This window comes from Camellia sinensis, chromosome 11 (assembly GCF_055761805.1).
Source record: "Camellia sinensis isolate YWXY chromosome 11, ASM5576180v1, whole genome shotgun sequence".
NCBI lineage: Eukaryota > Viridiplantae > Streptophyta > Magnoliopsida > Ericales > Theaceae > Camellia > Camellia sinensis.
In genome coordinates, this window is record NC_138971.1 from 164,926,110 (window position 1) to 164,998,198 (window position 72,089).

The following is a 72,089-nucleotide window of genomic DNA, read 5'->3' on the forward strand; positions in this document are numbered from 1 at the left end:
CACAAAACTTCAAGAACACTTTTAAATCAACACCCAAATAGCAAAACTAGTATATATAACTCAAGAAATCCCTACCTCAAGGTCTAGATGATGGAGAAAATGAAACCCCAGCTTTGATGGATGATCCTCTAACCCTCACTACACCAAAAAGAGCCCTAGTTCTTGATCTTCAAGATTTAGAGGAAGATGATGATGGCCTTGACCCAAAGACTTCAAGAATCAAAGAGTTTTGATGTTTGAGGAAGTTTTGTACAGAGAATGGGGAGGAAAATAGGGTTTAGAGTGAGAGAGAAGTGTGTAAAATGAGAGAGACATTCAGACCAAAAAGGTAGAAAAACAGAGTTTTCGGACTGCCAATCTGCCGTACGTGCGGGGCGCCCCTCCCGTACCTCTCTCTACTCGTGCATATAAAGCAGTGTGCTGCCCAGCTTCTCCCCTAAAATCCGTATGTGCAGCCTCACCCCCCGTACGTGCGGCACCACCTCGCACGTGCAGCCTAGGGCCCCCGCACGTGCGGGCCTGACCCAGCAGCCCAGAAATTTTTGGTTCGATCCCCGGGCACTCCGGCCTCGACCGTGCGCCCACTGAAACAAAAGAAAAGCCGACTTGAAATAAACAAGGAAGAGAGTTTAGAGAAAATACATCCGGACTCAACGATACCAAAGAAAACGAAGATGAAGAGATATGTAGCAAAACCGGTCATCACAATTATATATACAAATATCACATAATCTTACATTTTTTTATTCTCACTCATAAATTGTAAAGACTACTATAGTGGCATCTTTCTTATATTATATAAATTATTTGTTTTGATGTTATTAATAATTTTTTTAAGAAAAATTTGTAAATAGAGTCAAATTTTAATAATGTAGCTACAAAAAAAAAAAAAAAAAAAAAAAAACTAAAATCCCCTTACAATTCGAGCAACTCAGACAGTTTGGGTTTAACTTGGGTCGGGCTTGGACAGACACTCTCAGGTTACAATTTGAGCTTGGCCAGGCCTGAGCAGGTCTCAGCGTAATTTCGTTCAGACTTGAATAACTTCTTAACCCGACCAAACCAGTCCGAATTGCACCCCTAGTTACCCCTAGATCAATTAATTTTTTTAACAAGTTAGAATTATGTTTCGTATATACACTATGGAGGAAGATTCTCTACTGTTCATAATTTGGATAGAAGGACGCGAGTTTCATTTTAATAATTCGAATCATTTATCTGGTTAGATAATTTATGTATTTTATCTATATAAAAAATTAGATAAACTCAATAATCATAGCCTATCCATTTATCACTTTTGTCAAAAAAAAAAAAAAAGAAAAGAAAAAGACAAGTCTATTTTCGAAAATAAATTATTTATTTATTTATAACAATATCAATAAATACATAAAATATTTAATAAAATAAATAATCCAAATCATCACAAAGAAGGCCCATAAACTCCACAAACATAAAATTAGGGCGGTGCAAAATACCACTCACAAACATAAAATTAGGGCGGTGCAAAATACCACTCAATCTGCTAAAATCGCACCGATCTGCATCAATCCATACCGCTCTAACTGCTAACCGCGATTTAAACTTTAAAATTTATAATTCCCCAACTGAACCGCTTCACTCCGCTATAGTTAATACGTTGTTATATATTATGCAAATGTATGATAATTAGTTAGAATATTCTTCAATTCGTCAATCCGTCAAAAACTGCCCAAACTGTAATTTGTCAATTCGCTAATCCGCTAATCCGCCATTCAGTTTGTAATTTTACTCTCAAATTACCCGAATCGCACCGCTCACACCCCACATAAAACAGCGACATGAGGAAATCTGTCTCTATCTATAGGAGTGTGCGGTTCGGGCGGTTTGAAAGTAAAATTACAAATTGAATGGCGGGTTAGCGAATTAGCGGATTGACAAATTGCGGTTTGGGCGGTTTTTTGTGGATTGGTAGATTGAATAATGTTCTAACTAATTATCATACATTTGTATAATATATAACACTAATTTGTATAATATTTTTTAGATATATAATGCAAAGTAATTTTACATAATATGTTTCATATATATAACCACTAACTTGTAATAAATTTCATATCTTAAATCTCTCTCACACTCTTTTGTACATTGATATTTCATTAGAAATTAAAAATATATATATTTGTATTAATTAGCGAAGATAAACGGTTCAGTTGGCGGATTATAATTTTTAAAGTTTAAACCGCAATTAGCGATTGGAGCAGTGTAGATTGATGTAAATTGGTGCGATTTTAACGGATTGAACAGTATTTTGCACAACCCTATTTATCTATTACATACTTTAAAATTAGACTTTTATCATTTTGGCCAAGATGACCAGAACTTTTTTAAAATTAAAAACTGATAATTAAAAAGTAAAAACTAAAAATATTTTTATTTTATTTTTTTAATTTATTTAAATTATTTTTACCTAATAAATTATAAATAAAAACTACACCAACTAATTTGATATAAACTTTAAAATCAAAATAATTATAATCACCCTCGAAAACTTGTAACAAACCGTCCTTACTTCCTTGCTTGGATAAAATTTTCAATACAAAATTTCTGGTTCTAAATTATTTTCCCAATAGTATATAATCGGAAATGAGCCGTAGCTCGAATCCAATGGCTCGAATTGGCTCGAAAGAGGGAGAGAAGAGAGGAGGAAGAAGCAGAGGAGAAAGAGGGAGAGAAGAGAGGAAGAAGAGAGGAGGAAGAACAGAGGAGAAAGAGGGAGAGAGGATCGTCACTGCTCGCCTCGCCACCGCCACCGCCACCACCGTCGCCTCGCTGCCGCTGATCGTCGCAGCACCAGCGATCGCCGGCTCTACCTTGCCTCCGCCCCCCGGCCCCCGCTTCCAGCCCCAAATGTTGGGCCCCCTCCAGTCCCTCCTCCTTCCTCCTTCCTTCTCCTCCCCTCCTCCTCCTCCTCCTCCTCCCCCCTCCCCTGCTTCTGGTTCTGCTTCACCTTCATCTAAAAAACGAGGCCGTTTTTGAATTCGAGCCATTTCGAGCCACTCGGTTTCGAGCTACCTATCACTGCCGAGTATATAATCTAACAATGTTCATTCAAGTACAAGCCTCCACAAACACAACCCAACCATTCCCATCATCCCACACCATGCTTCAAAAACTAACCACCCTCTTCTCTGAAACCTATTCATGGTGGTTTCAAACCACCACCACCACCTCCCCCCCCTCCTCCTCCTCACCACCACCCTCCTCCTTCTCCTCCTCCTCCTCCTCCTCCTCTCCCTCTCTTGGTTCTTATACCTCAAATCACAAACCCTAACCCCCCACTCCCACCAGGCCCTCTCGGCCTCGCAATCCTCGGCAGCCTCCCATTCCTCGACCCAGAACTCCACACCCATTTCTCCACCCTCTCTCAAACCCACGGCCCCATCCTCACTCTCCGTCTCGGCACCAAAATCGGCATCGTAATCTCCTCCCCTTCCATCTCCTGCCAAATCCTCAAAGACCATGACATCACCTTCGCCAACCGTGACGTCCCCGTCGCAGGCCGTGAGGCGGCGCCGACATTGTCTGGACTCCGTACAGACCCGAGTGGCGGATGTTGAGAAAATGCTCAGCAACACCACTTTAGACTCCATCTACAGCCTTCGCCGCCGCGAGCTCCGGCGGACTATGCAGTTCCTTTATAGTTGGGTCGGGTCGCGGGTCAACGTTGGGGAGCAGATGTTTTTGACGGTGATGAATGTGATAACGAATATGTTGTGGGGAGGGACCGTGAAGGGGAGGAGAGGGGGAAGATGGGGGCGGAGTTCCGGCAGGTGGTGACGGAGATGACAGAGCTGTTGGGGAAGCCCAATTTGTCAGACTTTTTTCGGGTTTGGCCCGCTTTGATTTGCAGGGGATACAGAAGCAGACGAAGGGGTTGGTGAAGAGGTTTGATCGGATTTTCGAGAATATAATTGATCAAAGGCTGAAAATGGATGGTCATGGAAGTGGAACCGCCGAGGAGAGTGTCGAATTTTTGCAGTTTTTGTTGAAGCTAAAAGACGACGGAGATGCCAAAACGCCTCTCACCATCACCCACCTCAAAGCCTTGCTAATGGTATGTTAATTTTCGGATATATTTTTGTCACTTTTAATTAATTCAATTTAACTATTAATTTAAATTTTATGTTAATTTAATCCATCTGATAATGTATTATTATTTATTTTTATTTTTTTTAAAAAAAATTATTACTGAATTAGTTAGGGTTAGCTCTCGGAATTGAACAAACTTATAAATATTATTCCTAAAAACCATAAGTATAATTTATGTACGTATTTTTTTTTATTAAAAAATATTACTCCTTTCGTTAAAAAAAAATGATAGTGGCGGTGTTACATGCATCAATTAGTATATTAACTAGTATACTAACACTAGTTATGACATTATTATTAATCTAACTCATTATATAAATTACAAATATCAAAATCCTCTTAAATTATGTCACATTATCCATTGATATATTATTTAGTAAACTAATTGGTGCATATAATATTATTCAAATAATAATCTCTTTTTTTAATAATATAATTATTACATTTTAAAAATATTAAAATTTTAAAATTACCCTTTGATAGTACATTTTTTTAGGAATATCAATTGTCATAATGGTATTTTTTGTATTATTAATGAATTTGAAAGAAGGGAAAAATAGAAAATTCATATTATTTTATTCTTTAATTTTTTAAAATGAACTGATATTTTGAGACAATGAAAAATAAAATAAGGAATTAATATTTTGAAACGAAAGGAATAACAATTATAATTAATTAAATAAAGTTGAGATAAATTATAAATCCAAAATCAAAATCAACTTAATTAAAATTATAAAACTGAAATGAAACAATAATCAAAATGCAGAACTATGGACAAATTTTATTTGTCGTGAATTCTTTCTTCAAAGCCCGTGGGTGGGCCACTATGGCCCTATTTTGATGGTTTAATCAATTTATTTTTTAGTTTGTCGTATTTAGATCACTTCATTTAATCAGTTATTTGTTTTAATAATTAAAAAAAAACAAACTAAACTATCTATTTTTATTTTGTTTTATTTTTTAGCGTTTTAGATGCATATTATCTCTTAACATTTGAAAAATTACACTAATTCCCTATCATTATAATTATTTAGACGGAATAAAAATATTAAACTCATGGAATCTCTCTTTTCTTATTTTGTTTTACTATTTTTTTTTTCCTTTTACTTTACTTTTTTTTAATATAATTTTTTATTTTTTTTATTTGGAGTTATATTACCTTTTATACAAGCAGAGTTGTGAAATGAGACTATTCACACAAAAAGTAGAAATGTAATTTTCAAAATATTTAGAAGTGAAATGTAATTAGATCAAACTTTAAGAAATGTCAATGTAATTTACCGAATTATTTTTGTGGATAATCTTGAGGTACAATTAGTGTAGAACCTATAGTGAGATGGCGAGCCCCAACTAGATCGGTCTCCAGCTCACAACCCAACCCTTGACTTTAGCTTCAATTATTTTGTCATGTCTATTCATTATTATTGATTGCATATGGGCAACTCACAGAAGAAAATTTGTTGTTATCTTACTAACTTTTTAAAAATTACTTTTTAATCACTATCTATGTAAATATTTATGATTGTCATATTTGAAAACAAATAATTTAAAATATAATGTTCTACAAAATAAATTGAATATATATAAGATTAATTATATTTTACCCCTTGTAATTTAATTTAAAAACATATTACCCTCTTCAAATTTAAAAATGCACACATAACTTCCTTGTGTTTTGAGGTAAAGTGCACAATTTAACTGTGTTAATGATTTTTGCACAAAATCAATATTACCCTTATTTTTATTTTCAATTTTCTTACCCATGCCACTACTACCATAACGTTCTCTCTTTCAAATTGGACTACCTACCCACTCCTTCCAACAACACTACATCATCTTCTCACAGTTATTACAAGGCACCAACTACTTCTCTTCTCACAATAATTCATTTGTTAGAGAAAATATATAAATATATGATTTTTCACAAATAAATTAATTAATGGGAATAAAAACTATTGTAGAAAAATTAAATCAGCAACCACACAAGAATTTTACGTGATTCTCTCAATGTGAGATATGTTCACAGGATCGAAATCTAATTCCACTATCAACCAATAAATTTCTAAACGATTACAAACGAAACACGACTGATCTCACAAAACCACCCTTAGGTGAATTCCAAATAATCACAAATAAACAAGAGGAGAGATCTCACTAAATAGATAAACAAAAGTCTTCAAAATAGAATTGTAGAAGACCCAAATCAAACTTCACCAAAACAACTGAAGATGCACCTAAACAGAGAAGCTTTTTTCCCAAGCACTATCTCACCGAAAAACAATTCACTGCTACTGCTACCCCCTGCCTCGGGGCAAACAAAAACAATATATATATATATATATATATATATGTTGTTGATTAATGAGTTTTTTTTTTTTTTTTTATCAAAACCATAGCTGTCACCAAACATATTATTAAATATCCACCGGGCCTCCAAAAGTTAGGTATAATATATTTTCAATATATTATAACTAACACCATACCAAACTAAATATTTTAATAAACCAATTGGGTCCCATACTCCACTAAAGAGGTATACCCAACAATTCTCCCCCTATCGACTTAGGTGGAGACATCAACCATACCCGTCAAAGTTCGACATTTCAAATGTTTATCCCTCCACAAAGTCTTAGTCAACATATCTGAAATATTATCATCTGTGTGAACATTTTCGAGTTGTAACAATTTCGAATCTAACACATCATGAATCCAATGGTATCTCGCATCAATGTGTTTCGATCTCGAATGAAAAATAGAGTTTTACTCAAATGAATAGCACTTTGACTCTCACAATAAAGCACATACCTTTCTTCCTTCAAACTCAACTCTTACAAAAATTTCTTGAACCATAACTCTTCCTTGCAAGCTTCCGTCATGACAATAAATTCAGCTTTGATAGTTGAGAGAGCAACACATTTTTGTAATTTAGATTGTCATGCCACAGCTTCCCCTACAAATGTCAGCAAATACCCGAAGTAGATTTTCTAGAATTTATATCAACGGCCATGTCAGAATCTGTGAACCCATCAAACATTGGCTTACCATCCCTAAAACACAAACACACCTTTGAAGTTCCTCGAAGATATATCTTAGAATCCACTTCACCGCTGCCCAATGTTCTTTATCCGGATTAGAGAGAAACCAACTCATTACACCAACGGCGTGAGCAATATCCGGCCTTGTACAAACTATGGCGTACAACAAGGAACCAACCGTTGAAGCATAAGGAAATTTTTGCATCTCTTCCTTGTGTTTCTCACTTGTAAGACATTAATTCAAACTAAGCTTAAAATGACTCGCAAGTGGACAACCAACGAACTTTGCTTTATCCATGTTGAACCTCTCAAGAACTTTTTCAATGTAGCTTTCTTGAGACAACCAAATTAGTCCCTTTTTGCGATCACGAATAATTTTCATACCAAGTATTTGATTTGCCGGCCCCAAATCTTTCATAGCAAAAGACTTGCTCAACTCCAATTTCAACATATTAATCATAGTGTAATCTTGACCCACAATTAACATGTCATCAACATAAAGCAAAAAAACAATAAATTTACCATCTGGAAAATTTTTCACAAACACACAATGGTCCGAAGTGGTTTTAGAAAAATCATTATTCATCATGAAAGAGTCAAATTTTTTGTACCATTGTCGCGGGGCTTACTTGAGGCCATACAAACTTTTCTTCAATTTGTAAACAAGTTTCTCTTTCTCTTTCTCTACAAAACCTTCTGGTTGCTCCATGTAAATTTCTTCTTTAAGGTCACCATGAAGAAATGCAGTCTTCACATCAAGTTGTCCAATTGCAAGGTTCATACTTGCGGCCATACCAAGTATAACCCAAATAGAAGACATCTTCAGAACTGGCGAGAAAATCTCATCAAAGTCAATATCTTTCTTTTGCCCAAAGCCTTTCACAACAAGACGTGTTTTGTACCTCAAATTCTTGCCATTATTCTTCAATTTGAAAACCGACCTATTTTTCAGAATTTTCCTCCCCTTAGGCAATTTTACCAAATTGTAAGTGTGATTTTCAAGTAAGGAATTCATCTCCTCTTTCATGATCTTTTTTCAATCTTCTTTCTTTGCATGCTTAATTGTTTCTTTGTAGCTGAGGCCTTTGATTAGAAATCAACACAAATTCATTGGGAGGATACTTTTTCGAAGGTTGCCTGTTCCTTGTAGATTTTCTCAACTCAAGTTATGGTGGCAATTCTTGAGTTGGATGCTCTTCCTCAATTTCAGGTTCAACTTTATTTGGGGTAACATCATCATCTACATCTTCAAGAGGTAGCTGCACATCTCCTCCATTTTCATTATCCACCGAAGACGAAGGAGATGGAGCAATGCCAATGAGATCATTAGTTTTTAGCTCTTGTTGATCACCTTTGCCAAAGTCTTCAATTGTTTGGTTTTCAAGAAACACAACATCACGGCTTCGAATAACTTTCTTGTCGACTGGATCCCACAATCTATAATCAAATTCATCATGCCCATAGCCAAGAAAAATACATTGTCTTGACTTACTATCAAGCTTGGACCTTTCATCCTTTGGAATGTGAACAAAGGCTCGATAACCAAACACTCTCAAGTACTCATAAGACACATCTTTGCCAGTCCAAACTCTTTCAGGAACATCACCATTCAAAGGATAGGAATGAGACAAATTGATCACGTCAACCGCTGTCCTCATTGCCTCGCCCCAAAAGGATCTTGACAATTTAGCATGTGAAAGCAGACACCTTGTTCTTTCCACAATGGTGCGGTTCATCCTCTCAGCAACGTCATTTTGTTGAGGAGTCTTCTTAACTGTCTTCTGGTACTGAACACCTTGGCTGTGACAAGACTCATCAAATGGTTCAATATATTCACTACCATTGTTTATTCGGATGCACTTCAATTTCTATGTTTTTCTTTCAACTATGGCCTGAAAATGCTTAAATACATTTAGAACTTGATCTTTAGTTTTTAGTATAAAAGCCCAAACTTTCCTTGAATAATCATCAATAAAAGTAACGAAATAAAGTGCACCACTATGTGTTCTAATTTTTAAAGGACCACACACATCCGAATGAATTAACTCCAAAACATTTTCTTTTCTAGAAGTAACATTTTTATGAAAAGAAACTCTATGTTGTTTACCCGTCAAACAATGAACACAAGTTTTAAGATATGTACCTTTCAAACTGGGTAGAAACTCTTTATTGAACAAAACTTGTAGCCCTTTTTTCACTCATGTGCCCAAGCCGCTTGTGCCACAATTCGGTAGAAGTATCATTTTCAAGTGCATTGATAACACCTTTACAAAATTTTCCTTCCATCAAATAAAGTGTATGAGTTTTCTTGCACTTAGCCACCACCAAATAACCTTTTGTGAGCTTCCATATTCCATCACCAAATTTGTTGTTGTAGCCTTCATCATCTAGCTTCTCAATAGAGATCAAATTAAAGCGAATGTCAAGAACATGCCTCACATCTTTAAGCAACAACTTGTAGCTCAAATTAGTTTCTAAGCAAACATCACCCATACTAATAATCTTGGACAAACCTTCATTATCCATTCAAACACAACCATAATCTCCTTTGGTGTAGGTAGTGAAGAAATCAACTCGAGAAGTCACATGAAAAGAAGCACCAGAATTAATCACCCAATTGCTCTCTTGGCTCACAAAATTGATACAATCATCTTCACAAATGATCATGAGATCATCGGTAATAACTGCCGTTGTGTCTTCTTACTTCTTATCCACACTTTTGTCGCGCCTTTTCTCCTTGTTCTTAAGTTTTCGGCATTCCCGCTTCATGTGCCTTTTCTCATGGAAATAATAGCACTCAATGTCTTTCTTTGAAAAAGAACCATCTCTTGATTTGTCACAACTTTGATCATGATCATAAGGAGTCTTACTTCTCCCATTTGTTTTGTTTCGGCCTCTCACAACAAATGCTTTCGAATGAAAGGAACCTGCTGATTTTCTTCTAGTTTCTTCATTCAACAAGCTCCTAGTGACTTGACTCATTGTGATAACTCCATCGGGCGCCGAATTACTAATCGTCACAACCAAAGTCTCCCAACTTTCAGGCAAGGAACTAAGTAGCATCAAAGCCTGCAACTCATAATCAAAAATAATTTTCATAGAAGCAAGTTGGTTAACAATACTCTTTATTTCATTCAAATGTTCTGAAATGGGGCTGCCATCTTTATATTTTAAATTAACCAACTTACGAAATAGAAAAACTTTATTTGTAGCTAATTTTCTGTCATAAAGATTTTCTAATTTAACCATAAATCATATGCCGAAGTTTTAGCACCAACATGATGAAATACACTGTTATCAATCTATTGACGGATAACACCAACGGCTTTTCGATTAAGCCTATTCTATTCATTATCTTTCGTACCATCGGGTTTGCCACTATCACCCTCAATAGATTCATACAAATCTTTACAAACTAATAGGTCCTCCATTTTGGTTTTGCAAGTTACCCAATTGCTTCCATTGAAATTAGACAATACGACTCACATTCCCCTTAATTGATTTATAGAAATAAATGAACCCAAATTAACCGTAAGCTCTGATATCAGTTATTAGGGAAAATATATGATTTCCCACAAATAAATCAATCAATGGGAATAAAAACTAATGCGAAAAAATTAAATCAATAACGACACAAGAATTTTACGTTGTTCCCTCAATGTGAGGTACGTCCACGGGATCGAAATCCGATTCCACTATCAACCAATAAGTTTTCAAACGATTACAAACGAGACACGAGTGACCTCACAAAACCACCCTTATGTGAATTTCAAATAATCACAAATAAATAAGAGAAAAGATCTCACCAAATAAATGAACAAAAGTCCTCGAAATAAAATTGTAGAAGACCCAAATCAAACTTCACCAAAACAACCGAAAATGCACCTAAACAAAGAAGCTTTTTTCCCGAGCACTATCTCACCGAAAAACAATTCACTGCTCGGGCAAACAAAAACAATATATAACAAAAACAATATATATATATATATATATATATGTTGTTTGTAACGCCCTCAAAATAAACCCATTATATGTATATCATTGACATGCATTAGTTAAAGAAAACAATTTATTAATTCATTCATCAGAGTATTACTAAATAAAAACATTACATGTAACCTCAAATTAAATGCCCTATGGGCTTACATCTTTCCAAGCCAACACTTGGACACAAAATATGAGTTCTAACTCAAATACAAATAAAGCCCTAGGCTTGAGTGTTTACATGTACTAACAATGAAAAGCAAATAACTGAAAATAGTCTTCAAAAATCCAAGTCCTTCCAAGCTAAGTTCTTGGAGGTAGCTTATCACCTGAACCTGAAAATTATGTTCCCATATAGGGTGAGCCACAGCCCAGTAGAAATATACTAAACCAAATATAAGCATTGAATAAAGCATTAGTATTTAATAGATGGTTAACCAAGATAACCAATTACATCATTATACAGTCTCATGACACTAATGTCTAAAACACGTTTTACTTTCCAACATTATCAATATGGCTCAGAACCTGGCCAAACTTACAACAGTGAACTATATATATATATCATATTCACATTCTTCCAATGTCAACAAACAATTGAGACTCAAGCTCAAATCAAAACACTTCATACTTCCAGTTTGATACACATTTTAGTGATGTATCAATAAAACACTTCAATATAAATAAGCACACATAAAAGTGATGCTAATGGAGTCCATCCCCTATCTCCTCCCAAACAAAATCCGGTTTAGAGGTCCATCCCCTATCTTCCCCTAAACCGTGGAGTACATCTCCTATCTCCTCCCACACAAAACAATGTATGCAAACACATAACATATACAACACACAATCAATACACATAATGTCTGTATTAATTCAGCAGTCAAAATTGATGACTTAATCAATGATTAGTTTCAGTTATCCCTAATCCACATGCAGTGTCTACAACAAGCACGACTATCCTCCACCGATAGCCCAAAACAGTTATTTCTAGACTTGGAAATAAATATACCAACAATTCAATGGGCGAGTGATTTACATTATCCAACTACACCATTTAATCAATAAATTTCCCAATTTCATGAATTTAACCAAATTCCCCAATTCCCTTAAATTAATTATACTGATTAATTAATTAATACAACTAGGGTTTTTCCCAAAATTATCAAAGTAACCCCAACATATCAAAATACTAAAACTTAGAACAAAACTTATAAGATGGAGTAGGAAATCCCTACCTTGAAGAAAATAACCCGAAAAGAGAAGATGGAGATGAAGACCCAAACTCCAAAGTGCTCCAAACTACCAACAATTCAGATTAAAACGAAGCCCTCGACTCACACACTCTTTTTAATGAAGGATCTAGGGTAGAAACACACCCTAAGTGGATCAAATCTAAGAGAGAAGGTGAACAGGGTGAGAGAGAAGTCGGACCTTAGGGTTTGGAATCTAAAAAGAGGGTGAAAAACTGATTAAAAACCCGCTGCTGTCTAATTAAACTGGACAGGCTCGCTCGAGCGAAGACTTGGTCGCTCGAGCGACCAGACACAAGAAATCCTCGCTCGAGCAAAGAAAAGCTCGCTCGAGCCAAGAATGCAATGCTACAGGTCCATACCAGACGCAAACGCTCGCTCGAGCTAAGAAAATCTGGCTCGAGCCACCAAACACAAAATACAACCCTCGCTCGAGCGACCAAGTACTCGCTCGAGCGACCCTCCCAAAAACTGGACAGCAACACTTGGTTTCCGAACCCAACCAACCTGAAACAAACCTGCCCAACACATCCTATAACTCCAAATAAGAAAATAAAGAATAACAACAACAATTATACAATGACAGAATCTACGGAACCTAAGTCCGGATACAATAATCAAATGAGAAAAGACCGGGGTCGCTATAACCTCCCCCCCTTAAAAGAATTTCGTCCCCGAAATTAAGCATAAGTTTGTAAACAAAAACAAGTTTTTCTCAATTCTTAAAGATATTATATATCAACAATCAACATCTTGACCCAATACTGGTCACTTCATCTCTTTATCAAGGGGTATCTCACAAGATATATAAAACAACATATATTTCAACCTACATCATTACTATGCATTATTCCTTTCAATGTTAACAATTCCCATATCATATTCAATCGCATGATATATACAACACCTTCAACAATGCACTCAACAGATGCAATGTTACACTAAACTTCTATAATGAAGCAAGTTTCAAGATACACCCATTTACCAATACAAACTCAATGTTTTACAACTTAAGACATATATAAAACTCTTAAGTTCAACAATATAACAGAATCTAATTATAAGATTACAAATCAACAAACATGTCCGGATATTTCTGGCGGACTTCCAATTCATGTTCCCAAGTGGCTTCCTCCACTCCGTGATGTTTCCACAAAATTTTCACCAAAGGGATGGTTTTGCCTCGCAAAACTTGGTCGCGCCTATCCAAAACCCGAACCGGTCTCTCCTCATACGAGACATCCTCATCAACCACTAAATCGGTCCAATCCAACACATGTGATGGATTCAGCTCATACTTCCGAAGCATACTCACATGAAACACCTCATGTACTCCGGACAGCTGCGGCGGTAAAGCTAGACGATAAGCAGCCTCGCCAATCCTCTCAAGGATCTCAAACGAACCAATGAACCAAGGAGACAACTTCCCGCTCTTCCCAAACCTCATTAATCCCCGTCTAGGTGATATCTTCAGAAAGACATGATCACCCACCTCAAACACCAAAGGTCTCCTCCTACGGTCTGCATAAGATTTCTGACGACTCTGTGCTGTAACAAGCCTCTTACGGATAAGCTCAACCTTCTCTGTCGTCTCCCTCACCAACTCCGGACCTAACAGAGGTGCATCACCTACCTCGGCCCAACAAACAGGAGATCTACACGGTCGGCCATACAAGGCCTCAAATGGTGCCATACCGATACTAGACTGGAAACTGTTGTTGTAGGCAAACTCCACCAACGGCAAGTGCCTCTCCCACGACCCACTAAAGTCTAAAACACAACCCCGAAGCATATCCTCAAGGATCTGAATAGTACGCTCGGACTGCCCATCAGTCTGAGGATGATAAGCCGTGCTAAAGGTCAACTTAGTGCCTAAGGCACTCTGCAAACTCTGCCACAACCTGGCAGTAAAACGAGGATCTCTATCTGAGACGATCGTCACTGGAACCCCGTGTAACCTCACTATGTCCCGAATATATAAATCGGCCAGATGATCGATTGGATCTCTAACACGCATAGGAATAAAGTGCGCCGACTTAGTCAACCGGTCCACAACTACCCAAATAGCATCACTACCCCGCTGAGTCCTCGGAAGACCCACAACGAAGTCCATAGTAACATGTTCCCACTTCCACTCGGCAATAGGTAAAGGTTGCAACAAACCCGCTGGCCTCTGATGTTCGGCCTTCACTTGCTGACAAGTAAGGCACTTAGATACAAAAGCTGCCACATCTCTCTTCATACCCCGCCACCAGAACTGGCGACCCAAATCTCGATACATCTTAGTACCTCCCAGATGCACCGCAAGGCGTGAATGATGAAACTCTCGGAGTACCTCCTCTCGACAAGACTCCGACACAAACAGACGGTCTCGGTATCTCACACTCAGATCGGGATACACCGTCAAACCCTTCTCAACCTTCCCGCCGAAAATCTTCTCACGAAGGGTTTCTGCCTCAAGGTCACCCCTCTGAGCCTCTAACACTCGAGTCACGAGTGTAGGCTGTACAACAACAGAAGACAAGATCGCAGTCTTAATGGATTCGTCCAGAAGTAAATCAAACTCCCCAAGTGCACCCAACATCTCCCATTCTCGGATGGCTATACTAGCTATGTCACCAACAGGTTTCCTGCTAAGGGCATCGGCCACTACATTAGCCTTTCCCGGATGATAATGCAACTCAAAGTCATAATCCTCTATGAACTCCATCCACCTCATCTGCCTCAAGTTCAAGTCTTTCTGTGTAAATAGATATTTCAGACTCTTATGATCCGAGAATACCTTAAACCTCTCACCATAAAGATAGTGCCTCCAAATCTTCAAGGCAAATATCACAGCTGCTAACTCTAAATCATGCGTAGGGTAATTCTGCTCGTGAGTTTTCAACTGACGTGAGCCATAGGCAATCACTTTCCCCTCCTGCATTAACACACAACCCAGACCCTCTCGTGAGGTGTCACAATAGACTGCATAACCCAACCCTCTCTCTGGAATAATCAATACTGGAGCGGTGGTCAGTCTAACTTTCAACTCCTGGAACGACTTTTCACAAGTCTCACTCCATACAAATTTGACTCCCTTCCGAGTCAATCTGGTCAAAGGCGAAGCTAATCTGGAGAAATCTTTCACAAACCGACGATAATACCCAGCTAACCCCAGAAAACTGCGGATCTCAAACACACTCTTAGGCTGTGCCCAATCTTGCACTGCCTCAGTCTTGGATGTATCAACAGACACTCCTTTCGCAGAAACTACATGGCCTAAGAACTTGACTTCTTCTAGCCAGAACTCACACTTCCCAAACTTAGCATAAAGCTTATGGGCTCTAAGTAACTCAAGCACCACTCTCAAGTGTTCCTTGTGCTTCTCCTCAGAAGGTGAATAAATAAGGATGTCGTCCACGAAGACGACTACAAAACAATCTAAAAATTCCTGGAATATTCGGTTCATCAAATCCATAAAAACTGCCGGTGCATTGGTGAGCCCAAATGGCATCACCAGAAACTCATAGTGGCCATACCGTGTATGGAATGCCGTCTTCGGAATATCCTCCTCCCTGACTCTTAACTGATGATAACCCGATCTCAAGTCTATCTTCGAGAAACAACGAGAACCCTTCAACTGATCGAACAGATCATCTATACAAGGCATAGGGTACTTATTCTTAACCGTAGCCCGATTCAATTTCCGGTAATCTATACAAAGTCTTAAAGCACCACCTTTCTTTTTAACAAAAAGGGCCGGTGCTCCCCACGGCGAAACACTAGGACGTATAAAGCCCTTGTCTAGTAACTCCTGGAGCTAAATCTTCAACTCAACTAACTCGGCTGTGGCAAAACGATAAGGTGCCATAGAAATCGGCGCCGTGCCGGGCACTAGGTCAATAGAGAATTCAATCTCTCGATGCGGTGGCAAACCAACAAGATCCTCGGGAAAGACGTCCGAGTACTCACAAACCACCCTTGGCAACATAATCTGAGTCTCATCATCCTCACTAATCGAAAGGTTAGCAAGTAGACCACTAAGCTCACTCCGTCCTCGCGGAACATACCCCGGTGGCAACACATTACCAACCCGGTCCCCCAGAAAATGAAAATACTCTCTGCTCACGGTACAACAAGTGACCCTCTTGCGGTAGCAATCAATAACTGCCTGGTATGACGATAACCAGTCCATATCCAAAATAACATCGAAACCCTTCATAGGCATAACTACAAAGGAAAATGGGATTCTATGATAATCAACCTCTATATCACAACCCCTAACACCTTGTTTCAAAATCAATTCACCCCCCAAGAGGTGACATTACACAAATAGGAGATGCTAACTGTGCTAACTCCAACTCCAAAACAGATGCAAATGCAGCAGACACAAAGGAATGAGATGCACCCGTATCAATCAAAACATTAGCAACCGAGTTGCAAAACAAGAAGGTACCTCTCACAACTGATGGTGCCGGCACAAGATCCTGCGCGGTAACAGCATACACGCGCCTAGACGACCTCTGATCAACCTGCTCACCCCTAGGAGCATAAGATTGCTGCACCGACTGGGACGATGAAGCCCCCTGATTGGCTCTCGAGGCCTGACCCGACTGAGCTGGCTGCTGACCCTGTATCTGCCTCAAACCAGATGCACCAGGTGTGCCACCCAACTGCGGGCAATACCTCTTCATATGCCCTGACTGACCACACTGATAACACGAGAGTGGCTGACCTCTACCCTGGCTCTGGCTCTGAGATCGAGCCGAAGATGATGCTGTTCTCTGCACTCCTCCCCTCTGAGGACAAACTGGAGACTTGTGGCCCAGCTGGCCACACTTGAAACAGGTAATGTCTCCCTGACTGCCTTTCCCCGAACTAGCACTCGGCACAGGAAAAGTCGATCTAGAAAAGCTACCCTGAGACTGCTGGGGATTAAAACCCTTCTGTCTCCTACCATCACTCTGACCATCCTGACTCCTCTTGGAGCCCTTCTGTCCTTCCTCCTCCTCCTGCATCATGATTTCCATGAGGGCTGCAGCATCAACCATACGCCCATAATCCCGAATCATAGTTCCCCCAACTCTCAGCTTGAGGCCACGCCTCAACTTCTTCTCAAACTCGATACAACGACGTTCCTCAGACGCCACCAACTCAGGTGCAAACCTGGACAAACTAGTAAATGCAGCCTCAAACTCGGCCACTAAAGAACTCGACTGCTTAAGCTGACAGAACTGGTCTCTCAGCTTCTCCCTAACTGCTGGAGATAAGAACTTTTCCTGGAAAGCATTCACAAAAGCCTCCCATGTACCTCCTATACAACCCTTAGTAAACTTCCACCACTGACCCGCATCCCCCTTCAGCTGGAAAGATGCCAAGGTCACTTTCAACCCCTCGTCTTCGATGCCAAGCATCTCAAACGTCTTTGTTGTCTGTTCGAGCCATTCATCTACCTTAAGCGGCTCTTTAGGATCACCTACAAATTCATCCGGGTTAGACCGGAAGAACTCCCTCTTCAGAAAGGAAGGTCCTGCATCCGCAACAACATCCCGAGCTTGATTCTCAGCTCTGAGAATGCCTACTGACTCCCTGAATGCCCCTGCTATGTCTCAGGCTAGAGCGCCCATAGCCTGCTGGCCTACTGGCTCGGCCACATTGGCCTGGCCAATTCCCTCCTGAACTGCTGGAATCTCCTCTGGCACAGGCACCTCCTGCCTACCCGGCCTACCACGCCTACCGCGTCCTCGTCCTCGTCCTGACAACCTAATAAAGGAAACAAAGACATTAGCACATTAATAAATGTGCCGAAGCTAAACACTCGCGTCCTAATGCATGGGACAACAATAATTCATTCCACGTAAGCACATAATCACATAAGCACCTACGAATTTCATTCCTGGATAATGATAGTCCCAATGCGTTACTATAGTTCCGGTTGGAAGCAGCAGTGATCAAGTGCCTTTCCAACAAGACTACTAGAAACTCAAGGGTCCAATCAACATCCTAGAAACTACATTCCATACCCACATAATCACATAAACATATTACATTACACTAAGTCTCTATCAAACGAGACGAACCCAATGTGATACTAATCACTTCCCACGTACCCAAAGTATTCAAACCCGGTACGCTCTGATACCAAGTTGTAACGCCCTCAAAATAAACCCATTATATGTATATCATTGACATGCATTAGTTAAAGAAAATAATTTATTAATTCATTCATCAGAGTATTACTAAATAAAAACATTACATGTAACCTCAAATTAAATGCCCTATGGGCTTACATCTTTCCAAGCCAACACTTGGACACAAAATATGAGTTCTAACTCAAATACAAATAAAGCCCTAGGCTTGAGTGTTTACATGTACTAACAATGAAAAGCAAATAACTGAAAATAGTCTTCAAAAATCCAAGTCCTTCCAAGCTAAGTTCTTGGAGGTAGCTTATCACCTGAACCTGAAAATTATGTTCCCATATAGGGTGAGCCACAGCCCAGTAGAAATATACTAAACCAAATATAAGCATTGAATAAAGCATTAGTATTTAATAGATGGTTAACCAAGATAACCAATTACATCATTATACAGTCTCATGACACTAATGTCTAAAACACGTTTTACTTTCCAACATTATCAATATGGCTCAGAACCTGGCCAAACTTACAACAGTGAACTATATATATATATATCATATTCACATTCTTCCAATGTCAACAAACAATTGAGACTCAAGCTCAAATCAAAACACTTCATACTTCCAGTTTGATACACATTTTAGTGCTGTATCAATAAAACACTTCAATATAAATAAGCACACATAAAAGTGATGCTAATGGAGTCCATCCCCTATCTCCTCCCAAACAAAATCCGGTTTAGAGGTCCATCCCCTATCTTCCCCTAAACCGTGGAGTACATCCCCTATCTCCTCCCACACAAAACAATGTATGCAAACACATAACATATACAACACATAATCAATACACATAATGTCTGTATTAATTCAGCAGTCAAAATTGATGACTTAATCAATGATTAGTTTCAGTTATCCCTAATCCACATGCAGTGTCTACAACAAGCACGACTATCCTCCACCGATAGCCCAAAACAGTTATTTCTGGACTTGGAAATAAATATACCAACAATTCAATGGGCGAGTGATTTACATTATCCAACTGCACCATTTAATCAATAAATTTCCCAATTTCATGAATTTAACCAAATTCCCCAATTCCCTTAAATTAATTATACTGATTAATTAATTAATACAACTAGGGTTTTTCCCAAAATTATCAAAGTAACCCCAACATATCAAAATACTAAAACTTAGAACAAAACTTATAAGATGGAGTAGGAAATCCCTACCTTGAAGAAAATAACCCGAAAAGAGAAGATGGAGATGAAGACCCAAACTCCAAAGTTCTCCAAACTACCAACAATTCAGATTAAAACGAAGCCCTCGACTCACACACTCTTTTTAATGAAGGATCTAGGGTAGAAACACACCCTAAGTGGATCAAATCTAAGAGAGAAGGTGAACAGTGTGAGAGAGAAGTCGGACCTTAGGGTTTGGAATCTAAAAAGAGGATGAAAAACTGATTAAAAACCCGCTGCTGTCTAATTAAACTGGACAGGCTCGCTCGAGCGAAGACTTGGTCGCTCGAGCGACCAGACACAAGAAATCCTCGCTCGAGCAAAGAAAAGCTCGCTCGAGCCAAGAATGCAATGCTACATACCAGACGCAAACGCTCGCTCGAGCTAAGAAAATCTGGCTCGAGCCACCAAACACAAAATACAACCCTCGCTCGAGCGACCAAGTACTCGCTCGAGCGACCCTCCCAAAAACTGGACAGCAACACTTGGTTTCCGAACCCAACCAACCTGAAACAAACCTGCCCAACACATCCTATAACTCCAAATAAGAAAATAAAGAATAACAACAACAATTATACAATGACAGAATCTACGGAACCTAAGTCCGGATACAATAATCAAATTGGAAAAGACCGGGGTCGCTATATTGTTGATTAATGGTTTTTTATTATTATTTATCAAAACCCTAGCTGTTACTAAATATATTATTAAATATTCATTGGGCCTCTAAAAGTTCGGTATAATTTATTTTCAATATATTATAACTAATACTAAACCAAATTAAATATTTTAATAAATCAATTGGGTTCCATACTCCACGAAGAAAGTATACACAACACCATTACCTTTAACACTGTTTCTCTACTCACCCAAGATATCCACTCCAAAGTAACCATCACCACCAACCTGTGTTATATATATATATATATATTTGTGTGTGTATATATATAATTTTTTTTCTCCTTCTGTAAACCTGTCAATGCTATTAATTTTGTCAAATTATTTTGCTATTTGCATTATGAAGCCTTGACTAAAATACTGTTAGAAATATATGGATGATATGGAGGTATTTTGTTTGGTTTGAAAAATATTGAATGATTCAAAAATAATTTAACAAATTATAATTTGTACACAAAACAAAAATTAAGAACTTACAGACAATATATGCAATACTGAAAACGATGAAGAAGAAGGAACCTGTAAACAGAGCAAAATTCCGAAGAATTTTTTACTCTAAACCGACTCTAATTTCAAAATTAATTTTGTCGTGATTCAAATTCAATTCAACTCTCCAATGAATGAGGTATTTATAGGCTTCGAGATGGAAGTTCGAACAGACACAAACTTGTTCGAATTTCAGTGATTCAACTTCGAGAATCTGCCTGAAATACATTAAACTCGTTGTTCTAATTTCGGCAATTGTAGTGACCTTCACCAAATCAAAAGGAAATTATGAGAAGTGATGATAGTAGTGCTTCAATGAGAGGGGATTTAGCCATCGGTTGTGTGGCAGTGGTGTTAGAGCAATGGTGGTTCTGGGTTGGGTTTTTCATGATGATGGGTAATACATAATGGCCATGTTTGTTTGGGTGGACATGAGCTTGGGATTGGACTAATAGTCCAATAAAATTATTAATCCGATATTTGGTTAAACAATTGAAGTACGGACTAATTATTTTAAACTTGACTATTAGTTAAGATAGGATACATAATCCAACAGATTCGTAGTCCTAGGACTATTAGTCATGGGAATGCTAATCCAGTCCGCCCAAACAAACATGGCCAATAAGTTGTTGGTGAGGAAACAAAGAGATGAGGGCATTACAGTAATTTTGATTCCAAATTATATCTTAAACATTGTTACCACGCATCTTAATCAATGTTGAGTTACACGCGCGGTTTATTTATAACAGTTTCTGTTAGTTTTACATTTCACTCCAAATCATGAGGAATTTATGTGAATATTTTTAAACTTGAAAAGGGTAATGTGTTTTTGAGTTAAACCACAAGGGATAAAATGTAATTAACCCATATATATAGTGAATGATTATGTGCAATTCATTTTAATTTCACTCATTTAACTAGAATGGCGTGTCATTATTCTATTGTTGTCAAAAGAAATATGGAGAATAAAATGTAGACCCTTTATTTTATATGATTCTTTTTTTTTTTTTTTTACTATCTACTCGGAATTATGATGTAAGTCAATTGTGGATAGCTGATAGAAAATGAATAGAAAATAGTGTAGGCATAGAAAGATTCAAATATAAGTTTTAAGTAATGGTAAGTTTAGATACACCAATCCCATAACATGTGATGATGGAATGGAGTCTCATCATCAGTGTGAGAGAAACTATAGTTTATGGAATCAAATATTTGGTATCTTGTTGAAATTTTAAATTAAATGTGAGCAGAAAAGTAGTTGTAACTGCTTCTTCCCAAGTTCACATGCTTATCATTGAAATATAAACGCAAAATCTTTTTAAAAATATGCATAAAAATATAATAAAGGATTGTCAGCATTGTATTCATCTTGGTAGACTATGAACCCCATCCAAAATAAATGCACATTATGTGTGTCTTATTTTCTTTTTCTTTTTCTTTTTCTTTTAAAAAAATAAAATTGTATTGTTATTATATTGAAAGTAATCATCAATTCAGTTCAGACATGAACGACATGATTGTCACAATTGTTCTAAATTTAGTATATTTTTGAAATGTGCTATGCTTTTTTGGACAGGACATGGTTGTTGGAGGAACAGACACAACCTCAAACACAGTTGAGTTTGCCTTGGCCGAGATGATGAACAAGCCACAAGTTCTGAGAAAAGCCCAACAAGAAGTTGAGACAGTAGTCGACAAAGACAACATAGTGGAAGAATCGCACATTCATAAAATACCCTATTTATACATAGTGAAAGAGACTCTACGCTTCCACCCTGTTAGGATCAAACACACCCAGAAAAATTATCTCACACACACAAAGAACACAATATTTACGTGGTTCGGCCCAATGCCTACATCCACGGACAGAAATGAGAATTTTTCACTAAAATGGAGCAAAATACATATACAGAGGAGGAGATGAAACCCACTCAACTCACAGCTCTCACTCTCCAATTCTGATACCAAACATCCGCTCCCTCCCGTCTCTATTTATACACAAAGAGAGTGAGAGAGAGATACACCAACCCACCAAAAATGTCTACCCTCTTTAATGGTGAATGGTGAAAATCAACAAGGAACAACAACGTGAAGGGAAGGGGGAGCAATTGCCCAGCTCAGACCTCCTCCTCTGGAGGTGAAAGTCTTTTCACGCCATCTTTGCTCTGACTCACTCCTTTGCATGGTTTTGCATGCATGGTTTTGCAAGCATGTGGGTTGGAAGAACAATTCTCCCCCTCCATACCCATATGCATGACTGACTTCTCACTTGAAGTCCATCCCGGCAATGTCTCTGCAAATTTCGAGTTTGTCTCTCGAGACCACCTCTGTAAGTATGTCAGCTGGATTCTTATCTGTGTGGATCTTGATCAGTTCCAATAACTGTTTTTCCATCACTTCACGTATCCAATGATACCGAACATCAATGTGCTTTGTGAAAGAATGGTACATTGAATTCTTGCTCAGGTCTATGGCACTCTGGCTATCACAATGTACCATAAAGTTTTCTTGCTTTAATCCCAACTCTTGGAGAAACCATTTCAACCACAACATTTCTTTCCCAGCTTCCGTTGCGGCAATATACTTTGTCTCGGTTGTGGATAAAGCAACACACTTCTGCAGCTTGGACTGCCAAGACACATCTCCCCCTGCGAAAGTGAACAGAAATCCTGATGTAGATTTCCTACCATCAAGATCGCCTGCCATATCTGAATCAGTATAGCCTTCCAAGACTGGTTTAGCATCTCCAAAGCACAAACACATTTTTGTTGTACCCTTGAGGTATCTCAGACTCCACTTGACTGCTTCCCAATGCTCTTTCCCTGGATTGGAAAGGAATCTGGTTACAACTCTAACCGCATGAGTAATACCTGGTCAGGTAGACACCATTTCATACATCAAACTTCCTACAGCAGATGAGTAGGGAATCGCCTCCATCTCTTGTCTTTCCTTCGTAGAGGAGGGACAAGAATTCTTGCTCAACTTGAAATGATTAGCCAGCGGAGTACTGACTGGCTTGGCATTTTTCATGTTGAACTTCTCAATCACCCGTTCAACGTACTTCTCCTGTGACAGCCACAACTTCTTGGCTTTCCTATCACGCACAAATTTCATGCCCAAAATTTGCTGTGTAGGGCCTAGGTCCTTCATGTCAAAGGACTGTGATAACTCCTTCTTCAGTGATCTGATTATTGTGGCATCTTGTCCAACGATCAACATGTCATCAACATAGAGCAGAAGTATGATCAAGTTTCCACCGGGAAATTTCCTGACATAAACACACTGGTCTGCAGTAATTCTCTTGTACTCATGACCTACCATGAATGAGTCAAGCTTCTTGTACCACTGTCTCAGCGCTTGTTTGAGGCTGTAGAGACTCTTCTTCAATCTGCAGACTAAGTTTTCTTTCCCTTTGACTTCAAAACCTTCTGGCTACTCCATATAAATTTCTTCCTTCAGATCACCATGGAGAAATGCCGTCTTCACATCCATTTGTTCAAGTTCCAAATTCAAACTAGCTGCTAGTCCCAAAACTACTCGAATGGATATCATTTTCACAACTGGCGAGAAGATTTCATCAAAATCAATATCTTTCTTCTACCCAAAACCTTTGACAACTAATCGAGCCTTATACTTGACTAGCTTTCCGCTGCCATCTTTCTTCAACTTGAACACCCATTTGTTCTGCAATGCTTATCGACCCTGGGGAAGTTTCACCAAATCATAAGTCTGATTCTTCTGCAAGGACTGCATCTCTTCTTGCATAGCTTGCTGCCAGCTACTCTTCTCCTTATGATTTTGAGCTTCTTGAAAACTTTCTGGCTCCCCCTCATCAGTAAACAAAATATACTCAGAAGGAGGGTATTTTGACGATGGCTTAGACTCTCTTGTTGATCTTCGCAACTGTGGAACAACAGTCTCTGGCGGAGGGGGTTATGGCTCCCCCTACTCAATACCCTCTGCTTCTGGATCTTCTTCTTCTGGAAATCCATCATGCAACTCTACATCATTGGTTGCATGCTGTGGTAGCTCTTCTTCATCAGTGGCATGCTGTGATGGTGCAGGGTTTGGAATAATTTCTGTAACATCATCAACTTTGGGTTTAGTTGGTTGCCCAAAGTCTTCTACAGTCTGGCCTTCTTGAAACACCACATCTCGGCTTCGAATGACCTTCTTGTTTTTTGGATCCCACAATCTGTATCCAAATTCTTCATCTCCATAGCCAATAAAGATGCATGGAGTGGCTTTGTCATCCAGCTTATGTCTGTGCTCCTTGGATACATGTGCAAATGTTTTGCACCCAAACACTCTCAAGTGAAAGCAAGAAATCTCCCTTCCAAACCATACTTCTTCTGGAATCTGAAAATTCAGTGGAACTGATGGTGATCTGTTGATCAAATAGCAAGCAATACGAACAGCTTCTCCCCAAAATGGCTTTGGCAGCTTTGCCATTTTGAGCATACATCTGACCTTCTCCACAATGGTCCGGTTCATTCTCTCGGCTACGCCATTATGTTGTGGGGTTCCAGGAACAGTCTTTTCATGCCAAATACCGTGAGTAGCACAGTAGGCTTCAAACTCCTTTGACGTGTACTCGCCTCCATTGTCTGTTCGGAGACACTTCAGCTTCTTTCCGGTCTCCCTTTCCACCATAGCATGGAATGTCTGAAAAAGCTGGAACACCTCAGCTTTGGTCTTTAAGACATAAACCCATACCTTCCGTGATGCATCATCAATAAACGTCAGGAAGTATTTTCTGCCACCCAAAGATTCTACATCTATGGGACCGCAAACATCAGAGTATACTCTGCTTAACAACTCTGATTGTTTTCTGGATGATGAATGGAAAGCGACTCTATGATGCTTCCCAAATAAGCAGTTGTCACAAGAATTCAATTTCGCATCTTTGGCAAAGGGAATAAGTGACTTCTTTGCCAAAATCTGCAACCCTTTCTCACTCATGTGACCCAGCCTTTTGTGCCACAAATTTGGTGACGCCTCATCTTCTGCTGCGTTGAGGCTATCTGAATTCACCTCCACATGAGTATTGTACAGTGTGCCAATCGCTTGTCCTTTGGCTACCACCAGAGATTCCTTTTTCAACTTCCATATGCCTTTGCCGAAGTAGTTCTCATAGCCTCGTCGATCTAAGGCTATCCCTGAGATAAGATTCAGGCGTAAATCGGGAACATGCCTGACATCTTTCAACACCATCATGCACCTAACTTTGGTTTGGATGCGAACATCACCAATTCCCACAATCTTCGAAAAACTGGAGTTACCCATCTTCACTGTACCAAAATCTCCAGCTTGGTACGTACTGAAGAACTCCTTCTGGGATGTAGCGTGGTAGGAAACTGCTGTGTCTACCACCCACTCGATGTCGTTGTCTGACATATGGAGGCATTCTTCTTCTTCAACAGAGAATAATGCAATATCCTCTGAGACAATAACTGCAGTGTTCCCATCTTCGGTCTTTGGCTGTCTATCGCTTTGTTTTTGTTCTCTCTTCAAGGCATAGCAATATTTCTTTATGTGACCCTCCTGGCCACAATGGTAACACTTGAACCTTGGCCGGCTTGTACCTTCTCTGGATTTCCCTTTGTCTTGAGATCTTCCTTTACTGCGTCCTCTGTTTTTGCTTCTTCCTCTGCCTCTACCTCTGCCTCGACCTTTATTTTCTGTGATGAGGGCATGGGACTAATCTCCACCCATTTCTTTCTTTCTTGTCTCTTCACTAAATAAAACATCTGTAACCATGCTCATGGTCAGTTTCCTGTCTCCCAACTGTCTGGTAAAGAACTGAGCAGCAATAGGGCCTGCATCTCATCATCTAACTCCATTTTGACAGTTGCTAGTTGGTTCACCAGATTTTGAAACTCACCGGTGTGTTCAGCAACAGAGATACTGCCTTTCAACTTCAAATTCACAAGTCTTCTCATCAGGAGGGCTTTGTTTCGAGCAGTCTTCGACTGGTACATGTCTTCTAACTTTGTCCAGAGAGCATAGGCATCAGTCTCATGGGTGACATGGTGGAAGACACTGTGATCGATCCATTGTCTGATTTGGCCAATGGTCTTTCAGTTCTTCCGCTTCCAGTCTTCGTCTTTTTCCGTTGCTGGTTTAACTCCATTAAGCTCAATAGGGTCAAACAAATCTCAGCAATACAGGGCATCCTCCATTCTAGGCTTCCAAATGGCATAATTGGAAGCATTCAGCTTTATCATGGAACCTGAAGTCAACATTGATTCCTCCATCATACAAAAAGTGATCTTTGGCTGAAAAACAGGTTTTGCTGTGGAGTCCGGACTGGTCAAAGTAGGCTGAAAAGCACTTCAGATTACCAAAAGAAAGACTGTAAATTTTTGAAATCTAATTTGCAAAATCTGACCGTACAGATGTGTACGGAATATTCCAAATAGTTGGAAACCAGTATTAGATAACCCAAATCGGACCTCAAATGGCTTAGATCAAGCCAAAATGGATTGAATGGTTCAGATTGGCAGAATCTGGTGCGGCTGAGAAGCACCGGATTATTTCTCCGGTTCGGCTGGCGTCATGCTGACGTCATCAGCTCAGTCAACGGCTTGGTCAGCGGCTCGGCTTGGGCTGGCGGCTCGGCTTAAGTGGATTTTCACAGAAAAGATATTTTTCCGTCTCCAAGGAGTATTGAACTCCTGACTTGTAGCAGCAACACTTGGACCTTAGCCACTATGCCAACACAACACTTGTGACTTGTATCTTCACCAATAAATATTAATTACATAAAACAGAAGGGTCGTCTTCTTCCCTGGGTTCGTGCGTGGAGCGCGTGAATCCAGTCGTCAGCGCGTGGGAACGACGTCGGAGGAGCGTGGAGAGCGTGCGGCCTACTCCGACCTCCATTTTTGACGCGGTTTTTTCCTATGTGCTCGTCTCATTGAGGGCTTCAAGTTTATGTGATCAAAAGTAGATTTTGACTACTTTGATTTCTGGGCAATTCTGAAAAATGCACTCTGTTTTTTCGAAAAAAACTCACTCAACTCACAGCTCTCACTCTCCAATTTTTGATACCAAACATCCTCTCCCTCCCGTCTCTATTTATACACAAAGAGAGTGAGAGAGAGATACACCAACCGACCAAAAATGTCTACCCTCTTTAATGGTGAATGGTGAAAATCAACAAGGAACAACAACGTGAAGGGAAGGGGGAGCAGTTGCCCAGCTCAAACCTCCTCCATTGGAGGTGAAAGTCTTTTCACGCCATCTTTGCTCTGACTCTCTCCTTTGCATGGTTTTGCAAGCATGTGGATTGGAACAACACACCCTGCCCTTCCATTCTTGGTGCCTCACTGCCCCCACTGAGTCTTGCATTGTCGGAGGCTACACTGTTCCCAAAGGTGCTCGTGTATTTGTTAATGTGTGGGTTGTGCATAGAGACCCTTCAGTTTGGAAAAACCCGTTGGAGTTTGATCCAGAGCAGTTTTTGGGGAATTCTAAGTGGGATTATAGTGGGAATGACTTTAATTATTTCCCATTTGGGTCCGGGAGAAGAATTTGTGCAGCGACTGCAATGGCAAAGAGGATGTTCATGTTTTCACTTGCTTCGCTTGTGCACTCTTTTGATTGGAAATTGCCTGAAGGGGAGAAATTGGATTTGGAAGAGAAGTTTGGTATTGTGTTGAAGAAGAAGGTACCTCTTGTAGTAATTCCAATGCCGAGGTTATCTGACCCAGCGCTATACGAGTAAAATCCAGAGAAGATTGTTACTAAAAAAAAGAAAAATGAAAGAAAATAAAAGAAAAAGGTTCTGGTGCTTGATGTAGGTTCCATGTTTGGAATGAAAGTCCCAGGATGATGCAATTGCATGTTGTATTAATTACCCAAAAGTTGAGAATTTCATGTTCATATTTTTTTTCTAAATGAATTGCTGATTGTCCAATGCCTATGTAAACAGAATTTTCTTTCAAATTAATGTGCATTTCACATTAGTTTGTTAAAAAAATAATAATAAAACTTGAAATTTGTGTTAAGCCAATCTTATCAGTTTTAGGAAAAGCTTGTTGCACATTGTTTTCTTCAAACCATCTAAACTTGGTTCAGAGGTCTTTCCATCTATTATTGCCGATTGGTTTTGAGATCGAACATCTCCAAATATTTTGTATCAAAATTAGATCTAGGGTGCTCTTAAGATAACTCTCAATCTGAGTCTATTTTTTTCATCTCATATAATATATTTTTTACAAGTATGTATTCAAACTTAACGTGACTTGTGGAGTTTTAAAAATTACAAAGGAAAAAATGAGAAGCAATTGATTCATTATAACGATTCTATCTAAAAAATTATTCCGTAATGCCAATGCAATTTATGATGATTTTGATGTTGACAAATAAATTATTAGCTCAAATGCAAACTATGCTAGTAGATGATCGCAATCAACACAGGGTTTTTGTTTTTGGTCATATGTGCTTGGCATATATATAATGTGTTTTTATCTTTCTGGACACATTAATGTTCTTAATCAACATGTCCTGTTATTATCCATTTTAAAACATGGAACCCAATTATAGGGCCAAGATGTAATGTTAGGGAGTATTATCATATATTGAACAATTTGGAACTGCTAAGCCAGGGAGGGAAATAAATCATAGAAATATGACTTTTTGCATCTTTTTTTTTGCCACTGGTTGTTTGGCTGTTGCAAAAAACCACTTTTAGCATTAAAATGTAATTTTATTTTAATCCTCAATCGTATTCTTAACTAACTTAAAAAAATATATATATATATTCCCAAATCTTGTAAAGCTTGCCCTATCCCCTTTTACTCTTATTTCCCAAATCCATTTTGCTCTCTTCCTTTGAAGACCGATCTCTAACGGTATCAACTCTCTCTCTCTCTCTCTCTCTCTCTCTCAAAATCTCACTCTCCACTCTCCACTCTCCACTCACTCGACTCTGTCTTTGGACTCTTCATCTCAATTTTGTTGTTCATTTGAAGATTTTGATCAATAGTTGATGAGGATTTGAAGATTTTGATCGATTCATAATCGGTAAGCCTAATTTCTATGATCGATTCATATGGAAGGGGCAATTTTTGAATTGGCTTGGTTTTGAAAGTGTTTGGTTGCTTGAAATTATTGTTGGAATTTCTGGATTGCTAATGAGAGGTTTTCAAAACTATTTTCATATGAATTTTCCAAAAGCAATGTATTGTCAGAACCTTAGGGAAAAAAATAGTGTGAAATAACAAAACTACTCCCCAAGATTTAATGGATCTCTACATCTCAAAATAATATTATTTGATTTGTTTATGTGATTTTATCAGCAAATGAGGAAATACTACTCATTTTCCCCTCAAGAGCCTTCAATTTTGTATGTGATTTTTTTTTTTCTTTTCTTCTTCTATGTATAAGACTCATGATAGTAATAACAAGATTCAAAATTGATTGAGAAGGGAAATTATACGAATATGTTGGGTTTTATCGGATGAATTTGGTTGTAATTGTTCGTTTCGTTAAATTAATGAAGCTTAGTGTCTAATTAGGAAATTTGACATCAAAGTTTGCAAACTCATTATTTTTATTGATGTGTACAAAAACAGTTATAGTATGATCATATGTACTTTTAAACGTGGATATACAAAAATGGAAGTCCCATTCAATTATATGTCATTGTGCATCGATTTTGTGTGTTTGTAATTGCTTCATTTTTATTTTGGATTGCTGATTGTTTTATTCACTATAACAAAACTAACTATTTACAGCATGCATTAAATGCATTAGTACATTCTACGACATTTTTTTTTTTTACAAGTTGTTAATGTTTTGTCAATAACAGTATACATACCATGTAAGTCGTTGATTCATTTATTTATAGCATGCAAAAGTATACCGTAAAAAATGTATGTTTTTACGACTTACAAAAATATGTCGTAAAATATTTGCACTTAAGACGACATACATTTTATGTTGTAAAATATTATAACTTTACACGACATACTAATGAATGCCGTGAAAACTTCTAGAAAAAATAAAAAAAATTCAATCCGATTTTTTATGACATGCAAAAGTATGTCATAAAAAATGTATATTTTCACGGCATACAAAAATATGTTATAAACTATTTGCACTTAAGACAACATACATTTCATATTGTAAAATATTAAATTTTATATTTTTTTTGAATTTAGTGATTTTTTTAGAAATTTAAAAAATATTTTCCTTCTAAATATATGTAAATTATTTGAATTTAAAAAGTGAAAAAAAAAATTATTTAAAAACTTACGCCACACTCCCTCTCATTATAGATCCATACCTATTTTTGTCTCAAAGCCTCTTATTCTCTAGAAAAATTATATTTTAATTATAAATAATAAAAAAAAATTCTAGATGTTCTTAAATATTTATAAATTTCTAGTAGATATGAGAAGTTTTTTTTTTTTCACAATAAACTATATATTCTAGTTACAATCTGGATTTTTTTTAATATAAAAATAATTTATATACTTTCACGGCTTGCAAAAATATGCCGTGAAATAGACTTCACACAGATGATAATATTTCAGATATGTTGACAAAGATATTCTCTCATAATCATAGTAGTTTACCAATAATGATATGATTTGGAAAAATAAAAAATACATGTATAAGATGTTCACAATTGTCCGTGATTTGATTTTGAATAGATCCTGACATGAATTTGCTTGGGAACTTCCACATCAATATTTTTCTTCTTTATTGCCATTTGGCTTTTACCTTTTGAGTAATTAATATGATGGTTCATAATATGAATTGTATATAATGTGGAATTAATATGATATGCTGATATCTCTTTGCACTCTTGATATTTCATATTCAGTTTGTTTACATGATTGCTTATGTACTCATGATTCATACTTCAATAACTTAGGCCCGCTTTTTTGTAATCTCATCAATACCCCCATCAAACTTAATAGTAATTTGAATTTGGGCATATCATGCTTTCTTTAATAAACACAAAATAATAATAATAATAATAATAATAATAATAATAACAATAATAAATAAATAGTTACATTGCTCATCTTCTAGCTTTCAGCCACTTCTGTGCATTCACAGTGGCAGCAAAGTTTTTTATTTTATTTTATCTTATTTATTATTATAAAACTAAGGTGCTTATAACTCTATTTATTTGACTAATATATACAATAATATCTTGAACATCATCTACCAATTATAAAACTGAGTTGCTTATAACTCTATTTATAATTAATCATATGAATTATGACATTCTTCTTTTGTATATGTAGGCAAAGAGTAAAATATTTCGGGCAATGAGGAAAAAGCAAACCCTCTTACACACCATGAGTCGTAAAGGTTATGCACGAGGAAGGAAGGAAGGAAGGAAGGAAAATCCAGAACTATACATTTCAGAACATGGTGACAATTTCTCCTACTTCTTTCTTAAAGGTTAGTCCCAATTTCTCCTACTTTTTTCTTTCTCTCACTTTTTTGGATTTTCGACATGATGACACTACTGCTGGAACATGGCCTGCCTTTTAGCATTTTTTTTTTTTCAAAAGTTGTTTTTGAAAGCTGTCCCTTTTATGTGCTGCGTTTTCTTCATTACAGCTTTGTGGTTGATAACCAATTGAAATGCTTGATCATGCTAAATTGTACTATTGGTTTTGCCAGTTACTTATATTAATTTCTGCAACAACTCACCTTTACACTCCGTTTGGATCATGAGGCGAGAAAATAAAAGAAATGAAATGAAATGATTATGGTTTCTTGTCATTTTGTGTTTGGATGGAAAAAGAAAAGAAAAGAAAAGAAAAGAAAGTGTTTTATTTTGTTTTATCCAAATAATTTTTTATATTAATAAGCTATTTTTCTAGTTTCTTCCAACATAGAGTAATTTTGGTATTTTTGAAAAGATTCATTAAACCCGTTTCTTTTCTCACCAAATCTCATCACCAAAAACAAAACATAACATTTCTCACCTGCTTAACCCTCCAAACAAGTGAAGGTTTTTTATTCTCATCATTTCTTTTCTTTTCTTTTCTCATAAAACCTCTCCATCCAAATTGAGTATTAAAGGTGTAAACTAATCATTATCAAACCTTTTGAATTCTAGGTCTAATGTTTGTTTTTGAGTATTGGTGAGAGTTTCCTTAATTTTGGACTTGTGATTCTAGGATTTGTCATATTAGTGAATATCATATGGGGCTAGCTCCTCTTTGCTCGTTTTTTAGTTAAAATCAGAAATTTAGCCCTCAACAATTTCATTTAGCAGTCTCACATACAATGATGCAGCATAGTTTGAGTGGTGACGTGAAGGACCTTATAGGCATGCACAAGATAGGATCCAATCCCATTTATTGACCTCATTTGAGTGTTTTTGCTTTGAATGCAGACACAAATTGATTACAAGGTCATAAACATGGACCGATGGATAGGTTTCTATCGGTTTTGCAATGAGGTAATCCAACGGTTAGTTGCTAATCGTTATTTTAGAATTTATCCACATAAAATTAAGGGAGCAATAAACAAGTAAAAAAAATGGAGTCTTTAACCTAGACCTAGAGGGGGAATGGTGAACGATGACATTTGCATGCCTTTGATTCAACATTCAGGCAAGGACTTGTTTTTTTTAAATGGAAATCGAGGCCGGATATGTTAGAACAGAAGCAATTCTCAAGATTGATACTAAAAAAGCTTTTGTAATTAAGGCCTTGTTTATCATAACTTAAAAAAGTCAAAAAGTCACTGTCCTATTTAAGTCAGATCACCCCTCTACCACATCATTTCAAACCCAACTCATACCCAACCCATATTTCATAAAAAGTCAAAAAGTGCACTTGTTTCGATCATCCCAAACCACCCCTAAATTTTCATTGTATGTCTCTTAGGTATAATGACACATTAATTTCAATACTTTATCTGAGATTATTTTGATCGATTTTTGTTTCAAGAAATAAAGCATTTTCTTCCCATCTATATTTATTCACCCATGTTCCTGTTACAGAAGTTATTATTTTTGCTACTTCTTTTGTGTCTGTGGTCAATAATTTCCTTTGCCTAGTTGTTTCTTGCCTGTATTTTTGAATAATGATAGGTAGCATGTCCAGTGTATCTGTAAAATATGTTGTCTATCATTGTTTCTGTTAACTGTTTTTGTCTTGATGATGGCCAAGTATATGTGTAAAATATTTTTAACTGTTTTTGTCTATCATTGTGATTGGAAGTAGATGTGAAGGCATATTATGATAGTGACATTAGTTCATTGAATGTGAGCATGCCCAATCACTAACTCTGCCATTATTTGAACCATTTATCAATTTGTGCCAGTTAAGCTCCAGGGCCCAACATGAGAATCTAAGTTCATTTTTTTTATTTTTTTTTATTTTTATTTTTTTGTTTTTTTGTAGTTCCTTGCTATTCAAATGTTGAGAGAAGACATGGTGCCTCACCCTCCGTCATCGTTATAGGTGGTGGTTTTGCCAGTATGGCAGCTGCTCAGGCCCTTCATGATGCTTCATTTTAGGTATTTGTTATAGTTATTTAACCGAAAGTGGTATGCATTCATCTTATATATTTATAATGCTGAATGATTGTTAATATGATGGATAGCCAAATACCTTTTTATGGTGGTTCAAATTCTATACACATTTATTGGCATCTAGTATTTAAGAAATTTTTGTTGCATGTATTCAGGACTGTTAACCGAGCATATCTTTTCAGTAAACTTTAATCATTTCTTTTCTTTTTTTTTAAACATTTTATTTGAAGGTTTGAAACTAATTTCCCGTGGCAATATTGTGCAAAGCATTAAGTGTTCCTTCATTGCTTGGTTTGCTGTATACGTGTAATTTTAATATGGATTTTTAAAATACTTTAACATTGTTTTTTTAATTTGAAGTTGTACTGCATAATGTGATGAATTGATAGTAATCTTTTGTATTTTTTTTTTTTTGTTTTTCTTTTTGAGATTAACTTTTATCCTTATAATTTAGTCCCACAACAATTGACAAAAATTGGGTTATTTAGGTTACTTGTTAATGCTTAACATCATTTTTTTTTTTAATCTTTAGCAGGGAGAAAATGAACTCCTTGGAGTTGATGGCAAGTATGACAAAATGTCAAGTTTTCAAGGACACAATTAGGTCATATTGAACTTGTGGAATTCAATTTCCTGACCATGCAAAATTTGAATTCTCTTCCAGGAGACTCCAAATATTTGACTAATTGATCTACGATTTGTAGTTATGCTTTTTGGATGTTTAAAGTTGTAGTTTAGAGATTAGTGAATTGTTGGGTATACCTCCTTATTGGAGTGTGGGACCCAATTGGTTTATTAAAAGAGTTTAATTTGGTTTGATATTAGTTATAATAGATTTTCATATATTATATCTAATTTGTGGAAACCCAATTCAATTTGGATACAACTAGGGTTTTGATAAAATAAGTCCTAGATTTAACAATAGATATATTGTTTTTGTTTTCCTTGAGAAAGTGTGAGAAGCAAAACTTTTCTCGGTGAAAGAGAGTGATAGATTACATACATCAATTCGGTGGGTGCAACATGGAGTGAAAGAAAACCTGGTGCACTATTTAGAAGGTTGATTGCCTAATTAATTTGCGAGGTGGTCTTTTGCGTAGGTGAGTATTTTTGTGTCACGTGATGTGTGTTTCAAAGTATTGTTCGGGTTGCAGATTTGATATAATTTGGTGGTCTGCTACGACTCTGGTTTGAAGATTTTTGTTCATCTATTTGGTGAGGTCTTTCCTCTTGTTTATTTGTGATTATTTGGAATTCACCTAAGGGTGGTTTTGTGAGACCATTCTTGTCTCATTTGTAACCGTTTGGAAACTCTTGGGTTGACAGTGGAATCGGATTTCGATCCCGTGGACGTACCTCACATTGAGGGAACCACGTAAAAATTCTTGTGTTGCTTTTGATTTAATTTTTCCACATTAGTTTTTATTCCCATTGATTGATTTACTTGTGGGGAATCACATATTTTCCCTAACAACTAGTATCAAAGCTTACGGGTTATTTGGGTTTATTTATTTGTGTAAATCAATGGAGGGGAATGTGGGTCGTATGTTTAGCTTCAATGGAAACAATTGGGTAACTTGGAAAACTAAAATGGAGGACCTATTATTTTGTAAAGATTTGTATAGACCTATTGAGGGTGATAGTGGCAAACCCGAATGTATGAAATATGATGAGTGGAAGAGGCTTAATTGAAAAGCCGTTGGTGTTATCCATCAATGGATTGATGACAATGTGTTTCATCATGTTGCTACTGAAACTTTAGTTCATGATCTATGGAAAAAATTAGAAGGCCTTTATGATAGAAAATCAACCACAAATAAAGCATTTCTGTTTCGTAAATTGGTTAATTTAAAATATAAAGATGGCAGCCCCATTCCAGAACATTTGAATGAAATAAAAAGTATTGTTAACCAACTTGCTTCTATGAAAATTGTTTTTGATGATGAGTTATAGGCTTTGATGCTACTTAGTTCTTTGTCCAAAAGTTAGGAGACTTTGGTTGTGACCGTAAGTAATTCGGCGCCCGATGGAGTTGTCACAATGGGCCAAGTCACTAGTAGCCTGTTGAATGAAGAAACTAGAAGAAAATCAGCAGGTTCATCTCATTCGGAAGCATTCGTTGTGAGAGGCCAGAGCAAAACAAGGGAGAGGAGTAAGACTCCTCATGGTTGTGATCAAAGCCGTGACAAATCAAAAGATGGCTCTTTTTCAAAGAAAGACATTGAGTGCTATTATTGCCATGAGAAAGGGCACGTGAAGCGGGAATGCCAAAAGCTCAAGAATAAGGAGAAAATGTGTGACAAAAGTGTGGATAAGAAGCAAGAAAACACAACGGCAGTTACTACTGATGATCTCATGGTTGTTTGTGAAGATGATTGTATCAATTTTGTGGGCCAAGAGAGTAATTGGTGATTGATTCCGGTGCTTCTTTTCATGTGACGTCTCAAGTTGATTTCTTCACTACCTACACCAAAGGAGATTATGGTTCCGTTCGAATGGGTAATGAAGGTTTGTCCAAGATTATTGGCATGGGTGATGTTTGCTTGGAAATAAATTTGGGCTGCAAGTTGTTGCTTAAAGATGTGAGGCATGTTCCCGACATTCGCCTCAATTTGATCTCTACTGGGAAGTTAGATGATGAAGGCTTCAACAACAAATTTGGTGATGGAATATGAAAGTTCACAAAGGGTTCTTTGGTGGTGGCTAAGTGCAAGAAGACTCATACACTTTATTCGATGCAAGGAAAAATTTGTAAAGGTGTTGTAATGCACTTGAAGATGATTCTACCGAATTGTGGCACAAACGGCTTGGCCACATGAGTGAAAAGGGGCTGCAAGTATTGTTTAAGAAAGAGCTTTTACCCGGTTTGAAAGGTACACATCTTAAAACTTGTGTTCATTGTTTGGCAGGTAAACAACATAGAGTTTCTTTTCTAAAAATGTTGTTTCTAGAAAAGAAAATGTGTTGGAGTTGATTCATTCGGATGTTTGTGGTCCTTTGAAAGTTAGAACACATAATGGTGCACTTTATTTTGTTACTTTTATTGATGATTATTCAAGAAAAGTTTGGACTTTTTTACTAAAAACTAAAGATCAAGTTCTAGAAGTATTTAAGCATTTTCAGGCCATGGTTGAAAGAGAAACATGGCAGAAATTGAAGTGCATCCGATCAGACAATGGTGGTGAATACATTGGGCCATTTGATGAGTATTGTCGCAGCCAAGGTATTCGGCACCAAAAGACAGTTAAGAAGACTCCTCAACAAAATGGCGTTGCCGAGAGGATGAACCGCACAATTGTGGAAAGAACAAGGTGTTTGCTTTCACAAGCTAAATTGCCAAGATCTTTTTGGGGTGAGGCAATTAATACAGCGGTTGATGTGATTAATTTGTCTCCTTCCTATCCTTTGAATGGTGATGTTCCTGAAAGAGTTTGGACTGGTAAAGATGTGTCTTATGAGCACTTGAGAGTGTTTGGTTGCCGAGCTTTTGTTCACATTCCAAAGGATGAGAGGTCCAAGCTTGATAGTAAGTCAAGACAGTGTATTTTTCTTAGCTATGGGCGTGATGAATTTGGATATAGATTGTGGGATCCGGTCAACAAAAAAGTCATTCGAAGTCGTGATGTTGTCTTTCTTGAAGACCAAACAATTGAAGACTTTGGCAAAGGTGATCAACCGGAGCCAAAAACTAGTGATCTCATTGACATGGATCTATCTCCTTCTTCTTCAGTTGATGATGAAAATGGAGGAGATGTGCAGCCACCTATTGAAGAAGTGGAGGATGATGCTAATCCTAATGAAGTTGAGCCAGAAATTGAGGAAGAGCATCCAACTCAAGAACCGCCACCACAACTTGAGTTGAGAAAATCTACAAGGGACCGACAACCTTCAAGAAAGTATCCTCCCAATGAGTTTGTGTTGATTTCCGATCAAGGGGAGCCTGAGAGCTACCAAGAAGCAATTAAGCATGCAAACAAAGGTGATTGGAAAAAGGCCATGGAAGAGGAGATGAACTCCTTACTTGAAAATCACACCTATGATTTAGTGAAGTTGCCTAAGAGGAGGAAAATTCTGAAAAATAAGTGGGTTTTCAAATTGAAGAATGATAGCAAGAATCTGAGGTACAAAGCACGTCTTGTTGTGAAAGGCTTTAGGCAAAAGAAAGGTATTGACTTTGACGAAATTTTCTCACCGGTTGTGAAGATGTCTTCTATTTGGATTGTACTTGGCATGGCTGCAAGAATGAACCTTGAAGTTGAGCAACTTGATGTGAAGACTGCATTTCTTCACGGTGATCTTGAAGAAGAAATTTACATGGAGCAACCAGTAGGTTTTGTGGAAAAAGAGAAAGAAAATTTTTTTTGCAAATTGAAGAAAAGTTTGTATGGCCTCAAGCAAGTCCCGCGGCAATGGTACAAAAAATTTGACTCTTTCATGATGAATAATGGTTTTTCTAAAACCACTTCGGACCATTGTGTGTTTGTGGAAAATTTTCCAGATGACAAATTTATTATTCTTTTGCTTTATGTGGATGACATGTTAATTGTGGGTCAAGATTCTACCATAATTAACAGGTTGAAATTGGAGTTGAGCAAGTCTTTTGCTATGAAAGATTTGGGACCGACAAAGCAAATACTTGGTATGAAAATTGCAAAGAGGGGCTGATTTGGTTGTCTCAAGAAAACTACATTGAGAAAGTTCTTGAGAGGTTCAATATGGATAAAGCGAAGCCGGTTGGTTGTCCACTTGCTGGTCACTTCAGGCTTAGTTCGAATCAATGTCCTACAAGTGAGAAAGACAAAGAAGAGATGTTGAAAATTCCTTATGCTTCAGCAGTTGGTTCTTTAATGTATGCCATGGTTTGTACAAGACCGGATATTGCTCACGCCGTTGGTGTGGTGAGTCATTTTCTCTCTAATCCGGGTAAAGAACATTGGGCAGCGGTAAAATGGATTCTAAGATATCTTTGAGGGACTTCGAAAGTGTCTTTGCGTTTTGGGGATGGTAAGCCGATGCTTGATGGGTTCACGAATTCTGACATGGTCGGTGATGTTGATTCTAGGAAATCTACTTCGGGGTATTTGATGACTTTTACAGGGGGAGCTGTGGCATGGCAATCTAAATTACGAAAATGTGTTGCTCTCTCAACTACCGAAGTTGAATTTATTGCCATTACAGAAGCTTGCAAAGAAGAGTTATGGTTGAAGAAATTTTTGCAAGAGTTGGGTTTAAAGCAAGAAAAGTATGTGCTTTATTGTGATAGTCAAAGTTCTATTCACTTGAGTAAAAATTCTACTTTTCATTCAAGATCGAAATGCATTGATGTGAGATACCATTGGATTCTTGATGTGTTGAATTCGAAATTGTTACAACTCGAAAAGGTTCACACAGATGATAATATTTCAGATATGTTGACAAAAACTTTGTCGAGGGACAAACATTTAAAGTGTTGAACTTTGGCGGGTATGGTTGATTTCTCCACCTAAGTCGGTAAGGGGAGAATTGTTGGGTATACCTCCTTATTGGAGTGTGGGACCCAATTGGTTTATTAAAAGAGTTTAATTTGGTTTGATATTAGTTATAATATATTTTTATATATTATATCTAATTTGTAGAAACCCAATTCAATTTGGATACAACTAGGGTTTTGATAAAATAAGTCCTAAATTTAAGAATATATATATTGTTTTTGTTTGCCTTGAGAAAATGTGAGCATCAAAACTTTTCTCGGTGAAAGAGAGTGATAGATTACATACATCAATTCGGTGGGTGCAACATGGAGTGAAAGAAAACCCGGTGCACTGTTTAGAAGGTTGATTGCTCAATTAATTTGTGAGGTGGTCTTTTGCGTGGGTGAGTATTTTTGTCTCACGTGGTGTGTGTTTCAAAGTATTGTTCGGGTTGCAGATTTGATACAATTTGGTGGTCTACTACGACTCTGGTTTGAAGATTTTTGTTCATCTATTTGGTGAGGTCTTTCCTCTTGTTTATTTGTGATTATTTGGAATTCACCTAAGGGTGGTTTTGTGAGATCATTCGTGTCTCGTTTGTAACCGTTTGGAAACTCTTTGGTTGATAGTGGAATCGGATTTCGATCTCGTGGACGTACCTCACATTGAGGGAACCACGTAAAAATTCTTGTGTTGCTTTTGATTTAATTTTTTCGCATTAGTTTTCCCATTGATTGATTTACTTGTGGGGAATCACATATTTTCCCTAACATGAATCTTGTGATTTAGATATTTTTCTTGGTTTGTATGTTTGAAGTTGTTATCAACTTGATATGATAGAAGTTGAGGATGGAAGTTAGTATGCAAGTTGTTTGGTGTATGGATATTAGATTTTTTTGCTTACTTCATAGTTGCTCCTTCTACTTGGTTTGTTCACAGGTTGCATTTTATAAGCTACTGTCTACATACTGTTAGACAATGTTATATTCTTGTATGTATAGTATATATTAAAAATAACTTTCTCGACATATAAAATTATGTCATGAAAAGTGTAATGATTTATGATATGCAAGAAAATGCCGTAAAAGATTATATACGACATACAAAGTATGTCATAAATATATTAAAAATGACCTTCTACGGCATACAAAATTATGTCGTGAAAAGTGATGATTTATGACATGCAAAAAAATGTCGTAAAATATTATATATGGCATTCAAAGTATGCCATAAATATATTAAAAATAACCTTCTACGACATGCAAAATTATGCCATGGAAAGTATGATGGTGGTGTTTGGGAATTTGGGATTGGGATTTTTTTTTTTTTTTTCCACTAAAAGACAAATTTTTTGCAAAACCAAAAAAAAAAAAACACATCCAAACAAAATATCACATCCAACTCCATTAACATTTCACTTTTTCTCTCACAAACATTACATACAACCACAAAAAAACCCAACTATCTTCCTAAACACCAAAAATTTTTTATCCAATAATATCCTACAACTAAAAAAACTTACATAAGAACCCACTTCCCAAACACCCACGATGATTTATGGCATGACAAAAATGTCGTCAAAAATTATATACGACATACAAAGTATGTCATTAATGTTCAATTTATTACTTTTTACAACTTTACCTGCATATCGTAAATGACGCTTAACTTTTCACGGCATGTCATATAACAACATTTGTGTGCATGTCGTGAAAGAGTTTTTACAGCATGCATTGCAAGCAGTAAAAATTCAATTTTGTTGTGATTTTTTCTATAAATCATGAACATCTTTGCCAAGAAACCCACAGCCAAAGGTTTGTGCCCTAGTTTCTTCTTCCTAATTTATAATTCATATCAATTACGCGAATGTATTGATTCAACAAGAATGGTTTAGATTCAATTACTCAAAATTCTTCCTACTTTGCTTGTATATTGACTTGGTTATCTTGAACCTTATGTAGAAAGATTTGTTCTGTTTCTGTGTTGTTTGATTGTCTTGGTGCACAATAGCGTGTTTGTTTCATGTAATATCTGTGCATAAAATTATATTACTCTATTAGTTTTATTTGTTCTATGAATACTCTCTTGCCTAGGGAAAAACAACATAAGTCTAAGATTTGAATAGTGAATAGTAATCAAGCATTCTTACTTGTTGATTCACATCTAGAAAGTAGCTATTTGGGCCATTTTGGGAAGTCGGCAATGCTTTGCTATCTTACAATCTTAGTACTGACCATCTTAATTCAATGGCAAGATCACAATTTTTTTCATGATTTTGCTTTTAGATGAAGTGGAAAGACCTAAAATGAAAATGCTGTCTAATTAGGTGAAGGATCATCTTTAGTTATAATGAACATTAAACATAAATTTGTTTCTAGATTAGGTCACCCTCAAATTAGCTGCATGATTTTTTAAATCTCAACCCCATGCCATTACTATTTCGATTCTTCCACCTCAATCTAGAAACAAAAGATGAGCCTCGAAGAAAATCTGTTTGTGATTTTTGGTCGTTTGCAACTCTCAGACACTTCCGATGGTTCTTCAAACATTTTAGTATTTCAAGTAGGCAGTCAGGGAGGTAACAGGTTACAGGTTTCCACGGACTATGATTGCCATAATTAGGTTCCCATTTCTCTTCTACCCCATATGCTTTTCTATTTTTTATGTAGATCTCGGGTAGGATTTCTTTCAAAATAGATGTAGCTTTTGTATCTGGAACTGGCTTAAAAGATTCAAGACTTAAAGAACGTCTCAGCAGCCTTACAGGTATCTTCTGTCAAGTTCTGTGCATGTTTCCTTTATCTTGATTGTGGACATTATGTTTATAAGCTTACAAGTGTCTCATTCTTTATGAAACTTCCTTATAAGTAATACTGGTATAACTTATTAGATGCACAAGAAAACAGGCTGCTTGTTGGTATTGCCAAACAAGAAAGACTGCAGAATTAGATTTGAGGTAAATAACCTCTTTTCAATATGAAGAGAGGTAACCAAAAAATTTTAGCAATATGCTAGGAAGTCGTGAAATCTAGAGGACAACATATAGGATTACATGAAAAACTTCACTTACATTTTTTAAATAACTTGGTGGACAAGTTCAGTGAGGTAGGAAAAAGATCAACTTAATAGACAAAGGAGAGTAAACGAGCATGCTGATAAAAATAAGAGGGGGGAGGGGAAGAGACAACTTTGGGAATGATTGTTGTTTAAAAAGACCTAGAATAAAAACTTCAAAGAATTGTTACAGAGATGGGATTCAAGTCAATTCATAACGTTCATTAATTTGATTTAGTATAGGAAATGGAAGAGTGAAGTTATTAACACTGTTAAAAGAAGTGAGTGGTGTAGTGCAGTCATTCTCACGGGAGGGTGTGGAGATAAGATAGGTGTGCTGTGATCAAGATTTTAAGTCAATAGGCAATGTGATGATGTCAATGTCATTGACAAGAACTCAGCATAATGGCACCATTTTCCTGACCACGTATCCCAGTCCTCCGACCAAATTTCCCTGTTTATTTTAAATTTAAATATATTTTGAACTTTTTGCTCTTTGGGGAATTGAAATATCTTCTGAATGTAGGATCATATTCCTTTTGCATAAACAAGTTGAACCCCCCCCCCCCCTCCCAAAGTTATATTTCTTTTTTTGGTACGCAATATTACAATCCTTTTTGTATGGACACATTGCTTGTACCCCAATTTCTTGTAACTTTTTTTTTTGTTTATTTTCAATAGTACAAGCTCTTTTTTTTAGCTTTGTAAGTTGTGATAATTTTGCTTCATACTTTTATGTACCTTACTGACTAGGCAACTAGATGAGAAGGAAAAATAATTTGATGACAAATTAAAAAAATGCTTTAATTTGGCTGATGAGGTATCCATTCATATGAAATCCTTATATTTTTTGTCATCGTTTTTTAAATCAAATAATTGTATGCATAATTTTTAGGATCATGGCATGTCTTTGATAGTTTTGTTGCAAGCAACATGTCACTTTAAGCCTAGTCACATTGGTGACTCCGGGAAAATTATACAATTCTTAAGATACAGTTTGTTATTATTATTATTGATCAGGTGCAAGCTTAGATTTGAGGAACATATATCTCCATGGTAACAAATCAATAGAAAAAATTTGAGATTAATTAGAGTACTTGTTTGTTGATAAGATTTATTGGTAAATATCCCCAAAAGAATAGCGTTAGATTTTTAAAGTGCAACCAATATTATAATATATCATTTTTACTTTGCTAGTAGGTTGAGTTCATTTATTTACTATCGTCAGTCCCATATTCTTCTAATCTTTGTTTTTAGTCACACGGGTAATATTTGATAGAGGTGAGACAGAGAGTGAAACAGATGATCGGTGGTCGTTTCTCGCTTACTCGTAAAGTGTAGGATTGGAAAGTCTTGGTGTTAGGATTGCCATGAGAGGCACTCTTTTCTTCAACACAATCCCAAACTTCTCTGAAAGGTTTAATTTCTCTCCCTTGGGCAATTTCCAATCAAATGAGTGCAAAATTGAAGCCAATGAGAAGAAGAGCATCCTCTCAGCCATGGCTATGCCTGCACGCATCCTTCTCCCAGACCCAAATGGAAAATAATTAAAATCAGCTCTTCTGTACCTCCATTTTCCATCCAAAAACCTCTCTGGACGAAACTCCAATGGGTTTTCCCAAATCGAAGGGTCCCTATGAATTGCCCATACATTGATGAAAACCCGAGCGCCTTTTGGAATTGTGTAGCCACCGATAATGCAAGTTTGGCTCGGGCAGTGAGGCACCATGAGAGGGAGGACAGGGTGCAATCGGAGGACCTCTTTTAATATGGCCTGTAAATAGGGGAGTTTGTTTATGTGAGACTCTTCTACTATGCTGTCTTTGCCTACTACTGTCTGCAACTCTTGTTGTGCTTTTTTCATGACCCCTGGCTTGTTCATCATCTCTGCCATGGCAAATTCTATAGCATTGGAGGTTGTTTCGGTTCCACCCAAGACCATATCCTATACTCACAGATTGACATTTCGTTATAATGCAAAAGAAATTAGCTATTATTTTGTATTACTGAATGAATTTCATGACTTGCCATAAAGAATTTAAATTGGAAGAGACTAAAACATACCATGAACAAGACCTTGAGATAGGTCATGGTGAGAGGTGTTTTGGCATCTCCTTCATTCTTCAGCTGCAACAAAACCTGTGAAAAATCCTTGTTCTGTCTACCACCCTCCAATCTTGGTCCTTTATCAGTTATTGCATCAAAAATCCTATTGAACCTCATAACTATCCCCAACAATTGCTTCTTCAGCCCTTGCAAATCAAACCGGGCCAAACCCGGGAAAAAATCAGACAAATTGGGCTTCGCCAAAAGCTCCATTGAATCTGCCACCACGACCAGGAAACTTGCCCCAATGCTAGCCCTTTCTTGCCCCTGAACCGTCACACCCCACAACATGCTTGTTATTGCATTTAGAGCAGTCAGAAACATTTGTTGACCCACGTGAACTGGAGACCCGATCCTACTGTAGAGATATTTAACCGTATTTCGAATCTCTCGTCGGCGGAGGTATAGACCGAGTCAAGGGTGGCCCTGCCGAGCACCTCCCGGACGCAGACCTTCCTCAGCATCTGCCACTCAGGCCCATGCGGGCTAAAAACTATATCTGAATCACCTTTCGCCACCGCAACACTGGCTAACCCCGGGACGTCACGGTTGGCGAAAGTGATGTCATGATCCCAGAGCATTTCCCGTGCTACAGATGGCGAACTAACCACGATTCCCACCTTCGTACCCATCGGGAGCCTCATGATCGGACCGTAAGTCCGACTGAGGCTCTCGAAACACGAGTGGAACTCGAGGTCAAGGAATGGAAGGATTCCAACCACGGGTAGGCCGCGTGGGCCTGGTGGCAGTGGTGGCTGATTCTTTTTACTATTGTTTGTAAAGATCCATACGTACCATGTGATTGCAAGAACGATGAGAGTGAATGGAAAAAGTATATTGTTGGTGTCCCACCACTATGACCAAGCACCATAGAAGAGGGTGCATAGTTTGTTGAAGAAATAGGTGGTGAGAAACATTGTACATGAGCATTCTTGAAGTTGCCATTGTTGGATTGTTTTGAACTTATAGTAGTGTGCACAAATCTATTTTACTAGACCACTGGTAACGACTCTCACAATTCTTCGTAATATCTTTATTAATGTGTTATTATAGCTTATTAAAAAAAGTTTGGCATTGAGTTACAATATGAATTCAATTGTGTTGGTTAGCAAGGGATCCTCTAATCTCCCTCTTCTTTGTATTAACACACTTTTCTATCATACGATTATATAATCAAGTCAAAGACATTCTTTGTGTGGTAAAAAATTAAAATAAATAAATAAATAAGAGATCACACAAGTAAAGGTCTGAGGTTATTAGGTTATCTTTAGATGAAGTGCTATTTATTTAAAAATAAAAAAAAAATTCTAAGATCACATAAATCAATCATAAAACTATAAATTTTTCACAAATTTTGTGGGTCCCACACCAAGGTACATGTTGTATTTAATTCTATAATTAATTTGTGTACAAATAGAAAAACTATTTATTAATGTGTTAACCAACACAATTGAATTCATATTAATATAGAATTAATACAACATGTTTATTAACACATGTTTATTAAATACAACATGTTTAATTGTGCTAACCAACACAATTGTGCATGTTGTAACTCAATACCAAACTTCTTTTGATAAACATGTTTTAATAAATATAATAAACATGTTATTATAATATGCTTCGATAAACATATTATAATAGCTTATTAAAACATATTAAGATAGCTTATTGAGTTAATAAATCACTGCAGGAATTTTCAGAATTAACAACGTTTAAAAAACGCCACTATAAGTCTTCAAAACGCCGTTAAAAGATAAATACGGCGTTTATAACTTTCGTCGCAGATACGGCCGCCGTCTTAGGTATACAACGTTTATAAAACGTCGCTAATGACTTTAACCGGCGTTTTTTAAAACGTCATAAATTCTCATACATTCCGTTAGTGAAACCGTCACAGATAAACGCTGACATCGTATGACGACATTTACTAACGTTTTTTAAAAAACGCCATCTTTTCTCTTTTTTAAAAAAAAAATATATAAAACACTGCAATTTATATAAAAAGAAAATGTATAATTTCAATTGCACTAAATCTGCAAAATAAAACTCCTCAAAAATAAAAAAAATACAATATACAAAATAATGATTCAATTTTCAAATTGCACTATTAGCACTTTACACAAGCACATAAACTAAAAATAAACCAAACAATTTTAATTCCTCTTCCATAAGGCTACAATTTCCATAAGGCTCATTCATGGGGAATAAAACTCCCCAAAAAAAAAAAATACAAAATACAAAATAATGATTCAATTTTCAAATTGCACTATTAGCACTTTACACAAGCACATAAACTAAAAATAAACCAAACAATTTTAATTCCTCTTCCATAAGGCTACAATTTCCATCAGGCTCATTCATGGGCCAATGCTTATTTCAAGGAACAAGTTGGCCAATGCTCCTACAAAAAAACACTTGAATCAATAATATTAAAAAAAATAAAGAAACTGCCCCCCCCCCCAAAAAAATAAATAAATAAAAAGTTTGCAAATTATAATCATAAATAATAAATGACTTGTGACCAAAATTCAAAAGTCAACATTAAAATTCGCTGTACATATAAAGTGATCCTAAAATCTTTTTCCTTTTCTTTTAATTTTCTAACATGTATGCATCTGCAACATGCCATATATGCAAATGTAAAAGATATACAATATTGCACCAACCTTAATACTATTGTTAATTGACGGAGGCAAGCCGTAATCACAAACCTGATGCATAAAATTTGAAGTAATAGATCAGAACAATTAAAATCCTAATTCACAATGTTCATGAACAAGCCATAAAACACAGATTGCAGAACAAAAATGATATCGCAATATACATGTACCAGTTTCTGCAATTAGAACCCGTGCCCCTCTTCTATAGGAAACCCACAAACTGCTGGAGTAGGATGAAAGGAAGACAATACCTCAAACTGGTAACAAAGTAACCCACTTAAGAGAAACTAAGCAACTAGACATTCATTATCAACATATGAAACATTCAAAATCTGAAGTCAAATAATTATATATATACATACCCACATATAAAACAACATGAATGTTCACAATATATTGGTTCAGAAAGACAATTTTAGATGGTTACGTAACAGGTTTCCGATACAGAAGAATGTAGAGAGTGAGAGAGGGACATCAATAACATAATTCCAAACAGGCACATCAATAACATAATTCCAAATATTCAATACCAAAAAAAACAAAAAGCAGCAACTCCAAATTCAATAGAAGGACAAGCAGTAATCTCTTAAGCAAAAAATAAGCAATAATCCCATGTAAAAGTATCTCTAACAGCAACAGTCACCAATTAAAATAGCAACATTAAATACACAACCTCTTTAGACAGAAACATAAGAATGAGGGGAGGTTTTTTTTTTTTTTTTTTGTGAATTGATTAAAACTAAGCATATTTGGAAAAACTGAAAACAAAAAATTGCTAGTACCTTTCCGCGATACCAAGGAAACTTTTGTTCTTAGCCATGGTGATGCAAGGAACGGTGTCCAACCACATAACAAAAATCTGTGAATAAATCTTTGTAGTTTGATTGTGTTAACCACTGCAAAAGGGGGCCAAAAAAGGTGAGAAAAGTTTATGTTAGTTAGAATTGAACAACTTTAATATGATTAAAAGAATTTTGTAGTCTATATTATCTTTGTAAACTCAAACAAACAATAAACAAGAAGTCATATGCCAAGCAACTAAGTAGGTTTCAAAGAAAGAAGTAGCATTATGAATAAATCCAAAGAGCTCTAAATATTCCTAGGGAAATAAAAGAAGAAGAATTGGGGGTGTTTTGTATTCTTTGCATCATCACATTGTATATGAAAATGTAAATCCCACAACAATTGCAGCTATCAAATAGTCCCTCACAATTTTCCAGCTCTTATCCAAAGGCATTGAATGTAGATAAGCATATCTGCCTGACAGTTTGTCTTCACCCAGATCTCTACATGCTATACAAGGCTGAGAAACAACATCATAATATGCATGAATTGCCCCTTCTATGTCAAAGATATCAAGCTTTTGAACTTCAAGAAGCCGATCTAGTAACCCTGATCGGGAAACAGCTTCAGTAACAAGTTGCAGGAAATTCGTTGTGCGTAAGCCATCATCTGCCTGAATAACACACTTGAGTACATCTTCGAATGCATTACCAATCATACAACTAGTAATATCTGCCCCACCACCCAAGCCCCCAAATATGAGGGAACCGTTCAAGAAAACACGAAAATTGTTCTGAGGAGTGCAAAAGAGAGCTGTGATCGCTTTATGTACTCTCTCCTTGGATCCAGAGAGCATATCCAAGGGATCATATTCACTTGTATCTGATATCTAAATAAAAAGCCGAACATATTGAGCCAATACTAAAGTGAAAAATAAATAGCTAATTGAACCAAAGCCAAATATAAATGCTGATTTGTAATGCACATGAACTGAGAGATCCCTCCCATTATAGCTTAGCCTCAAAGAGAATAGTAAGAAAAAAATTACCTCTCTTTGATGCAATTTCAATGACTGGTGCATTTTAAAACGAGTTATTCTCTTTTTAATGGCATTTTCTTCAGATATGAATCTTGAATCTGGAAGAAATCCACATTTGGGCTGTATTTTAGAAACAAGAAGAAAGTGAAGGCAAAAGAAAACAAGTAGCATATTAGATTGTTATGGCGAAACCAAAGAGCAGAAAACCCTAGTCTATCCCGATCCTTCTTCATTCAACTAGTCTATCTTCCTCTACAAAATTATCAAAATCAGAATCAAGAAAAACAAAAAACCGTCAAGAAATTTCAACCAAATCGATTCAAGAATCGATGGATCCGAATCGATGGATCTGAACAAGTAATCGGAATCGAACCTAGTGAATCTCTCAAGGAGAATGAGGAGAGACAGAAAACCCTAGATCTTGGACGGTGACAGAAAATGAGAAGAGAGAGAAATGAAGAGAGAAAGCAGAATGACAGAAAGAGAAATGGAGACGGAGGGAGACGGAGCACGTTATAAAGTGGAATGCGTGTCTTTTAATTTTATTTTATGTCTTCCACAGCGTTTTTCAATAAACGTTGTCTAACAAACGTGGTCATAGGCAACTATTCTTGTAGTGAATATGTGTTAATAAATATGTAATATTTATTAAAACATATTGTAATAGCTTATTGTAAAACATGTTTATTATAACATGTGTTAATAAAACATGTTAATAAGCTATTGTAACTCAATGTCAAATATATAGTAACTCAATGCCAAACAAGATAAAGATGTTACGAAGCTATTGTAACTCAATGCCAAACATATTGTTAGGTCCCTGTGTTGTCAAATCCGGAGACAAAATCTTATGTTGGTTCAAAACTGTGTTTTTCTGTTTTTGTACTGTCCGCTCGAGCGGAGACTCTTGAGCTCGAGCGTAGATTAGCAGGTCACAGTAGTTTGACAGGGCAAGCACAGATTCTGGAAGGTGTGATTTGACGCTCGAGCGAAAACTCCTACGCTCGAGCGCAGCTCTGTTTCTTCGTATGCAGTTTTTGTTCAGTACGCTCGAGCGGGCTATGTTGAGCTCGAGCGGAGATCGCGGTTTCAGATCCTTATTTAAAGCTGCTAACGTTGTTTTGTTGGAGATGTTTTCCTAGATCTGATAAAAACAAACTAGGGTTGAGTTTAAAGTCTTCTTGGGAGATTTTTGAGAGTATTTTCCTTGATGTCTTGAGAAGAGTTCTTCACTCAGGATCTAAAATACATACATCAAGGAGTTGGTTTCTTTATATTCAAGAGAGAGTTCGCTTCGGTGGATTCCGAAGATTCTAGCATATAGTTTCGAAAGGTGTTTGATTCTATATGTGGGTGAGGTTGTGGAATCAACTTCAAGATTGATCAGTTCCGAGATGAAGTCGTGAAAAAGAGTTACAGAAGATTCGGAGACAGATTGACTAAGTTGGGTAATTTGTAAAATATCTTTGTAATCTTTTTACTTCAGTAGTGGATTGATTTATGGCGTTTCGCCCGTGGTTTTTTAATCACAGTTGGAGGTGTCCAATTGTGGTTTTTTCCACGTAAAAATCTTTTGTGTCGATTTATTATTTAATCTGACAAAACAAACAATCTAACTCACTTTCGTAAGTGCTTGTTGATTTAGATTGTGTGTTTTGGATTTTTGGAATTTGGAATATTTTAATCTTGATCTAATCACGAATCACTTAGATTTTCAATTGGTATCAGAGCGGGTCACTCTTTGTTTTTTCAAAACTATAGGAGTGTGATTTTGTGTGATTAGTATCATGGATTCTATTCGTGAAGGTAACTCCACTCATAGACCCCCTTTACTAGACGGTACAAACTATTCTTATTGGAAAGCTCGTATGAGAGCATTTTTAAAATCCATCGATGAGAAAGTTTGGCACTCCGTAATCTTTGGGTGGAGTGAACCTACAATCACCGTTGATGGGATTGATATTCCTAAACCCCTAGATAAATGGGACACAATCGATTACCAGAATTCGAGTTGGAACAGCAAAGCTCTAAACTCCCTCTTCTGCTCTGTCACACCTGAAGAATTCCGTCGAATCTGCACGTGTGAAATAGCAAAAGAGGCGTGGGATATTCTTGAAACGATTCACGAAGGTACCACCTCTGTTAAAAGGGCAAAACTTCAACGTCTCACGTCCGCCTTTGAAACCCTTTTTATGCGCGACGATGAGACGTTCGATGAATTTTATGCAAAACTCAGTGATATCGTGAATTCCTGTTTCACTCTCGGTGAGAAAATCCCGGAAGCAAGAGTTGTTGGAAAAATTTTGAGGTCCCTTCCCGAGAGGTTCCAACCAAAGGTGACAGCCATTGAGGAGGCTCAGAATGTTGATACCCTCAAGCTCGATCAATTGGTTGGAAATTTGCAGACTTATGAAGCCCATCAAATTTCTAAGAAAAAGCAAAAAGAAAATATGGCTTTCACGAGTGCCCATGAGACTGCAAAACCTCCGGAGACTGAATTTGATTTAGAGTCTGAGATGACGGCTATGCTTACAAAACAGTTTAAAAAATTCTTGAAAAAGAAGCCGAATTTCAGAGCCCCTATTTCAAAAGATAAGAGCAATGACAAACCCAAAAATGTTCCACCAAAATTTGCTCAAACTACTGAAAAAAAGATTGTTAGGGGACCAGGGGTAAAGTGTTATGAGTGTCAAGGCTTTGGTCACATTGCCCTTGAATGCCCTTCGAAAAAGAATCGAAAGAAAGTCTACACTGTAACTTGGGATGATGAAAGCGGGTCGGAGCAAGAACCCGAAGAACCTGAATCTGGAGAAGACGGGGATAGTGCTTTCATGGCTTTTTGGTCTACTTTGACACCACCTCCTCCAGAGCCAGCAGAGTTAGCTCGTGGTCAGAATTTGCATCTTCCACCCACCTTTGACGGGAGTAACTACCTGTTTTGGAAAATCAGAATGAGAGCTTTTCTGAGAGCTTTTGATCCAGAAGGCTGGCAGGCCATTGAACAAGATACAGACAGGGCTGACAATCCGAGTAATCAGAGAGCCCTGATCACTATTCGTGGAGCAATCTCTACTGAAGAACAGCAACGGGTTGTTCGTTGCACAAAGGCTAAAGAGGCTTGGGAAATTTTGAGCCAATTCCATGAAAGAGGAAACTCACATTCACCACCATCCAGCGACTTTTCAGTCTTAGTTGCAAGATTGGAGGAGGCAAAGGAGAATGAAGAGCAAAAAGAGGATGATGAGACATCTGAGGATAATGAGGAGATCAATGGCGATGAACTACAACAAGCCTACGAAAAGCTGTACGAGGAATCTTTGAATTTGTCCAAACTCAACGACAGACTCTCTCTCAAGCTCAAGACATGTGAGAGTGAGAATGTCAGGCTGAAAGAAGAACTTGTAGCAGCAAAGCAGAATATTGTCAAGATCTCGAGTGACAGGCAAGACTTATGTGGAAAATTACTATCCTCTGAAACTGAAAGGAATGAACTTCTGAAGGTGTATTCCACATTTGAAGAAAAGCTTGAAAGTCTTGAGCTGTCACAAGCCAGATTGGAAGAGATAATCTGTCAAAAGGATGAAGAGCTTCGGGTTGCTAGAAACACTATTGCCATGTGGAACAAAGGCTCAAAATCCTTAGAAGACATCCTCGGGTCTCAACAAATGGGTTGCGATAAAAGCGGGTTAGGCTATGATGCAACAGCACACAAGGGACAGGCCTCTACTTCACATGACAAGAAGACTCAAGCAAAGGGAAAATTAAAGGTAGACCAGGCTGATCTCTCTATCCGTCTACCGAAAGCTAGTAAAATCAACAAAAATGAGGTAAAACCAGTTTTTATTTGTCATCACTGTGGTAGGTATGGCCACATTCGTCCTTACTGCTTTGAACTCTTTGGTAAGGTGTCTCAAAAGGGTAGAAATTCTAATACTTTTTGGGTTAGGAGACAACCTTACATGTCTAGGCTGAACACCAAGACTAAAAAGGTTTGGATTAGAAAAGAGGATTTGACTTGTTTTGTTGCTCACACTGCTCTAAAAGCACGTGATTCACACATGTGGTATCTTGATAGTGGGTGTTCTCGTCATATGTCCGGTAACAAATCCTACTTCACCTCCCTTGAAAAATATGAAGGAGGAATTGTTACCTTTGGAGACGGTGGCACTTCGAGAGTCATTGGTAAGGGCTCTATAAGTGTTGCAGGTCTTCCCAAGCTAGATAATGTTTTACTAGTTGATGGTCTTAAAGCAAATCTTTTAAGCATTAGTCAAATGTGTGATTCCCATCATGAAGTATTGTTTTCTAAAAATAAATGTGAAATTTTGGATAAAAAAGGAAATACTGTCTTACATGGGGTTCGCACATCTGATAACTGCTATGGGATTGTTACAACTAATGATCTCACTTGTCACTCTGCCATCATTAGTAACATTGATTTGTGGCATCAAAGATTAGGTCACATGAATTTCAATGACCTAACTAAGATTGCCAACAAAGAGCTTGTGAGGGGAATACCTAAACTAGGTAAGACTTTGAGCCAAGTGTGTGGACCATGTCAGCTTGGAAAGCAAACCCGTGCTCCTCATAAAAAAGTGAACAGCTTTACAACCAAACGTCCTCTTGAATTAGTTCACATGGATTTAATGGGTCCTACTCGCACTGAAAGCATCGGAGGTAAAAGATACATTTTTTTAACTGTTGATGATTTTACTCGATTTTCGTGGGTAAATTTTTTAAGAGAAAAATCTGATACGTTTGATGCTTTCCAGGCCTTAGTCCCTAAAATCCAAAATGAACAGGGTGTTTCCATTGGGCGTATCATAAGAATCCGAACTGATCATGGTCGTGAATTTGAAAATAGTTCGTTTTCGGATTTTTGTGATATGCATGGAATCAAGCATGAATTTTCTGCTCCTATTACTCCACAACAAAATGGAGTTGTTGAGAGGAAGAACAGGGTTGTTCAAGAAATGGCTAGGGTCATGCTCCTTAGTAAGAAACTTCCTCCTAAGTTTTGGGCTGAAGCCTTAAATACTGCTGTTTATGTCATAAATCGCGTGTACTTAAGGCCCGGCACTTTACAAACTCCATATGAATTGTGGAAGGGGTTGAAACCTAATGTAAAATACTTCAAAACTTTTGGGAGTAAGTGTTACATCTTCAAAGATAGAGAGCCTTTGGGCAAATTTGACTCCCGAAGTGATGAAGGTATTTTTCTAGGGTATTCAACCACTAGTAGGGCATTTAGAGTCTATAACCTGCGAACTTCATCTTTAATGGAATCTATAAATGTGGTTATAGATGACACAGGTGCACCTACTCCAGCAACAAATGAGGATGATAATGATGAGTCTCCAATCATGGACACAGAATCACAAAATCAAGGAGAAGGTGTGGACCCATCACAAGAAATGGTTACAGAACCATCTTCACAGGTAAGGTCAAGTCCAAAGAGTGCTCCAAGGGACATAACTCCTGTTGCCCCGGTCACTGCGAGTCCTGAGCTTAAACCATCAGCTAGGGTGAAACTAAATCATCCAGCTCAACAGGTGATTGGAAGTGTCTCGGATCGAATGAAAACCCGAAGACAGATTCGGGATGAGGTATCACATATGTGTTATGTTTCTTTAATTGAACCTAAAAATTTTAAAGAGGCCTTGCTAGATGATAGTTGGGTCAATGCTATGCATGAAGAATTAGGTCAATTTGAACGTAACAAAGTTTGGACTCTAGTTCCCAGACCTAGAGACATGAATGTGATAGGTACCAAGTGGATCTTTAAAAATAAATCTGATGAGAATGGTACAGTTGTTAGGAACAAAGCTAGGTTGGTTGCTCAAGGCTACACACAAGTAGAGGGTGTTGACTATGATGAGACGTTTGCCCCAGTTGCACGTCTCGAATCTATTCGTATTTTGCTTGGTGTTGCATGTTTTCTTGGCTTTAAATTGTTTCAAATGGATGTGAAAAGTGCCTTTTTGAATGGATACTTGAGAGAAGAGGCATATGTTGAGCAACCAAAAGGGTTTGAGGACCCTAAATGTCCCAATCATGTCTACAAGTTAGACAAGGCTTTGTATGGGTTGAAACAAGCCCCTCGAGCTTGGTATGATAGACTTACTACATTTCTTCTTGACAATGATTTTCAAAGGGGTAGTGTGGATAAGACCTTGTTTGTGAAACATACTAAGTCTCATATTCTTGTTGCTCAGATTTATGTTGATGATATTGTGTTTGGATCCACTGCTGAACATCTTGTGAAATATTTTTCTGATTGTATGACACATGAGTTTGAGATGAGCATGATGGGAGAGTTGTCTTATTTTTTGGGTCTTCAGATTAAACAGTCTTCTTCAGGTATATTTGTGTCTCAGTCTAAGTATGCGAGAAATCTTGTGTCTAAGTTTGGTCTTGAGTCTTCCAAGCATGCACGCACTCCCATGAGCACCAGTCTTCACCTCTCCAAAGATTCCTCTGGTATTGATGTTGATCCTACCCTTTATAGGAGTATGATAGGGAGTCTTTTGTATCTTACAGCCAGTCGTCCTGATATTTCTTTCAGTGTCGGTGTCTGTGCTCGTTACCAAGCCAGTCCTAAAGAGTCTCACCTTCTTGCGGTAAAACGCATCATCAAGTATGTTAATGGGACTTTGGGGTATGGGGTTTGGTTTTCCACTGACACTACAGCCGAAATTACTGGTTTTTCTGATGCCGACTGGGCAGGATGTGCTGATGATAGGAAAAGTACATCCGGGGGGTGTTTTTACCTTGGGAATAATCTGGTTTCTTGGCATAGTAAAAAGCAGAATGCCATCTCTCTTTCCACTGCTGAGGCTGAGTACATTGCTGCAGGGAGTTGTTGTGCTCAAATGTTGTGGATGAAGCAAATGCTTCATGATTATGGGATAGGACAGAACACTCTTACTCTTTTCTGTGATAACACAAGTGCTATAAACATTTCAAAAAATCCTGTCCAACACTCTCGCACCAAACACATTGACATTCGTCATCATTTTATTCGAGAGTTAGTGGAAGAGGGCCTTGTTGTTATTGAGCATATTCCCACTGAGCATCAAAAAGCTGATATTTTTACAAAACCCCTTGATCTTCTTCGGTTTGAGTTCCTTAGAAAGACCTTGGGTGTCATGCTCGATCACTAGAGTGTTACTTGGTTCTTGAGTAGGTGTAAATGTTTGTGCCTTATGAATGCTTGGATGTAATAATCTCATTATCATTGATATCTGTTTACTTGCATCAAATTTTTATACAATACTCATGCTTCTTACAAGATCTTATTGTTCATTGGTCATAGCTCTTTTTGAATGCCCATGCTCATTAACCTCATGATCTCATTCTGTACACATCCTTGAGATTAATTGTTGCAGGGGTTTCCGCACATGTGATCAAAGTTCTCTATGGACCACTAACAGTGTTTCTTGTACTTTTACTGTGGAATTGACCGATACTAGCATATCATGGGTGATGTTGAGTCTCTTAACCATCCACCATCTGTTTTCACTTCCACGGTTTCTCCCTCAGTTCCTTGTAGTCCGGGCATTAGGAAAAGGCTACCTCAGAGGCACCAACCAGGCCATCCTTTATGATTTCATTCTTCTCTGGTTTGGTTTCCATACTCTTGAGAGTGAAAGCCACCAATGAGTGCCCACAAGAAAGAAACAAAAAGGGACTCTTTGACTGAGGGGGAGCCTCCGCTTTTACTCAACAAATACCCCGTGATTCCTAGTGGTTTGACTTTTCACTGTATTGTTGAGTTACTCTTGATGGAGGTCCAGCCATCCGATCACTACTAGGATTAACTCTAGCTCAGTGACCTCTCTTGGATTGCACACACACACTTTTTTATGTGAGCTCTCATTTGGGATTTTGAGGTGTACATTCTCATGTAGCTTATGATCACTGATTATCTTGTTTTTGCTATGCTCATGATTTCAAGTGTTGTTTTCTTTTAAAATAAAAAAAAAAAAAAAAAAAAAGGTGCAAGTTCACACGATTCATGAATTGTGGATGATTTCATCGTGGTATTCATTTGGCTCTGTCTGATCATCTATTTTTGTTTCAGGTCTCACCCCGTGATTTTGCATATTGGTTTTTTTTTTAAAAAAAAAAAAAAAAAAAAAAAAAAAAAAAAAAAAAGGGGGGTTTGTTTTTGTTTTGTTACGCTCGAGCGGCTTGTTTTACGCTCGAGCGTGGTTTTCTCTCTTGCAGCAGTTTGTTCGCGTTTTAACAGTTCTGAGAGATGGTATTTTGAGCTCGAGCGGTCTTTTTCACGCTCGAGCGGGCGTCTGCTTGCCGTGTTGTACGCTCGAGCGGTACGCAGTACGCTCGAGCGGACCTGTTTCATACTTAACTCCCTCTCTTGACTCTTCGAGGTATTTTTTCTCTTCCTGTTTCCTTCTCTCGATCTAGGGTTGGTCGTGTGGCTGCATTGTGGTCGGTTCTCCTCCCATTCATCATCCTTCCCACTGCTTTGCTCTTTGGTAAGTTTTCTCCTCTCTTATTTTCCCATTTTCCTGTTTTATTTGGCTCGATTGGTTGTTGGGTTTATAGCTTTGTGGGGTGTTTTGTGTCGTGTCTGTGGTTCTCTCTCTCACACTCTTTTCCTTTGTCTGTTTGTCTGTTTTTTGTTGTGTGTTTTTTTTGTGTTGTGTCTGTGGTATTTTGCAGATATCTGTGTTCCTCCTTTAATGGGCTGTTGTGGTCTCTTTGTGTGGGTATCAATTTGGGCTTAGATACATTGCTGTGATTTCCTCATGATTCATACTTATTCTGTGCAATTTCTCTCACATTTTGTGTATTAATTATGAGTTCTTCAACACCATGCTTTCATGCCCTGTTTTTGTTATGCCCTGTTTTTGATTTGATTCTTGCACTAATGTTGTGTTTTGGTTTGTTTTGGTTTGGGTTGGGTTTTGGGTTTGCTGCTATGTTGGGTATCTTAGTGTCTTCTTTGCTATGTCTGCTCCTGCCCCAAAACGCCGAAAGGCCACCGTTTCTCGCCCTACCTTTAACCCTGAGCGGTTTAAGTCCGCCTCTCAATCCAAGTCATACCATAAATCTTTTGTGACTCGAACCGTTCATTTAGAACGTAATGTTCAACCCGATACTTTTGAGTCCATCAAAATTCGTCCTTTGTTCGACCCTCTAGGAGGTGACCGTGTTTTATTATTCTCGGGGCGTCAGAATCTCGATTGGGTTCGAGAATTCTACTGTAATATGGAGGGTATTAGGGATTATGAGCCTTCTTTCACCACTTGGGTTAGGTCCAAGTCCATTTCTGTCACCCCTGCTTTGATTCGCCAACTACTTCAGATTGAGCAGGGTTTTCCCCAATACTATCCATTTCCTGTACCTGATCGTCCGACTTGTGACTTTGATGAGGTGTCTTTGGAACTTTGTGGTGTTGCCCGTCATTGGCCTAAAGGCGGTTTGATTAAACAGTTTGAACTTCTTCCGGAGTTCAGACTGCTTAACTTGATTGTCTGCGCCAACATCCTTGTCACCACACATTCTTCCGAGGTCAAACAAGACCAAGGCTTCATTCTGTCCTGTATTGCCAATCATCGCTCTATTGATCTTGCCTCTCTTATTGTCACCAAAATGATCAGTGCTCATGGCCATTCCAAGCTTGGCCTTCCTTATGGTTGCTTGATCAACCGACTTTTGTCTGACCTTGGGGCTCCTACCCTCGATGATGATGAGTTTGCCTCTCCCTCTCGCCCTTTCACTAAGAAAACTGTCTCGCAGAGTCGGGCTCATGTTAAGGGGGAGTCCTCTAGGGCTGGTCCTTCTACAGGTACCGCTGCTGGTCTTGCTGAGGAGGATGAATATGATGCTGCTGCTGCCGGGGGTGAGGAGGATCCTACTCCACCTGTTCCATCTAGCTCGTTTCCTGATCAGCTTCGCCATTTTGAGGAGGCCATGACTCGGAGGTTAGACTTTCTTGATGCTCGTTTTGACGCCTTTGATGGTCGACTTGGTCAGCTGGAGCAGACTGCTGCTCACAATACTTCGCAGCTGGATCACATCATTTCCTTACTGACGCTTCAGCCGCCACCTCCTCCCTCTGGTGCTTGATTTGTTGCTTTCTTCATTCCCGGTCAAAAAGGGGGAGAGTTTGGATCCATATGCTATCTGCTGCTGCTGCTGGATATTTGCTGACCCATGGATACTGTTGATATATTGGTATATTGGTATATTTTGTTGATGGTTCTTGGATATTGTTGATATATTTTGTTTCGTTTTGTTTTTTGGTTATGATACATGGATATTTTTTGATATTTTGTTCCGTTGGTTCTATTGAATGGACATTTTGTTATATTCTTATATAGTTCCACAAGTTTTGGTTTTTCTGGTATGTTGTTCGTTTTTTCACAGGTGATTGGTGGATGATGAATTGACTTGATGGATCGATATATGGCAAGATTGGAAAGTTTGTTTGTTCATAGATTTGTTTTGAGTGTTTTAGTTTTAGTTTTTTGAATCTTGTCTAGTGCTTATGTTTCAGGATTCTTGTTTAGGAAAGTTTTGTCCGGGAATTGACAAAGGGGGAGATTGTTAGGTCCCTGTGTTGTCAAATCCGGAGACAAAATCTTATGTTGGTTCAAAACTGTGTTTTTCTGTTTTTGTACTGTCCGCTCGAGCGGAGACTCTTGAGCTCGAGCGTAGATTAGCAGGTCACAGTAGTTTGACAGGGCAAGCACAGATTCTGGAAGGTGTGATTTGACGCTCGAGCGAAAACTCCTACGCTCGAGCGCAGCTCTGTTTCTTCGTATGCAGTTTTTGTTCAGTCCGCTCGAGCGGGCTATGTTGAGCTCGAGCGGAGATCGCGGTTTCAGATCCTTATTTAAAGCTGCTAACGTTGTTTTGTTGGAGATGTTTTCCTAGATCTGATAAAAACAAACTAGGGTTGAGTTTAAAGTCTTCTTGGGAGATTTTTGAGAGTATTTTCCTTGATGTCTTGAGAAGAGTTCTTCACTCAGGATCTAAAATACATACATCAAGGAGTTGGTTTCTTTATATTCAAGAGAGAGTTCGCTTCGGTGGATTCCGAAGATTCTAGCATATAGTTTCGAAAGGTGTTTGATTCTATATGTGGGTGAGGTTGTGGAATCAACTTCAAGATTGATCAGTTCCGAGATGAAGTCGTGAAAAAGAGTTACAGAAGATTCGGAGACAGATTGACTAAGTTGGGTAATTTGTAAAATATCTTTGTAATCTTTTTACTTCAGTAGTGGATTGATTTATGGCGTTTCGCCCGTGGTTTTTTAATCACAGTTGGAGGTGTCCAATTGTGGTTTTTTCCACGTAAAAATCTTTTGTGTCGATTTATTATTTAATCTGACAAAACAAACAATCTAACTCACTTTCGTAAGTGCTTGTTGATTTAGATTGTGTGTTTTGGATTTTTGGAATTTGGAATATTTTAATCTTGATCTAATCACGAATCACTTAGATTTTCACATATGGTTGCAATATGTTTGGCATTTATTCACACATATTTATTATAATATGTTTATTGTTATTACAATAGCTTATTGTAATATTGAGTTAATAAAACATGTTAAGAAATAGCTTACTGTAATAACATATTGTAATATTGTTTTAATAAACATATTACAATAGCTTATTAAAACATATTGTAATATTTATTAACACATTTATTAAAACATATTACAATAGCTTATTGAGTTAATAAAACATGTTTATTAAAAGAAGTTTAATAAACATGTTATTATAGCTTCTCACATGTTTATTTATTAATTATTGAATTCATATTGTAACTCAATGCCAAACTTCTTTTAATAAGCTATAATAACACATTAATAAAGATGTTACGAAGAATTGTGAGAGTCGTTACCAGTGGTCTAGTAAAATAGGTTTGTGCACATTACTATAAGCTCAAACCACTTTGAGTACCTGTGAAGCATGGTTTGGTCATTTTTGGAGTCCTGTTGCTTGAGTGGCAGTCATTTCTTCTAGGCTAGCTAATGTCAAACTACTTAGCCTAGTTATTTGACAAAGTGTAGGCCTCTTCTTTGTATAAATGCCAATTTTCAAAATTTTGCAGAAATATTCTGATGTAGTGATCTTTAGGTTGCAATTGTGGATGACACTGCAGATCCCAATCTGAATTTGGACCATTTTTTGGGTAGGGAAGTGTAGGAAGGTTCAGTGGTCGGGGGGAGGTTATTGATTTTGAATATCAGGGAGATGTGTTCGCTGATTATGAGAATGGAATTGTGAGTGAGGCAGACTTCTTATGTAGTGGAAGGATTTGAGGCATTATATCCTTTCAATTGTACCCTGATAGCTAGGATTTTTTTCTTAGAATAAGGGACAGGGTGGAGCATTGGAAGGGCGCTGAAAATTGCGAACACCCAGACCACCTTATTAATCACTCGTATTAGCTTCTAATTGACTTAACTATAATCAAATTCTAGAGTTTGGAATTCTGTTTCTCTCATTGAATGGAATCTCAACCTCCATGCCCATCGTACCACGCTTATTATGCATTCTTGACCTTCTACAGCTTCTAGTTGGTATTCAATGGTCTGTAGTATCCCAAAACATAACCATCTTTAGGTTGTTCTCTCTCTTTGCAAGGAGTGGAATTATGTTAGGAACTGAGGCTAGCCACTAGCACATCCAAATTGTACAGAAGATTCTGCTCAGGTTGATTTGGTTGGCTATAGCATTCTGTTGTATCCTAAGGTTTTGGACTCTCTGACAGCCTCTTAATCTCATCAAAGATATTACTGTTATTCAAATCCATCTAATTTGATTAATTTTTTCCAACATTAGTATGCTATGTTCATCTCATCTCATCAAGAGCCCTCATATTTGCCCTTCGTTCTGTCTCATTCTTTGATGTTCAAAGTAGTAATAATGACTTAGCCTCGACTTTGTTGCTGATTTTGGTTATTTGATCACTTCAGTGAATATTTTTCAGGTAAGTTGTCTGGAACCTTATATATAATGGGTGAATCTTTTACGGTTCAGATTAGCAGCAACTTAGTCAAACAGCTTACAGATGACGGCGAGAAGTTGAAGAAAAAAACAAAAAGATCCAAACTAAGATACCACGGGAACCCCAACAATCCCAAACTAAGGCACATCAGAAGCAGATTTCTGGTGATTCTGAAATACCCAAACTTACTGCTCTGGTCGGTTGGCCCATTCAGCCACCAATATTCCTGCCCTTATCCCCGCCTCCACATTCTTCCAGTGCAGAGTTAGATGCCATCCGTTCTGCCATTCAAGAAAGCGAGAAAGTTTTGGAGAAGTTGCAGAAGCAGGAGGAGGTAATGGTGCAGGAAGTAACACAGAGAGCTAAGGATCTCCATGACAAGGAGTTCAAGCTTCCAACCCAGAAGAAACTGCCCTGTTGGATAGAGAAAAATGCTTGTTTTGAGTGCTACAAGGAAAACGACAAGAACCCCCTGAAATGTGCTGATGCGGTCAAAAACTAAAGATTGTATTCGCAGAGCAAGTTCAGCAGCTAAGTAAGCTACTTAAAATTTTGAATCTATATACCATGTACAAGCTAATTGCTAGTTTTGAGTAAAACTGGGATTTTTGCAGTGATAATAAACCAAAAACTGTCAGTTCCCATGCTTGGGGCTATTGTGAGCCACCAGTAGATTTTTTTTCTCTTGTTTTTTCATCTCGGAAATATGTTTGGTTGAGTGATTTTGGAGGAGGTTTAGAAAGAACAAAGAAAAAGAAAAAGAAAAAGAAAAAGAAAAAATATGTATAAATTTAAGTAAAATATAAATATATTTTATTTATTATTATTTTTTAAAATCTTTTAACTAAACCCAACGCAAAATAAAAGGGGAAACCAAAGCATTGTAACTCCCATCTCTCCACTACGAGCAAAACTGTGAGTGGAGCCAAAGCATTGTAGGTCCCATCTTTCCACTATGAACAAAACTTCTCACACCAACATCACATTTAAATCTAATCCCACTATTTGAAAGATTCACTTGTTAAATCAAACGTGCCCATAATCTGGAGAGCGAGACTATTCAAAAATAAATAAAAAAATAAAAAAATAAAAAAAAATCTGGAGAACGAGAAGCTATTTATTGTTCTGGGACACAATGACGTGGTGCCCAGGTAACTTCTGATTGGTAGAGGAGTAGGATTTATAATTTTATATTGAATGTCTGAGAAATATGAAGATATATAAAAATGTGTGATTGGCTTAGAATATAGTCACATGATTCCCCAGGGCCAATTAATAATTTTTTCATAATCTAATACTTTGGACTCATTCGAAAATTGATTATTTTAATTAATTTTTTGACTTTTTATAAAATGATTGATATACAAAATAATAAATAGAGTGATATGATAAATTATAATTATTTTTTAACTTTTGACCTATTTTATTCCCTTCTCAAATTTGGCTTTTCTTTTTTTTTTTTTTTTTTAAATTGAGAGAAGTGTCATGTTCTTCATGTAAAATATATATATCTTTATTATTTCAAACCAGCGTAATTCTCGATAAAAAAAAAAATCAGCATAATTACTCGTGCTATGTATGGATATAAATAAATACAGCAATGCTACAGACCCCCAGTGGGGGTGACCCCCAGTGACCCCCCCAGTGCCACGTGTCGGCCTGGGGTTGGCTGAAAACTCAAAAAAAAAAAAAAAAAACTGTTTTTTTTGGACCAATGGGAGGTGACCCCAGTACCCCCACTGGGGGTCCAAAGCTTTATTCAAATAAATAATCAAAAATTAATCCAAAAAAATTAACTACAATATTTAGCAAAAATGATTTAGAATTAATTAAATTTTATTTATTTTTATCACAGTTACATATAAGAGAATTTTTTTTATTCGTATGTTATTAATTGTGTGCTCTAAGTTCTTAATAACAAATATATGTCATAATTTAAGTGGTAAAAATCAAAAAATAAATCACAAAAATTATATTTATGATAAAATATAAATACATTTCGTCTTATGAGTTTTGTAAATTTGATTTATCATATGATAGTGGTAAATTACATTTATCAATTTAGTAATTTTTTCATGTTTTGTGAAGCCTAAAAATTATAATTTGTCTTATGTTATGAGATTTATGTAAAAATGAATTAAAGTTCACTTTGTGATATTAAATTTGGACTTAGCATTAGATTTATGTCAACTTATTTTTTACCTAATTATTAAAAATTGTCTTATTATGTTGTTAACTTATATGAATTATTTGACCTATCTATTTATTAAATTAGTAAATAAATATTGTAAATATTTTTTTATAATAAAAATAAGAAATATGAACTTATTTTATGCATACTTATTAAAAAGTTTGAACTATAGTTTTTTTTAAAAAAAAGAAGCTATATGTATTTATCTTTAAAACAATTAAATGAATGGTCACATATATTTATGTATCAAAAAAATATTTAAGATAAAGCCACCCTAAATTGTAGGTTATATTCTAGTTCTAATAAATTTAAATTTTATATTTAAATTATATCATAGTTATCAGTTTGTGACTGATATAAGCTAATTTTGGGGTTCTAATATTGGATTAAACACTAAAAAAATAGCCAAGAAAATTTAGTTCAAGACGATTTTTTCTCCCAATAATTCTTGATTTAAACCTAGTCCTTAGAGAATCGTCTAGTTCATGTCCAATTCATGAGTTAGTAAACCTACCTATTTATTTAATTTTTAATTAGTAAACATATATATATTTTTAAAATTTATAAAATAGGAAATATGTACATATTTGTTTGGTATATTTATTAACAATTTCAAAATTAATTAAGAAATTATGTACTTATTCTTAAAAGGATAAATTACATTGGTAATCCCTATATTTTAACTCTTGTGTTATTTTTGTCCTTGCAATTTTAATTTGCCTAATTTTGACCCTAAATTTATAATTTTGTCTCAATTTGATCCAATTGTTATAATTGTTAGTTTTTTTTTTTTTTTAAATACACACATGAGTAGCATTATTATATTTTTATAGACAAAATTATAAATTTGTTCAACTCAATAAGTTAATCTCAACTAACTCAATAACTATTTTCTTTCAAAAATCTTAACCAGCATTATCAATTTAACCAAATTAATACAAAATCTAAAATTAAGGGTAAAAATCAAACTAATTGAAATTACATAGACCAAACTGACACAAGAGACAAAATGTAGGGACTATCGATATAATTTACCCTTCTTAAAATATGTCTAATATTGTCCGTATCAATATTAAAATATATTTATATCTAAAAAACTATTTAAGACCAGATCAGACTAGGACCTGCATAAAAAATTAATGACTTATTAAAAATATTTAATAATTATAAATTAAAATTTGATCAATTTTTCATTTTAATTTTTTCATAGAATTTAGTCTGTTTGATCATTTTAATTTATAGTTCCAATTTTTTCTTGTATTTTTTTAAAAATTGTTTTAAAATTATCTATATTTATAATTTCTTTTGAAATTTCCTTTTCAATCTCAAATTAGTTATAACTTGAATTTGGTTCCAAAAAAAAAAATAAATTTTGGCTTCTCATCTACAAAAACTAACAATAAACATAAAATAATTTTTTGAACATTGTAAAAAGGTAAATAAAGAAATATATTATCAATAATAATAATACAAAATATATTTTTATTTATCATATGGCGTCTTACCACTGCATTGATAATAGACATTAATAATAAAATTCATTACGATAATACAACAATGATATATCAAATGATAAGTAACATGTGATCACAATAATTTTTAGTAGTTATACAAAATACCCAAAATTATATATAAAAAACAATATATGAGTCATATTCAATTTTTAATTATATGGTAAAATTCACACTTAATTTCAACCACACATTAGTTTTCTAAATCAATTCATCACCCAAACTATCTACCATGCTTTTAATATTCACCTTTTCAAAATTCACCCAAACAATGCTCTGGCCGAGCTCATCATCATAGTTGTTGTTGCCATGCTCACCACCTCCACTAACCATTATGTAACTCCGGCCTAGTTTTTTTTCTTTGTAAATATAAAAAGACAATGCTGTAAAAATAAAAAGGTACCGTTAGAGTTTTAAACAGTTAAAAATGAAAAATAAAAAAATGCGTGATTTTAGGTTTTCTTATTTCATGTATGGGTGTTAATTTTGTTTTTAAATCCATAAATTATGGAATAGTGTTCATTATTTAAAATTTTATTTATTTATGGATAAGTCAATTAAATGTTTTACTTTTTTACAAATAAAAAATTTGAAAATTTTGTTTAAGAAATTTAAAAAATGGCCAAATCATAAAGAACAATATAAGATGCCTTATTCTATATATATATATATATATATATAACTCATAACTATATTATCAATTCACATATATCAAAAGAAATAATAACAACAATATAAAAAATACACAAACATCCACCAAAAAAAAAAAAAATTCAAATCAACCCCCAAAACAAAGATAGTTAATCGATGTATATTTATTATCAATTTAGTTGGAAAAAAAAGTCATATAGGGAAAAAAAATACTCACACGAAAATATAAATTTACAAAAAAAAAAAAAAATACAAACAAACAAACAAATTTGAAATAAGTTTGGACTATTGTCAAAGAGAGAGAATAACCATTGCATAATTACATTTGGGGAGGAGTTGGTCGAGCTGGAAAAAAAGATCAAATATTGAGTATTTCAAAGAGAGAATTGTATTGAATTTTTAATTTGATTGGGTTTTTAAAATTTTGGATTTATATTATTTTCGAAAAATGTGAGAGTGGGATGAAAGTGGCTTACTATATTATTTTAGTGTCTTTATTTTTTTTTTATTTAAATTGTTTTGATCAACATTATTTTTGGAAAGAATGAGAGTGACTTATCATATTGTTTTCAATTTTAAAATTCAAAATTGTAGATAATTAGAACTTTTTTGTTTTTGGATTTTTTACTTAAGGAACTAACCAATAGATTTTTTATTTTTATTTTTATTTCTTTAAAAATTAACAAATTAACAAAATTAGTTTGAGAGTTTGAAACTTCCACAATCATTATTCTTAAAAAGACCATTTTCCTTATATATATAGATTTTTAAACAATCTTTCGAGTACCTTCAAATAATTAATAATAATTAATTAATTAAAATAAAATTTAACAGGAAGGGAATTAGATGATTAAAAATTTAAATGTTTAATATTTTTTACCGCTCACCTTTTCATAAAAATTATTAATCGGGTTCTCGTTAATAAGATTTCAATTATAAAGATGGATAAATTATATTAATCTCTTTTAAAGTTTGAAAAAAAATACAGCGAATTTTATAATTTTAACATAATTTTATTAATCTTTCTTTTAGTAAGATTGAATAGACTAAAATTAATGCAGATAATATGAAGACACAAGAATACACAAGGTAAAATATATATTTTAATAAAAAAGATGATAATATCATTTTTCATTTATACAACTATTGATACTGCATTTTGTTTGGCTTTCTAAGGCTACTAACAAATTTCAAATGAAAAGAAGATCAAATGTTATATGAATTAAAACCTTAGGAGAGCCCAATATAATTATGTCAAACTTGTAAGACTTAATGTATTTTTTCAAATTTTAATGGAGGTTAGTGTAATTACTCAAACAAAAATGATTTTCTCTCAGGGAAATGGGATATGCTGACAAAAATAGGAAAGTGTCGCGAAAGTGTCATGTAGTGTGCACGTGATAGCCAAGACAATTTCCGCGCACTCGCATCGCAGTCCTCGTCCTTGGCAATCGGCTTGGCGATGATGAGTTAACTGATTAAACAAGGGGAATTACAAGAATTTTTTTTTTTTTTTTTTTTTACACGACACGGAGAGGTGCAAATTACTTGAACTTGCACCCCATCACAAAATTATTTATCCCTTATTTATTTTTGTAATTTTTTTTTTCTGTCCTACTGTTCTGTAATTCCCCCATGAAACTAACGCAATATTTTTCATTTTCTCAATCCATAATTCCAGTTCTGACCGATCTGATTGTTAATATATGAATATAATATACAATTGTATATGAATATAATATAGCAAGACTATATCTGTTAATATAATATAGCCTAGACATCAATTATAGAATAGGATTCCTTTATCAATTACTTTCGGCGCGCGGCCATCTTTCGGCCCCTTTTACTTATTATATTCAGAGTGTATCATCATAATGTTCTTGTAACAAGCTCCTATATAATGGAGCCTTAATCTTGATTCTGAATACAGAGTTTACATTACAATTTTCTTTCAATATTACTCTCTCAATCTGTCTTTCATAATTTGTCTTTCACTGATCATCACAGAAACCTCCTCCTCCCTCTCTCTCTGTCTCATATAATGTACATGTACTACATGTGTGTATAATATTACTGTGTTCTCATCTCCATTTATAATCTCTATAATCATTCATTGCATTGATTTTATCTTTAATTTGTTTGCTCTTGATGAATGGTATTTGTTTGAATCTGTTCTGTTCACTCTAATCTTATTTAGGCCAGTGAAAATGTGGATTATTTAGAACATAGGTTGATTTTTTTAGACAATAGTAGTTATTAGTTGACCTATGATGAATCTCCTCCCAAATATAATCAAGATGTTGAGCTTGACACGCTGGTGAATTCATCAATACATAAACACTTGTACACTATAATTGTGTACCCAATAAAACATCTTCTAACTTCTCACACCTAAGACTCAATGACAATGATGTGACACTAGCTCACCACTTTGCTGAGCAAAATTATTGGTTAATTCAAGAGTAGGACACATCTCTTGCAATCCGAAGAGAAACACATGAGTGAATGGTCCCAACAATGGGTACCAGCATGAAGGAATGGAAAACAAAAAGGAGTATGACTTTAAAGCAAAATATCGGAAGTTCGTTGTTCTGTCGAGAAAACGGTGAGAGGACGCCTTTTATAGAGATTGGGAATGGGTGAGTATATGCCAGCTGTATCCCACTGCCTAACCGGCCGTGTGTATTCAGACCAGGCCGGATCTCAGTTCCTGTCAAACAGAGCAGCAAATACAAAGGCAGTGAATCTTAGCGCTGTGTCTCAAGGTCCTGTTTCAAATCTTGTCTTGGTTTCAACAAATGTAAATAGGTATGTTTAAGTTGTTTTTACTTTGTTTTTCTTTTGTTGAATTGTATTTTGCATTTTTGTCGGTTGTAGGCTCTTTATCCGGTTTAGAACACAATGCAATCATTATCAGTTTCAATTTCAAACAGAGGAAGCTAGTCATATTTGATAAAATGATAAATTAGAGTTTGTTTTTGCTTTTACACTGAATCTCTAAATTGAAAAATTACAATGCAGGTTTTTTATTGAGCTGTTATTTGGAAATGAAAAGCGAAATAATAACAATACATGCATGGTGATAATAATGGGAAAAAATAAAGACTAAAAAGGTACCAATGATAAATTCCCATTAAGAACTATACATGAAGCATTGAAGCTTACTGTTAAGTAGAAATAAATCTCATTTTTGTTTGAAAGCTGAACCCATTCACATCCTTTTGCATAATGTTTAAACCTTGTACAAGATTTGGTAGATTAATATGGGGACTGCCAAATGGAACGAGGGTTCTGTTAAAAAAAAAATTTTAAAAAAAAATGGAAGGAGGGTTGACTTGAACATTTGTTTGAAATGATATAAATAAGTATATTTTTTAATTTTTTATGAAAAGATGTGCAGAAAAATAGAGAGGTGGTGTGATCCAAAAAAGATAAAAAGTGTATTTATATAATGTACCCCAAATCAATTATTTATTTTGGCATTATTTTATATTTATAAGGTTTCAGTGTTTGATGTAAAATAATGAGAAATGCTCCAGTGTGTAATGCACACCTTATGTAACGTTACTACAAAATTACATTAATTTTCACAAATATGTATAATTGATTTCACAAAAATACGTAAATTGAATATAAATTTGCATAAATTCGTGAAAACTTAAGACTTACATAAATTCGTGTTCCAACTTACATATTTTTGTGAGATCACTTGTGTAAGTTCGTGAAAACGTACATAATTTTGTCATAGAATTGTATACGGCCGGTGTGTATTGTATATCGGAGAATTTTCCAATAAGGGAAATATATATAAACTAATGTAGATGACACAAGGAACTTGCATGACTCCAATAGGGCATTGTATGTCTGTTGCACTACGTTGAAGTTGTTTTCACAAAGTCAATCAAAACTTATAATATAGCTTAGGTAGTTGTGTTCTATGTATGATTAGATGAAAATTATAATAATTGAAAGGCATGTTTTATATACTACGTCCTAATGGAATTGAAAGCTAGCTGACACCTGAGGTCGGTTGAACAAAACACAACCCCCATCCTGAATTGGCATCTCAATTGAAAATATTCTTTCACTTGCATACAAAATCTTATTTTGTTTTTTGATTAGAAAACAAACCGGCGATAAATATCCACTTTGTTTTCAAAACTGTCATTTAATGTGCGTCACACACAGAGGTATATAGTTCTCAAGGGCCGGTTTTGTTGTTGTGCACAAGTGGAACAAGTTAAGATCGGTCTGGTTGATTGATGTATTTAGATATTTGATTTTTGAAGAAATTTATAGAGTGAATAGAATTTTGGAAATATGATTTGAGAATAGAGTTGTATTTTGAGTTTGTGTATTTTGAAATTATGATTTGAGTGTATAAAATTTGTTTGGTTATGAGTTTGAAAAGAGTTTTGAATTGAGTGAAAATTTTTTGATGTGACATGATATATGATACAAAAACTTACAACTCATAACCAAACATACAACTCAAAAATCTATTAAAAGCTCATAAAAAATTTTAAAAAATTCTAAAAATATTGTTTTATTAGAAATATATAAAATAACAAAAAAAAATTGAAAAAAAAAAAAAAAAAAAAACTTGCCCTATTCCAGTTGACCGGTCAGACAACCGGTTAAGCAAAATTTCAAAAAAAAAAAAAAATCCTACCTGACAGAATTTTTTGCAGAGTTTTCTTTTTGTTGTGGGAATAAAATTTGAAAGATGTATCCAAACTATTAGGAATTGACCCTTTCTAACCAAGATTGATAAGACACGAAATAATAAACAAGAAAAAAATTAATGAATCAAATGAATCAAACAAATCACACACACAAGAAACACAAGGATTTGTTGAAAAAAAAATATGGTTTATAGGCTTATTTTGGGCTAACTTTGAGCTTAAATTTGAGTGGGGTCCACACGTCTTTTGAGGCGGATCTAAAGAGGTGACGTGTTCCTTGTCGCATGACAAGTTACACAGTGAAAGACAGTTCGTCAAAACCATTTATGAGTGAATGAGAAGTTGACGTCGTTTTTGGATTCGTGGAATGGACAATTGAAGAAGTAAAATGTGGGTTTCCATGAAATAGTTATCCCACATTGGAAACTTAAGAGAACTTATGTGTGTATATAAGTTCTAGGTGGCAATACTTGGGTTGGGCCCCAAGGGGCACCTCAAGTTTGTAGAAGTGAGGAGTTATGGA

At 36.3% G+C, this 72,089-nt stretch overlaps 2 protein-coding genes, 1 long non-coding RNA gene and 2 pseudogenes across 4 annotated transcripts; 3 read left to right on the forward strand and 2 right to left on the reverse strand.

Moving 5' to 3' along the window:
• Positions 1-3,114: 3,114 nt before the first annotated feature.
• Positions 3,115-28,851, forward strand: LOC114275723 (flavonoid 3'-monooxygenase CYP75B137-like; annotated as a pseudogene). The gene is made up of 3 exons (XR_014344914.1): positions 3,115-4,093; positions 22,500-22,693; positions 28,225-28,851. The product of XR_014344914.1 is annotated as a flavonoid 3'-monooxygenase CYP75B137-like (transcript).
• Positions 28,852-32,260: 3,409 nt separating this feature from the next.
• LOC114255753 (uncharacterized) lies at positions 32,261-35,183 on the forward strand. The gene is made up of 3 exons (XR_014344915.1): positions 32,261-32,350; positions 34,312-34,427; positions 34,975-35,183. It is a non-coding gene; the product is annotated as an uncharacterized LOC114255753 (long non-coding RNA).
• An 8,900-nt stretch (positions 35,184-44,083) lies between these two features.
• Positions 44,084-45,997, reverse strand: LOC114324074 (flavonoid 3'-monooxygenase CYP75B137 pseudogene; annotated as a pseudogene).
• Positions 45,998-48,850: 2,853 nt separating this feature from the next.
• Positions 48,851-49,719, reverse strand: LOC145803331 (inositol-pentakisphosphate 2-kinase-like). The gene is made up of 2 exons (XM_082896605.1): positions 49,547-49,719; positions 48,851-49,387 (listed from the first exon to the last, which is right to left on the reverse strand). Exons 1-2 carry the CDS (start codon positions 49,706-49,708, stop codon positions 48,866-48,868), a joined length of 684 nt encoding a protein of 227 aa, XP_082752731.1. The 5' UTR covers positions 49,709-49,719; the 3' UTR covers positions 48,851-48,865.
• Positions 49,720-59,722: 10,003 nt separating this feature from the next.
• Positions 59,723-63,030, forward strand: LOC145802843 (copper ion binding protein). The gene is made up of 4 exons (XM_082895630.1): positions 59,723-59,743; positions 59,890-59,935; positions 62,511-62,692; positions 62,743-63,030. Exons 1-4 carry the CDS (start codon positions 59,723-59,725, stop codon positions 63,028-63,030), a joined length of 537 nt encoding a protein of 178 aa, XP_082751756.1.
• Positions 63,031-72,089: the final 9,059 nt, after the last annotated feature.

What these genes read in the sequence shown, in the direction of transcription:
- LOC145803331 (XM_082896605.1), bottom strand. Translation starts at nt 49,708, where the DNA reads ATGCTACTTGTTTTCTTTTGCCTTCACTTTCTTCTTGTTTCTAAAATA. An exon ending in TGAAATTGCATCAAAGAGAG is followed by an intron (nt 49,388 to 49,546) that starts GTAATTTTTTTC and finishes CTTTTTATTTAG; the next exon opens with ATATCAGATACAAGTGAATA.
- LOC145802843 (XM_082895630.1), top strand. Translation starts at nt 59,723, where the DNA reads ATGGATACTGTTGATATATTG. An exon ending in TGGATACTGTTGATATATTG is followed by an intron (nt 59,744 to 59,889) that starts GTATATTGGTAT and finishes ATTCTTATATAG; the next exon opens with TTCCACAAGTTTTGGTTTTT. An exon ending in ACATCAGAAGCAGATTTCTG is followed by an intron (nt 62,693 to 62,742) that starts GTGATTCTGAAA and finishes TGGCCCATTCAG; the next exon opens with CCACCAATATTCCTGCCCTT.